This window comes from Nerophis lumbriciformis, linkage group LG27 (assembly GCF_033978685.3).
Source record: "Nerophis lumbriciformis linkage group LG27, RoL_Nlum_v2.1, whole genome shotgun sequence".
NCBI lineage: Eukaryota > Metazoa > Chordata > Actinopteri > Syngnathiformes > Syngnathidae > Nerophis > Nerophis lumbriciformis.
This window is the reverse complement of record NC_084574.2, coordinates 28,660,001-28,711,736: the sequence shown is the minus strand read 5'-3', so window position 1 is coordinate 28,711,736 and position 51,736 is coordinate 28,660,001. Positions and strand designations below refer to the sequence as shown.

At 38.2% G+C, this 51,736-nt stretch overlaps 1 protein-coding gene across 1 annotated transcript; it reads right to left on the bottom strand.

The window, feature by feature from the left end:
- Nucleotides 1-15,736: 15,736 nt before the first annotated feature.
- Nucleotides 15,737-36,892, bottom strand: gpr78a (G protein-coupled receptor 78a). The gene is made up of 4 exons (XM_061987816.2): nt 36,744-36,892; nt 24,884-25,903; nt 24,697-24,810; nt 15,737-16,435 (listed from the first exon to the last, which is right to left on the bottom strand). Exons 2-4 carry the CDS (start codon nt 25,621-25,623, stop codon nt 16,192-16,194), a joined length of 1,098 nt encoding a protein of 365 aa, XP_061843800.1. The 5' UTR covers nt 25,624-25,903; nt 36,744-36,892; the 3' UTR covers nt 15,737-16,191.
- Nucleotides 36,893-51,736: the final 14,844 nt, after the last annotated feature.

Sequence of the window (51,736 nt, the reverse complement as noted above, 5' to 3'; positions counted from 1 at the left end):
GTCATCTTACTTACTAAATCAGTCACAGTAACAATCTAGTATAAATGTTATGTTATCACTGCAACTTAACTGCAAACCTGAACACTGAAGTGAAGCGCCACCCACGTCGAGAATGATGCACTCAGCAGATGTTTGCTGCAGGGATGTCACCTCTTCTCACGGCAAAAAATAGTTGGTTCTATGTTTTTGTATCGCCTCAATCGTAGGTTACTAGTTTACTAGTTCACCATTACTTCAGTGAAGAAAACCCAGGATAGAACAGTGGTTAAGACAGCTACCTCTGAGTCTGTAGTACTGAGTTCCAATCCTTGTCTTTTAAAGTTGAGGAATTTGTTTTACCTCTGTCATATATCACTGATTGCATTTGTAAATAAACAAAAATCATGAATCAACAAGATTCTGGATAGTTTAATAGTCAACACTGTGGGCTCCCCAGAATCCCAACTCAGCAAGACCTATGATAACTTTCTGGTTAAGACTGCTGCATCTCAGTTAGTAGTGGTGGGTTCAAATCTCTTACTTTTAAAGTTTAGTTGTTTTGTTTTACCTCTAGAATAGTTCACTGATTGCATTTGTATATGAACAAAAATGAAGCTTTACGAAGACTCTGCGTAGCATGGTGGCTAAGACTGCTACCTCTCAGTCAGTCGTATGATGTTCAAATCCATGACTAGGAAAATGTATGTTTTTGTTTCATTTCTATCATAGTCCACTGATTGCATTTGTGTATGAGCAAAAATGAAGTTATACCAAGACCCTGCATAGCATGGTGGCTAAGACTGCTACCTCTCAGTCAGTCGTATGAGGTTCAAATCCATGACTAGGAAAATGTATGTTTTTGTTTCGTTTCTATCATAGTCCACTGATTGCATTTGTATATGAGCGAAAATCAGGTTATGATGGGACCCAGAATAGCTCAATGGTCAACACTGTGGGCTCCCAATACAGGGGTACTTGGTTCAAACCCCAGACAAGTAATCATTAATTTGGCTGAATGTTGTCAAAAGGACATAAATTGAGTAATGTTATGTGCTCGTTGCTTGAATAAAATAAAGTTAAAAAATGAAGTCAATGCTAAAGATAATAATAATTGTCAAATAGTCAATGAATACACCTCAGGGGTTACCTGTGTGTGTGAGAGAGAGAGAGAGAGAGAGAGTGTGTGTGTATGAGTGTGAGCGAGTGAGCATGTGAGTGTAATTCCTGAGGTGGGGGGAATAGGAGTAAAACTTAATAATAGAGAGCGTTGGCCAATGAGCTCTCCTGGGTACGATTAAAAAAAACGTTAATTGGAACAGTTAAAAAAATAATTAAATAAGTTAATTATTATGTTTTCATTACACATATAGGTGAAATATATCATCCAACACTTCCAATCAAAGCTTCAGAAGATACAAGTCAATTTACTGGATTTGAACCCAGCACCCTTTATTCCAAGTCAACAGCCTTACCCACTGTGCTATACCGGGTCTTAAAAACTCTTGTATCCGGCTTGTATAGAAAGCTAATCAGAGACTTTTTGCTGGGTAAACTTCACTATAAACCAGTGGAATAAAATACTGGCAACCCGACTGGTATTGAACCCAGGACTGTTTAATCCTATTCAAGAGTCTTAACCACTGGGCCATCCTGGCACTGGTGAGCCGTTTTTTCCGGCTCATAAACAAAGCTAATCAGAGACCTAAGGTGGAACAAAATACTAGCAACTTACATGGGATTGAACCCAGCACCATTCATTCCAAGTCAACAGTCTTACCCACTGTGCTATTCTGGGCCTTGTCAAAAACCTCTATCCGGCTTGTATAGAAAGCTAATCAGGGACTCTTTGCTGGGTAAAATACACAAGAGGTGGACCAAAATACTGTCAACCAGACAGGTATCGAACTCAGGACTGTTTATTGCATGTCAAGAATCTTAACCACTGGGCCATCCTGGGTCTTGCGAAGATGTTTTTCTGGCTCATATAGAAAGGTAATCAGGGACTTGTTGCTGGGTAAACTACACTATAAAATAGTGGAATAAAATGCTGTCATACCGTCTGGTATTGAACCCAGAACTGTGTAATCCTAATCAAGAGTCTTAACCACTGGGCCATCCTGGCACTGGTAAGCAATTCTTTAAGGCTCATTTAAAAAGCTAATCAGAGACCTAAGGTGGAACAAAATACTAGCAACTTACCTGGGACTGAACCCAGCACCCTTCATTCCAAGGCAACAGTCTTATCCACTGTGCTATTCTGGGACTTGTAAAAACCTCTATCCGGCTTGTATAGAAAGCTAATCAGGGACTCTTTGCTGGGTAAATTACACTATAAATCAGTGGAATAAAATACTGTCAACCTAACTGGTATTGAACCTGGGCTGTTTAATGATAATCAAGAGTCTTAACCACTGGGCCATCCTGGGTCATGTGAAGATGTTTTTCTGGCTCGTATAGAAAGGTAATCAGAGACTTGTTACTGGGTAAACTACACTATAAACCAGTGGAATAAAATACTGTCAACCCGACTGGTATTGAACCCAGGACTGCTTAATCCTAATCAAGAGTCTTAACCACTGGGCCATCCTGGCACTGGTAAGTCGTGTTTTCCAGCTCATATAAAAAGCTAATCAGAGACTTAAGGTGGAACAAAATACTAGCAACTTACCTAGAATTGAACCCAGCACCCTTCATTTCAAGTCAACAGTCTTACCCACTGTGCTATTCTGGGCCTTGTAAAAGTCCTCTATCCGGCTTGTATAGAAATCTATACAGGGACTCTTTGCTGGGTAAAATACACAATAGGTGGACCAAAATACTGTCAACCAGAGAGGTATTGAACTCAGGACTGTTTATTGCATGTCAAGAATCTTAACCACTGGGCCATCCTGGGTCTTGTGAACATTTTTTTCTGGCTCATATAGAAAGGTAATCAGGGACTTGTTGCTGGGTAAACTACACTATAAAATAGTGGAATAAAATACTGTCAAACCGTCTGAACGGTTGAACCCAGGACTGTTTAATCCTAAGCAAGAGTCTTAACCACCGGTCCATCCTGGCACTGGTATATCATTCTTTCCGGCTCATATAAAAAGCTAATTGGAGACTTAAGGTGGAACAAAATGCTACCAACATACAGGACATCACTAGCTTTTAAGAACAGGGGGGGCTTAGCCCCCAGGAGATGCACAGGATGCGAGCGAATGTAGCGCACGAGCACAAAACTTCACAAACGGCTAACAAAGACTTAGAAATTATTCATTGTTATTATTATTATTTCAGTCGGTTTATTTTCAATCTGTGTTCAGTACAACAACAAACATGGGTTTGCACAGTGACATTTTGTTTACAGCATCAACAAGAAACAATTACTTGCATGATCCTTCAAGATACACTGAAACACAATGAAAGTCATGGCATTAGCCTCTATGTTATTCATTCACAACATAGAGGATAATGCCACGACTTTCGCTCACAATACAATAATTGTTTGTTCCCAAATATTTTGAAGTTGCACAGACTCCCGAAATTCAGCGCCTCTCCCGAAAACCTCCCGGGACAAATTTTCTCCCGAAAATCTCCCGAAATTCAGAATATAAACAGCATACCTGCCCAATCACGTTATAACTGTAGAATGATGGAAGGCGAGTTCTTGGTTTCTTATGTGGGTTTATTGTTAGGCAGTTTCATTAACGTCCTCCCAGCGCGGCAACAACACACAACAACAGCAGTCACGTTTTTGTATACCGTAAAGCAGTTCGTCTGCCGTAAACAGCAATGTTGTGACACTCTTAAACAGGACAATACTGCCATCTAGTGCATTTGATGAAAGCACTTTTGTGCGTGCCACACATCAATGCATCACAGAGAGGGTGTTCAGCATGGTTAGAAAAATAGTGACAGAGAATAGAACAAGGATGGACAATTCAACCCTTAACTCAACAATGAGTAGATGAGTGTTATGTGTGTGTATATGTGTAAATAAATGAACACTGAAATTCAAGTATTTATTTTATATATATATATATATATATATATATATATATATATATATATATATAATAAAATAAATATATATATATATATATATATATATATACGTATATATATATATATATATACATATAATAAAATAAGTATAAATATATACGTATATATATATATATATATGAATATATATATATATATATATATATATATATATATATGAAATACTTGACTTGGTGAATTCTAGCTGTAGATATACTCCTCCCCTTCTAGCCACGCCCCCAAACACGCCCCCGTCCCACCCCGACCACGCCCACCCCCACCCCCCTCCCCCCATCTCCCGAAATCGGAGGTCTCAAGGTTGGCAAGTATGAATTAAAGTAATATCTGGATCGGGATAATTTGGCTTATATATAATATATATATATATATATATATATATATATATATATATATATATATATATATATATATATATATATATATATATATATATATATATATATATATATATATATATATATATATATATTATGGTAAGCCGTTAAGGAAATTAAATATATATGGAAGTTTGAATAGAAATGAGAAACGTTTATATATACTATAAATAAGAAAGACTTAGAGTCCGTCTGCTGATCTGAAAAAGAGCCAAAACTGTCACAGAGCTGAGGGACCATCTTCAAAGTGCAATGCTGAAACAAATAATGCAAACAATTAAATGTAACTTCCAGGGCCTGAGATTAACGTAGTCCCGTCGTCCCGGGGACGGTAAAAAAAATGCACGGGACGAAAATAAATGCTCCCCAGGGCGATGGCTTTTAACCATTTTTTTCTTTTTCTTTTTATGTATTTATTCATTTTACATTTTATATTAAATTTCTTGGTTTGTCCTCCCTCTGAAAATCCTATGAAATGTTTAACAAGCCATCCTATAATAATACAACAGCTATTAATGTAACAATACAATAAAACAAATATATTTAATGATGTTTTTTTCATTATTTTAACAATAGGCTAATGTATATTACTTTATATAGATTCTACAAGAAACACAAAACTTAAAAACTACATTATTTACAATTGCAGACACAAGGTTTCGTGCAGCTTCACTCATTGTAAAGGAAGACGGAAGTCCACGCAGGAGAAAAATGACTACAATGATGGTGTCTGGATTTGTATATATATATATATATATATATATATATATATATATATATATATATATATATATATATATATATATATATCAAATAAAATAAAATCAATAAAACAAATGGCTTATCGATAAGCCATTTTTATTTTATTTATTTATTACAATGCCAAAATAGGCCTAACAACGTCAATGGTTGTAATTCTGTAGCACGTTGAGTTTTGGAATCAAATGTAAAGTAGATTACAAATACAATATATTACATAAATAAATAATATATATATAGTATATATATATATATATATATATATATATATATATATATATATATATATATATATATATATGTATATATATATACTGTATATATATATATATATGTCCGTATGTGTCATCACCAGAATGATTGACAATTAGGAGGACCAATAGTCAACATGATCCACCCAGAAATAAATAAAACAAATGGCTTATTGATAAGCCATTTAAAAAAAAATGTTTTAATATTTATTTATATGTATCATTATTCTCCTACTCACCTTTCCAGTAGAGGCCTCTCTCCTCTCACTTTCTGTGCTCCTCTGCCCTGACTCTTACAGGTCAATAGGGGTTGTGGAGTGATTATTATTATTATTACTATATTATTATTACTATATTGTTCTCCTCCATGTGTAAAGTGAGAAACACAGCTGATGCTCCAGAAGGAAGTAACCCCAAAGATAGCAAATGGTAAAAAAGAGTGCACATTTAACTTTGTAAATAACCAGGACCTTCATGATGCATTTCAGGCTAACTAGCTAACTAAGTAGCAGCATTGCTTTAGAGCGGGAATGTAACTTTTTGTCAAACACAGACCTGGTGTAAAGTGGAGCTAATACATTTTAATACAAGCAGTGATGAATACTTACTTTCTTGAAAAAGTTTCTTATGTCCATTTTGCATTCGTTCACGTTCTTGTTCTGCAGTGCTGTGTGCTAATGTGCTTCGTACAACTGCAGGACCGCAAGCAAGGTCGCAGAGAAAATGCGGACTGGATTTTGAGTGATGTGGGCATTTTCTATATGAACAAGTCCAAGGACCGCAAGCAAGGTAGCAGAGAAAATGCGGACTGGATTTTGAGTGATTTTCTATATGAACAAGTGGAATGGATTGGATACTGACGCACTAAAGGGGCTCTCTACCTTACGCTATGAAGTGAGGGGAAACTGAGTGAATAATGACAGGTTAAATGATTATTTATTTAAACTCATATTCGGGCCACTTTATAATGAATATGTCGGCATGTATTTGTAAAAAAAAAAAAAAAAAAAAAAATATTTATGGGGGGGCTTCAGAATATTTTAGGGGGGCTTGAGCCCCCCTAAAATAGGCCTAGCAACGCCAATGGCTCCCCCTCTGGTCAACATATGAGTGTGTAAGAAATTGAAATGCACCCCTTTTGGCCAAAATTTAATAAAATAAAAAAAGGAATATGTATATAGAGACATACTGTAATAACTTGAAGTAAATAATGAAGATTAAAAACCAATTACAAACAAAAAATTCCCCCAAAAAGGAAATACTAACTAAAAGCAGTCTTTTTCTCACAATGTGTCGACTTTTTTCTTATAAAATTGGGAACAATTTCTCATATTCTTTCTGTTCCTGTAATATTGCAATATTTTATTGTAAAATGATTATTTTTTTATGTAAAATTATTACTCTTTAATGCAAAATTATTACTTTTTAATGCAAAATTGTGACATGTTTCATATCAAATTCTGACTTGTATCACAATATTGCCAATGTTGTTGTTGTTCTTGTAAAATAGTGTGATTGTAAGTAAAATCCCGATTATTATTATAATATTGACAACATTTTAAAGTTTTCTTATAAAATTGTGACTCGTTTCATAAAATTGCCAAAAATGTAAGCTTTTTCTTGTAAAATTGCGACTGTTATTGAGTAAAATTCCAACTTTTATCATAATATTGCACCAATGTTCAGTTTTTCTTGTAAAATTTTGACTTGCGTTGAGTAAAATGACGACTTTTATTATAATACTGCCAAATGTCTAAGTTTTTCTTGTGAAATTGTGACCTTTTAAACTTATTTTTCACAACAAGCTTTTTTATATTTGCATAGTATGTATATATTATTAATGTTGTAAATACTAATCTTTTTATATCTAGAAAGGGTGGTCCTAAAAGAGGTAGGTATTATTCGGAGGTCTCAAGAAGGTAGCAAATACAAGTGTGTATGTGTGTGTGTGTGTGTGTGTGTGTGTGTGTGTGTGTGTGTGTGTGTGTGTGTGTGTGTGTGTGGTGGGGGTGGAGAGAAATCTCCAGAAAGCTTCTCAGGGGGCCCGAATTAGGGCTGTTCCCATCAACATTTCCGGCCTCCGATCCACTTTGATTTTTAACTCCCGATCCGATAACTTTGACAATAGATTATAGAAGTAAAAATATATTTTATAGCAAGAAACTAAAATAAAACACGTTTTTATAAAGCTCATCTCATTCAATTTTAAATTTGCTAGTATTGTTGTAAATCAGACGATGTTTTAAATGTGTGGTATTGAAAGCTACATACAAGTTTCCTAACTAAACTAAAGCAAAAACTACGATTTAATTTGTCCTCTGCATTTGACCCATCACCCTTGATCACCCCCTGGGAGGTGAGGGGAGCAGTGAGCAGCAGCGGTGGCCGCGCTCGGGAATCATTTTGGTGATTTAACCCCCAATTCAGACCCTTGATGCTGAGTGCCAAGCAGGGAGATAATGGATCCCATTTTTATAGTCTTTGGTATGACTCGGCCGGGGTTTGAACTCACAACCTACCAATCTCAGGGCGGACACTCTAACAACAAGGCCACTGAGTAAGTGTTGAGCAGAAACTCTTGGCACAAAACTTAGTTATTTGTACAGCATAAAAAAATGAGAAACATACTAGTCGACAGTGGCAAACAACCTTTGTGTAACAACAAAACCTAACCTAAACAGTAGCAGGCCCGCGGGCTGATTGAAATATCTATGCCCCCCGGGATGATATTTGATTAGTATTAGAACCGGCCCGCAGGCCACAGCCGCCTGCTGCTGTTTTGCAGGCACCAATACTCTATGACAGTGATCCTCAAAAAAGGTTTTTTTATTTTATTTTTTAATTATAATTATAATTATTATAAAAAAATATAATAATTGTATTTATCTGTGAGTTATCGCTAGCGCAAGTCAACGTTCTTTGTTGTTTTTAGTCAAATATCTCCACGTTTTGTTTACACTTCTCGTGTCTCACTCACTCCGTCTCTCTCTCTCTCTCTCTCTCTCTCTCTCTCTCTCTCTCTCTCTCTCTCTCTCTCAGAGAGAGAAAGAGAGAGAGACGGAGTGAGAGTATGGCGTCACATTAGTGCCAAAAATCCCGCCATAGAAATGTCTCTTCAAATTCGCGGTGCTCTTTCAGATAGTGACGTTTCAGATTTTCACCAGAGCAACAGTACTGTTGCATACACATTGGTCTGGTACTTGCAGTAGGTAGGATGAAAACATATTGCTCTGTCCATTCTTCCTTGAAACGTCGGTTTTCCCTGTCCACCTTTCTTTTACCAGCCTGAGCCAACTTGGAGCATGCCATTGTGATTTGATTCACATTCAGTGACTGACGAGTGAACAGTTAGCGAAGTAGCGATACGAGACAACTGTGTGCCTGCAGCGAAAGGTTCCCTGCACTGTGCACATGTGTATGACCCAGGTGGTAACAGCCTATCAGCGCGTCGTTGTGATAGAGATGACAACCCATACCCCGGAATTAACCAATCAGAGTGGCGTTCGCTCGCTCTCATATGGCGTCACATTAGTGCCAAAAATCCGAGCGCATAAAAACTGTTATCGCGCGCTGATTCTCCACTTCGTGCGCGCGCGCAAAAGGGTGTCGCGCAGTGCCTTTTTGCACACGCGTGGTGCCTTTCTGCGCGTGCGACGCCTTTCTGCGCGCTCTCTGTGTACTCCTGGCATCTCTCCTCGCGCTGTCATGTTTCTTTTTGGCATTTTGGGGGCGGGTATGCTTAGACGGCCCCTCCTTTCTGATTGGCTGTGAGCATTTTTCATATGACCAATCATTCTCCAGTGTAGCAACGTTGTAGCCATCTTACCTCGGACAGCTAGCCTCAATCATTACATTGATGTCAATGGTACATGTACTAATTAAATTACCATAACTTGCTCGATTTTCGACCAATTTACAAATGGTTTGCCTTGTTACAAATCTTATTACATGTAGATATGACATAGGATGCTGTACCTGTTGAAATGACCTCTTTCGCTTTAAAAAAAAAAAGACTTAATTGTGCAACATAGTTGTGTAGGGTCAGTGTTAGTCAGTTCTCTGATTATTTTAAACTGTTTCTTAATACATTATTAAAAGCTATTTTTAACATTTTAAAATGTATGTTTTTGCTGGTGGACCAGTTCTGGCTGAAAGATGTGTTTATGGTGTTTGTTGTCTTATCATTTATTTGGGTCACATTTTGTATTACCCTGTATTGTGTTTATGTGGTATGAAATAACCTTCATCAGCGCGCAACATTTTTTATCCACCTCTTCCTCCGTAAATCTTGATACATATTGACGATGACCCGCCCTGCTATACTTCTGATTGGCTCTGAGCATTTTTCAGCATTTTTTGCCTGACCAATCAGAAAGAAGGGGCCGTCTAAGCATACCCGCCCCCAAAGTGCCAAAAAGAAACATGACAGCGCGAGGAGAGATGCCAGGAGTACACAGAGAGCGCGCAGAAAGGCACCGCGCGCGCGCAAAAAGGCACCACGCGCGCGCAAAAGGGTGTCGCGCGCGCACGAAGTGGAGAATCAGCGCGCGATAACAGTTTTTATGCGCTCGGATTTTTGGCACTAATGTGACGCCATTGATCAAGGGATGGGTCAAATGCAGAGGACACATTTTTTCAAAGTTCTTATTTATTTTTGTTTCAAAGAAAATATTTCATGTATTTTATTGGATATTTATTTTATTTTTGTTAATTTTAAGAAAATGTTCAACTACATACCTCCTGCTACTATATAAGCTTGACCGATAATAAACGGACCCAGCCTGTTTTAAAAAAAACATTTGTGGACCTTCAAGATTTGTACTTGAGGACCCCTGCTCTATGAATTTTCAAAATGGGGCCCCAGGGACCCCATCAATTCATAAAAATGGGGTCGCACAGTCAATTTTTGGGGTGCCACTTTTTTGTAACCGTTTTAAAAACAAATGATAAATGTATGCATTATCCTGTTATATCTCACATTCTATATTGTGTTTTGGAAAAAGGTTGTCATAAACGTTACTTAATTCATTTAAAAAAATAATACAAAAGAAAACACATTTTTATTTAGTTACAAACATTCATTCACTTTCTTCTTTCCTTCATGGATCTAAACTTTACCGCTCCCGGTATTTTCTTCTATATTTTTATTGTAATATTTTCAGAATGTGCTTGTTCTATTTTGGCCAAAGTAAGACAAAGAAAACAATCTGAAGTTGTCTTTATTTTTTTAGTTTTAATGCCATGATATTAATAGTCCGGCCAGCGTGTGCACAGATTTTCCTCCATGCGGCCCCTGAGCTAAAATGACTTTGACACCCCTGGCATAAAGCATGCAAGAATTCTTTGCCCACTGGACAGCGAGACGGGTATATGAAGAGGAATGATTAGCTTTGGCAACAGGTGGAAACATTCATCATTAAACGGAGACAGGTGTGGAGAACGGCGCTCAGTATTTGGTCACGTCACAGGAGGACCACACACACAGGAGGGAGAAACCAAAATAGTACCACGAGAAAAGAACTTGACACAAAATAAATAAATAAGCCTTGTTCACACCGCAAGTCAACTCCAATTTTTCCGTCCACATAAGTGAAGTGAAGTGAATTATATTTATATAGCGCTTTTTCTCTATTGACTCAAAGCGCTTTACATAGTGAAACCCAATATCTAAGTTACATTTAAACCAGTGTGGGTGGCCCTCGGAGCAGGTGGGTAAAGTGTCTTGCCCAAGGACACAACGGCAGTGACTAGGATGGCGGAAGCGGAGATCGAACCTGGAACCCTCAAGTTGCTGGCACGGCCACTCGACCAACCGAGGTATACCGTCCCATGTGTGCTATCCACATGTGTGTTATCCACATGTGTGTTATCCACATGTGTGTTATCCACATGTATGCTATTGACATGTGTGTTATCCACATGTGTGTTATCCACATGTATGTTATTGACATGTGTGTTATCCACATGTGTGTTATCCACATGTATGTTATTGACATGTGTGTTATCCACATGTGTGTTATCCACATGTGTGTTTTCCACATGTGTGTTATCGACATGTGTGTTGTCCACATGTGTGTTATCCACATGTGTGTTATCGACATGTATGTTATTGACATGTGTGTTATCCACATGTGTTTTATCCACATGTGTGTTATTGACATGTGTGTTATCCACATGTGTGTTATCGACATGTGTGTTATCAACATGTGTGTTATCCACATGTGTGTTATCAACATGTGTGTTATCCACATGTGTTATCCACATGTATGTTATCCACTTGTGTGTTATCCACATGTGTGTTATCCACATGTGTGTTATCGACATGTATGTTATTGACATGTGTTATCCACATGTGTGTTATCGACATGTGTGTTTTCCACATGTGTGTTATCCACATGTGTGTTATCCACATGTGTGTTATCCACATGTGTGTTGTCAACATGTGTGTTATCCACATGTGTTTTATCCAGATGTATGTTATCGACATGTGTGTTTGTGTTATCAACATGTGTGTTATCCACATGTGTGCTATCCACATGTGTGTTATCCACATGTGTGTTATCGACATCTGTGTTATCCACATGTGTGTTATCCACATGTATGTTATTGACATGTGTGTTATCCACATGTGTGTTATCGACACGTGTGTTATCCACATGTGTGTTATCAACATGTGTGTTATCCACATGTGTGTTATCCACATGTGTGTTATCGACATGTATGTTATTGACATGTGTGTTATCCACATGTGTGTTATCCACATGTGTGTTATTGACATGTGTGTTATCCACATGTGTGTTATCGACATGTGTGTTATCAACATGTGTGTTATCCACATGTGTGTTATCAACATGTGTGTTATCCACATGTGTTATCCACATGTATGTTATCCACTTGTGTGTTATCCACATGTGTGTTATCCACATGTGTGTTATCCACATGTATGTTATTGACATGTGTGTTATCCACATGTGTGTTATCGACATGTGTGTTATCCACATGTGTGTTATCAACATGTGTGTTATCCACATGTGTGTTATCCAGATGTATGTTATCGACATGTGTGTTTGTGTTATCCACATGTGTGTTATCGACATCTGTGTTATCCACATGTGTGTTATCCACATGTATGTTATTGACATGTGTGTTATCCACATGTGTGTTATCGACATGTGTGTTATCCACATGTGTGTTATCAACATGTGTGTTATCCACATGTGTGTTATCCAGATGTATGTTATCGACATGTGTGTTTGTGTTATCCACATGTGTGTTATCGACATGTGTGTTATCCACATGTGTGTTATCCAGATGTATGTTATCGACATGTGTGTTTGTGTTATCCACATGTGTGTTATCGACATGTGTGTTATCCACATGTGTGTTATCTAGATGTATGTTATCGACATGTGTGTTTGTGTTATCCACATGTGTGTTATCGACATGTGTGTTATCCACATGTGTGTTATCCACATGTGTGTTATCCAGATGTATGTTATCGACATGTGTGTTTTTGGTATCCACATGTGTGTTATCAACATGTGTGTTATCCACATGTGTGTTATCCACATGTGTGTTATTGACATGTGTGTTATCCACATGTGTGTTATCGACATGTGTGTCATCCACATGTTTGTTATCGACATGTGTGTTATCCACATGTGTGTTATCCAGATGTATGTTATCGACATGTGTGTTTGTGTTATCCACATGTGTGTTATCCACATGTGTGTTATCCACATGTGTGTTAACCACATGTGCTTCTTCAGCCTGGTACTGGTGACCAGTCTCTGGAGCGTTGATGACAAGCAGGTTCTTCATGGAGTCAGACATGGCCTCCTTCACCTCGTCCTCAGACTCCTCAAAGTTCGTATCGTCCTGTATCTGTCTTTTTCAGCAATCAATCAATCAAAGTTTACTTATGTAGCCCTTAATCACAAATGTCTCTAAGGGCTGCACAAGCCACAACAACATCCTCAGCTTAGATCCCACATCAGTGCAAGAAAACAACGAGAAACCTTAGAAAAGACCGTAGAGGTGGATACAGTTAATAGTGTGAGAGTCCAGTCCATAGTGGGGCCAGCAGGGGATGCTCTTGCATGAAGAGATGTCAGCAGCGCAGAAAGGTCACTAACTGATGCAAAAAGAGTGGTCCACGACTTAGAACAGCTAGCGGTTCCTCTGTGGAAACTGATCTGTGGCCACCTGATAACCTCTCCACGCAGGAGAGGGGGGCAGAGCAGAAAAGAGAGATGGCAGATCAACTGGTCTAAAAAAAGAACCTATTTAAATGCTAATGTGTATAAATGAGTTTTAAGATGGGACTTAAATGCTTCTATTGAGGTAGCATCTCTAACTATTACCGGGAGGGCATTCCATAGTACTGGAGCCCGAATAGAAAACGCTCTATAGCCCGCAGACTTTTTGAAGGGCTCTAGGAATCACTAATAAGTCGAAGTTCTTAGAACGCAATGGTACAATACAATCAGCAAGATAAGATGGAGGTAGACCGTGTAGTATTTTATATGTAAGTAGTAAAACCTTAAAGTCACATCTTAAGTCAGTGCAGGTGAGCCAGTATAGGTAAGTAATATGATCAAACTTTCTTGTTCTTGTCAAAAGTCTAGCAGCCGCATTTTGTACCAACTGTAATCTTTTAATGCCAGACATACGAAGGCCCGAAAATAATACGTTACAATAATCAAGACGAGACGTAACGAACGCATGAATAATGATCTCAGCGTCGGTGGTGGAAAAAATGGGATGAATTTTAGCAACACACTAGTTTTTTCTTGCCCATGACGCCTGTGTTGAGTAAACAAAGACGTGTTCCATGCTGGGTTTGAACTTTTACAGAAAAGATTTATTTTATCTTAAGTGTTATGACATTGAATTTCATAATAATTGATTTAAAAGAAATCTTTACAAAAAGTCTAGGCTAGGATCACGTGTTTGTGGCCCTCAATACTGTAGATCAAGGGTGTGAACGTACGGCCCGCGGGCCGGAACAGGCCCGCGAACAGGTTTTATCCGAGTTTGCTAAGTATAAAAATGAGCCGAAATTTTTGAATGAAAGAAACTGCTGTTCTAAATGTGTCCACTAAATGTCACAATAGCAATTCTTTGTAGATTATGCTACATATGTAAAAAAAGGGGCTGTGAATCTTTGGGTGTCCCATGATTCGATTCAATATCGATTCTTGGGGTCACGATTCGATTCAAAATCGATTTTTTTTTTTCAATTCAACACGATTCTTGATTCAAAAACAATTTTTTTTCCCGATTCAAAAGGATTCTCTATTCATTCAATACATAGGATTTCAGCAGGATCTACCCCAGTCTGCTGACATGCAAGCAGAGTAGTAGATTTTTGTAAAAAGCTTTTATAATTGTAAAGGACAATGTTTTATCAACTGATTGCAATAATTTAAATTTGTTTTGACTATTAAATGAACCAAAAATATGACTTATTTTATCTTTGTAAAACTATTGGACACAGTGTGTTGTCAAGCTTATGAGATGTGATGCAAGTGTAAGCCACTGTGACACTATTGTTCTTTTTTTTTTTTTATAATGTCAATGAGGGGGAATTTTTAATCACTGCTATGTTGAAATTGTAACTAATATTGATACTGTTGTTGATAATATTCATTTTTGTTTCACTACTTTTGGTTTGTTCTGTGTCGTGTTTGTGTCTCCTCTCAATTGCTCTGTTTATTGCAGTTCTGAGTGTTGCTGGGTCGGGTTTGGTTTTGGAATTGGATTGCATTGTTATGGTATTGCTGTGTATTGTTTTGTTGAATTGATTTTTTTTTTTTTTTTAATTATTTAAAAAAAATCGATTTAAAAAAAAACAAGAATCGGTTCTGAATCGCACAACTTGAGAATCGCGATTCGAATTTGAATCAATTTTTTCTCACACCCCCAATAAATAACATCCTGTAATTTGATTTTGATATTATTTTTTTATTTTGATAGATTGAAAATTAACACCATTGAGTTGACGGATGAACATTTTCACATCATTTACTCAGAAAGTATAAATAACGACAATTAACTGCAACATGTAAGTGTAAAAAAAACAAAAAAACATTATGATTTGAACATTTTCAGAATGTGCTTGTTCTATTTTTAAACGAAGAAAACAATCTGAAGTTGTCTTCATTTTTAAGTTATCGTGCCGTGATTTTACCAGTCCGCCCCATTAGGCAGTAGATTTTTCTCCATGTGGCCCCCGTTCTAAAATGCGTTTGACACCCCTGCTGTAGATGAACACACAGTTTATTCTTAGAATGTGTTTTTATTTTGTTGTTGCATGTACGGTACAATCACACAATGTCAGACGCATGGCACATGTCAATTGTGTTATAAATCAAAACATTTTTTGCACATGGATAACACATCGCCACAAAGTCAATGTTACTTGGCATGTACATGTACAGTGACAAATGTACAGTAACAAACAGATTAAAAGGTGTACATTGTTGATGTAATGTAATCCTTGGCAAACTGATGAGCCCTCTGGAAAAAAAACAACAGTCTGCAGAGATGAAAAGAACCTTAGGCACACCACAACAAGAAGAGGCTGCATTCAGCATACATTGTTGCGTGTCCTTGACTGTGAAATTGGTCACATTGTGTCTTTTAAAAAGTCACATGACCGAGCCCTCGGCTCCCTGCGTCCTTGACCAAGGCACAGATTCACTTCCGCGGGCCTTGGAGCCGCTCACTCGGAGCAGAAAAGCTGCAATCTCAGAACAAACAGCCTGACATGGTCTTCAAGTTGTCCTGGCACAGTTTTCTTCCGTGGTGGTGTCGAAGGTGCTGCTCCAAGTGCTGGCGGACAGCAAGTAACCATCTTTTCTCAGGAAGCGGCCCACGAGGCGAACCAGGACCTTTCTGTACTGATGCCGCAGGAGACAGTAGACAAACGGGTCGCTGGAAGCCTTGGCGTAGCACAGACATTTGGTGGCTATGCCCCAGTACTGAGGGATGTGCACGGATGGCAACAACTCCACTAACCTGCAGGGGGAACCATGAAAGAAGGGAATCACGTTTTGTCATAACGGCAGAATTAATAAACATGGGAGAGACTTTAACATTTGTGCAGCAAATTAGATCAAATAAAAACAATAGAGTGCCCTGTTGTATAAAGCAGAGGTGTTCATATTTTTCCACCAGTGTATGGCGTCGTTGGTCTGGACACCAGGATGCAGGGACGGCAGGCAATACTTTGTTTACTGGGATGTTCACTCCTCCTTTATTTAACTGCAAATGGTATCAGTGTTCAAATGACATCAGTACTAACTAAAGTGTTTTGTTATCTCATCGAGTTGAACGCAGGCTGTGAAGATTGTGTATTCGATGTGCCAAACTGTTCTACTGTAACACTAGGGAGGCGTTGAAGAAGAACAAGGCTTGTTTATTAGACTTCATCTTCATTAGCCAAACTGCTTTGTGTTTTATTTTGATTTCAAAAAAGTAAACACCACGGTTTTTTTTTTTACATTAATTGTGTTTTTTTCACGTCAAAAATCATTCAAGTGACACATCATTTTGTTAATGTTTTATTGTGTATAGTTAATTACTATACGACCTATTTCTGCTCAAACTCTTAATGGATCTGTCCCGATACATCATCTACATCAGGGGTGTCAAACTCAAATACAGAGTGGGCCACAATTTTAAACTGAACAAAGCCGCGGGCCAAGGTTGAACAAATTAACCTTTTAATAGGGACCCAAACAAGTTTTGCATTGAGTATTGAACAAGCAAGGCTTGTATAACTTTATAGTGACATGCAAAATCCAGTTTCAAATAATAATAATAATAATAAAATATCAATGGCATATCAAATACAATTTAAATAAAAATTGAATGCCTCTTTTCTATTTGCAGCCTTCTGAGGTAAATATCAACATTAACTTTTTCCACAGGCTAGTACATTTGAAAATAAAATAACAATGAATAAAACAACCATTCAAGCTCAGTTTGCAACACACTGATCTAACCAGATACCTGGCATCTTTTCTTGGATGCCAGTTCATTAATGTCGGGGCTCAGACTTTGAGCTGAGGCAACCTTCATTATCGAACAAAGGTGTTCATCAGTCATTATATCTCGTCCACCCGGACCACAGTCTTGGGGGCGTGCCTTAAATGCACTGCCTTTAACTTCCGCTATGAGCTGTCGTCACGTCCGCTTTTCATCCATTCTAACATCGTTCAGACCCAGTCACAAGATATGTGCGGCTTCTGTACGCACACACGAGTGAATGCAACGCATACTTCATCAACAGCGATACAGGTTACACTGAGGGTGCCAGTATAAAAAACGTTAACACTGTTTGAAATATACGCCACACTGTGAATCCACACCAAACAAGAATGACAAACACATTTCGGGAGAACATCCGCACCGTAACACAACATAAAAACAACAGAACAAATACCCAAAATCCTTTGCAGCACTAACTCTTCCGGGATGCTACAAAATACACCCCCCGCTACCACCAAAACCCCCCCACACACACACACACACACACACACACACACCTTGTCGCGTCCCGGAAGAGTTAGTGCTGCAAGGGGTTCTGGGTATTTGTTCTGTTGTGTTTATGATGTGTTACGGTGCGGATGTTCTCCCGAAATGTGTTTGTCATTCTTGTTTGGTGTGGATTCACAGTGTGGCGTATATTTCTAACAGTGTTAAAGTTTTTCATTCGGCTACCCTCAGTGTAACCTGTATTGCTGTTGATGAAGTATGCGTTGCATTTAATTGTGTGTGCGTGCAGAAGCCGCCCGCGGGCCAGAGTTTGACACCCATGATCTACATGTACATATAAATGTACATCACTTAAATAAAAAAAATTAAAACTCTCTCTATGAAAATGTAAAAATAGAGATAAAGGCATCATGTAATGACAAAAAGCTGACAAGTTGATGTTATTAAAGAATTAAAAAAAAACTAATATTTGTCTATAGATATCTGGATAACTTTTATCTATAGTCTTTTTATTAGACATTACAAATGACATGATGGTATTACGTTCACACCCCAACCCTGCTTTACTTAACAACCCGTAATCATGATTTCAATAATGATAACAATAATCTTAATTATTACTTTCGCCATAATTGGCAGCCCTAGATCTCATACATGAACGCTACTGTTATCTATTTTATATATGCATATATATATCTCCTGCCTCGAAAGAAAATAATGTTAGCCTTGGTGCCCTTCTAACTTGCCTTGGTGCCCTAAAATATGAACCCTCCTTTAAGGCAACACTTGCCTTGACCTTAAAAAGTAAAAATTTGAGGCCTGGTATTGGCCACTCAAGGAAACCAAACCAATCAGAGCAGGCTGTTCAGTATGGTGGCCACTGATTGGCTCAGCCTGTGGCAGCATTACTATATTAGATTAAAAGAGTGTAAAAGTGACTATAGGGTTTTAGTTCATGTCTAGAGAGCTCTAATAACGTTTAAAATGTAGTTAGAAGGTAGTAAACAGGTTTTTTTAATGCTCCTATTCTGAAAATATTGGCAAACATTCATTTACTGGAAACAATTAATAGCGGCAATTTACTGAATTTCTTATGAGAAAAATGTATTCAGTTATTGTTTGACTTTAGGAGCCGATTACTATCAGAAACCGAGGTACCAATGTGTATCTATGAAACGTGAAACATGATGAAAGTATTGCATAGCAAAGTCCAAATATATTCTTCACTCCTCTGACATCGTCACGACCTGCCACCGCACACCTGTTTATTTAAATTAAAATACATCGAGATTCATTCAGCATGTTGTAAATATGGATGTTCTGATCACGGCTTTTTTGCTGCCAATTCTGATCATCCATGGGTAAGATAGACTGATACCGATACCGATCACATGTACTCACTGTAAATTGTTCAATGTATTTCTGGTGAGTGCTATTGACAGTTTTACAATACCAACACAATATTTAAACTAGTTCCTTGTTCTCTTTTATTACATAATTGTTTGATTTAAACAAAGTCAATAGTGCCTATGGCTGTTGTCATTCAGCCAGGTCATTGTTATCTGAGAGCATTCAATCGATCGCAACTGGACTGTTTGGTTTTTTTTTTTTCCCTCTTTTTCGAGTAGGCTTTGTCAGTTCATGGTCTTAGACTTAGATTAATCAGATTTAGTTGTATAAACTTAGATTGGTCAGATCTAGTCAGATCTTATCCAATTAGGCTTCGTCAGTTCATGCTCATAGACTTAGATTGGTCAGATCTAGTCTTAGACTTGGATTGGTCAGATCTAGTCTTGGACTTAGATTGGTCAGATCTAGTTTTATACTTAGAGTGGTCAGATCTAGTCTTTGACATAGATTGGTCAGATCTAGTCTTATAGACTTAGATTGGTCAGATCTAATCAGATCTTATCTGAGTAGGCTTCGTCAGTTCATGCTCATAGACTTAGATTGGTCAGATTTAGTCTTAGACTTAGATTGGTCAGATCTAATCTTAGATTTAGATTGGTCAGATCTAGTCTTAGACTTAGATTAATCAGATCCAGTCTTATAAACTTAGATTGGTCAGATCTAGTCAGATCTTATTTGAGTAGGCTTCGTCAGTTCATGCTCATAGACTTAGATTGGTCAGATCTAGTCATAGACTTAGATTAATCAGATCCAGTCTTATAAACTTAGATTGGTCAGATCTGGTCCGATTTTATCCGAGTAGGCTTCGTCAGTTCATGCTCATAGACTTAGATTGGTCAGATCTAGTCTTAGACTTAGATTAATCTGATCCAGTCTTATAAACTTAGATTGGTCAGATCTAGTCAGATCTTATCCGAGTAGGCTTTGTCAGTTCATGCTCATAGACATAGATTGGTCAGATCTAGTCTTAGACTTAGATTAATCTGATCCAGTCTTATAAACTTAGATTGGTCAGATCTAGTCAGATCTTACCCGAGTAGGCTTCGTCAGTTCATGCTCATAGACTTAGATTGGTCAGATCTAATCTTAGACTTGGATTGGTCAGATCGAGTCTTATACTTAGATTGGTCAGATCTAGTCTTATAAACTTAGATTGGTCAGATCTAGTCAGATCTTATCCGAGTAGGCTTCGTCAGTTCATGATCATAGACTTTGATTGGTCAAATCTAGTCTTAGACATAGATTGGTCAGATCTAGTCTTAGACTTGGATTGGTCAGATTTAGTCAAGCGGCTGGTGTCAATAGCTCAAAGTCAATAGCACACACAAATCATAACTACACACTAAAAAATGTTGGGTTAAAAAATAACCCAATTTTAACCCAACTGCTGGTTCAGAAAAGGACAAACCCCTTATTTGAGTTATTTAAACTCAACATTTTGGGTTATTTTTTTCAACCCAACTTTTGTGTTGAATTATTTAACCAAAAAGTTGAGTTATGCTAACTCAATGTTGGTTGATTCAAACCCAACTATTGGATTGAATGTATTTAACAAAAAAGCTAAGTTATGCTCACTACAATGTTGGGTTATTCCAAAACTAACTATTGGGTTTCACAATTTAGCGCTCCTTGACCCAACAGTTGGTTAAAAATGATCAATTTTACTGCTGGTTTGTCCTACTCTTTCCCAACTACTGATCAAATGTATCTTTATTCCATTAAAATATACTCAAAAGCAAGATATGAGTTACATTTTTTTACAAGAATTGCCATATATGGTCATAGTAGTTTTATACAGCATGCTTAAATATTTTCATGTACATAGAATGTGTGATTATAATGTTAATGATAACGAAATTCCCTTCAAGAAAAAAGTACCTATTTAATTTAAATAAAGCCTTTTACCCAAAAATGCGTTACTCATTGAAAAACAACCCAAAAATGGTTGATAGTTTTGAAAACCCAGAAATTGAGGTAAAATAATACCCTTATAACCCAAAAAACTGATTGCTCTTCATAAAAATAACAATATTTATCCCAACACTCGCAACTCCTGAATTGGGTTATCAAAATAACCCAGCATTTTTAAGTGTGTTCTCTTTTAAACCCTTTGGGTTTTGCCCTCAGAGTCCTCCTGTGTCCAGGGAAATATTTATAAACATTACCAAAAAAAAAAAAAAATGGTTTTGAGAAAATAATAATAGTGCCTGATCACTTTACTACCCTTAATATCGACACCACCAATTTATGGATGATTCGTCCTCTTCTTAAGTGTTGTGTACTGACTGTGACAATGCTGACATAGTTGTTGTTGTATTATCCTCTCCCCAGTCTTTTATTAACTTGTTAACTTCCTGTTAATATCTGCTTACTTTCTGCTGTATACTAAGGACTTATTTATCGATGTTGTTTCTAGCCAGGCAAGCTTAGCTGTTAGCATGACTGCTCCTGGCTTGTTCTCAGGGTAAAACTGGTTTAGCCGCATCCTCCAGTGATAATAAGACTTGATAATGACCTTTAAGATAGTAAGAAATGCAGTATATTTGCCGTGATGGAGGTGATTATTATTAGTTTAGACTACCAGCTATGTATGGAGACACGTAATTAGTCATTTATAACAATTTGTATAATATCATTTCAGAAATATCCCACTCATCTAATCTAAAACTGCGTATGAAATTTGAACTTTGATATTAATATTAATAATAATACTTGTATTTTTAAGATGGGCTACATTAATGAACATTGATATTTTCATATCTCTGTAAACATGCCAGATTATAGCAAAGCTGCTCATTTGCATTCGTAGTCCTTAATGAATAATTAAAAAAGATGTAAAAAAAAATAAGAAGAAACAGCAAATGAATACAATAAAAATGGAAGAAACAAGACTCACAGCACAATGCATTACATAGTCAGAAGTACACCAACATACTGTACATATACATTCACTGCACAAACATACGTATGCACATACTGTACATATACATACATACACTATATAATCACGTTTCATCAAACATATTAACGTTGTTACCCTAGGGTAAACTGGGTATAACACATGGCACACCGACAAAGCTTAACTTATTGTTACTATAACAATCTACAAGGTTAATATAGCTGGCTTCTCTTTCTTCCCCTTCATTTTTCTGCTTTCTTCTGTATCTGTAACGACCGGGGCGCATTGTGATGCGGGGTTCGTTCTCTCGGGAATGCAGACGGGCGTCAGACACAGCGTGCAGGTAAGAAGGTATTTATTTAATAAATAAGTTATACTGGAACAAAGAAAAGGGTGCTCATAGCACATAAGGCAAAAACTAAAAGAGCTAGCATGGGAGCTAGAAGGTAAAAACTAAGGAAGATAAGCGTGGAAGCTAACAGGTACCGAGCCAGAACAAAAGTCGTCAACTGTTGCATGAAAACAAACTACGAAGCAAGAACGAATGACAGGGAGGACAGGCTTAAATAATAATGTCAGTGATGACAAACAGGTGCGTGTCGGGAACAAACGCGGCAGGTGAAAATAATAAGCAGCCATGGCAACAAACTCAGGTGTACAAAACAGGTACTCAAGGAGTCCAAAACTAACCAAAAACACAAGTATCTTGAAAACGTAAACAGAAAATATGATCCGGGCAGCGGATCATAACAGTATCTCTAGTTATCATTACATATATGTATTGTTGCATTTGAACAACTGTATTGTTGATAATAGAGGTAGTTATTGTTATTATTCATTATCAATACATGTACAGTATGTTGGTGTCCTTCTGACTTTGTAATGCATTGTGTTGTGTGTCTTGTTTCTTCCATTTGTATTGTATCTATTTATTTGCTGTTTCTTATACACACACATATATATATATATATACATATATATATATATATATATATATATATATATATATATATATATATATATATATATATATATATATATATATGTATGTGTGGGAAAAAATCACAAGACTATTTCATCTCTACAGGCCTGTTTCATGAGGGGGGGTACCCTCAATCGTCAGGAGATTTTAATGGGAGCATTCGCATACCATGGTTTATATAGGGCACAGAGTGGGTGGGTACAGGCTGGCCTAGGGGCGTGGTGATTGGCTCATGTGTTACCTAGGAGGTGTTTGCGTCTATGGCGGCATGCTGTTACAATTTCGCTGCGCTTGTTGAGGGATGACAGGTCTGGACGGTAAATAATAAACAGTTTCTCTTTCAAGCATAGGTTGCATCTTTTATTACCACTATTGTAAGGTGTGCTGGATGCAAGAATTTGCCATGTTATTGAATATTCAACATTATTGTCTTTGAGGTCCCAAATGTGTTTGCTGAGTTCTGTGGTATTTCGCAGGTTTTTGTTCCTGAAAGAAGCCTTGTGATTGTTCCATCTGGTTTTGAATTCTCCCTCGGTTAATCCTACATATGTGTCGGATGTGTTAATGTCCTTGCGTATTACCTTAGATTGGTAGACAACTGATGTTTGTAAGCACCCCCCGTTGAGAGGGCAATCAGGTTTCTTTCGACAATTACATCCTTTGTTGGTTTTGGAGTCGTTCTGTCTGAGGGCCGACGGCTCATTTGCAATTGTTTTGTTGTGGTTTGAGATGATTTGTCGTATATTGTTCATGCAGCTGTAGCTCAATTTAATGTTGTTCTTGTTGAATACTTTTCTTAGGATGTTGTCTTTGGGAAAGTGTTTGTCAATCAGATTGAGGAATTTGTGTCCAATGTTCGTTGAGACGTTTTTGCTGTATGGGGGGTTGTACCAGATGATGTATATATATATATATATATATATATATATATATATATATATATATATATATATATATATATATATATATATATATATATATCAGCGCCCCCCGCGACCCCAAAGGGAATAAGCGGTAGAAAATGGATGGATATATATATATATATTTATATATATATATATATTTTTTTTATTTTTTATTTTTTATTATTCATTAGGGACTACGGATGCAAATTAGCAGCTTTGCTATAACCTGGCATGTTTACGGAGATTAATATATGTTTGATGAAACGTGATTATATGCATGAGTGTATGTATTTATATGCTTTTTGTAATTCAACCTTGCCTCCCGTCTTGACCAATACCCCAACACAAGTCCAGTAAATGGTCGCATTTTTGATTAGATTCGAGCTATTGTTTTAGTTGTTGTTTAAAAGAAGAATATGTAGGGGTGTTCCTTTGTTGTGGAGGGAAGTATTAAAATGAGGCACACAAAAACAATACAAAGTGGCAGCAAGCTGACTGACTGCAGCTATATTTCATGCCTGCTTGTCAAAGGAACGCTGTGAAAAAAGTGCAGTCATGACTAAAAGTGAAAGCAGGTGATTACCTTGTTATGACATAAGGTGAGAAGCAGAGGACGAAAGAGCCGATGAAGACGCAAATCTTTTTGGCGGCGCGCTGCCTCCTCTTCTTCTGTTGTGCCAAACACCTCTCCTTCACGCTGATGAGACAGAAACATGCACGGATGAGATTTTAGACTTACATGATGACTTCATGATGAGCACAATCTGCACCTGGGGTGAATGTCCACCAGCAGGAGCAGCGTCTGCACCGTGATCACGTCTATCCTCTTGCAGTGGGACTTGGCCACTCGGAAAACTTTGAGGTAGGAGAAGCAGAGGACGGCCAGGCAGAAAGCGAAGGTGCTGCAGTGGAGCAGCACGGTGAAGGTGGCGTAGGCGGCCAGCTGCGACCTTCCCTCGGCGGCCAGGTGAACAGTGCACGAGGCGTACGTGCGGCTGTAGCCGCCCCAGTCCATCAGGAGCTGCGTCAGCGCAAAGGTCAGGGACTGCAACCAGGAGTAGACCACCATCAGGAGAGCGTCCCGGTAGCGCATCTTGCTGGAGTAGCTGAGAGGAAACATCACCGCTATCCACCTGTCCAGGCTGAGGGCCGCCATGCTCAGCATGCTGTTGGCGCTCAGGAACGTCTCGGCGAAGCTGACCATTCGGCAGAACGAGCTCCCGAAGGGCTCGGCGCCCTTGGCCACCCCGAAAAAGGTGGCGGGCATGTTGACGAAAGCCAGGAGGATGTTGGAGAAGGACAGGTTGAGGACGAAGACCCCCGGTACGTGGGACCTCAGCTCGGAGCTCTGGGTGAAGCACAGCAGCACGGACAGGTTGGTCACCAAGGTGACGACAGCCACCACCACCACGGAAACTTCCAGAAGGAACTGCGGGATGGACATGGTTCCGAGCTCCATGTTGGTAGCTGTGCAATGTCGGAGGAAAGTCCTACATGGCCCTGCTTCCATGTGGAGAGCTGTCCAGTGCTGAAACAGTCTGGAAGGAGCTACCTCTGATACTTCAAAGATTCTTTTAAAACTGCATCCAAGACCAGGGCAGGAGTGTGTGGATGGTGGCTTCCTCTCTCTCTCTCTCTCTCTCTCTCTCTCTCCCTCTCTCTCTCTCGTGTTCTTCCCTCTCCATTTTCTCTTTGAGGGCTCTCAAACATGCGCACTAGCCGGCGCCTCCTCTCACGCTGGAGATGTCGTGCACCCTGCACGTGCAGCCGCTTGCTGGCTCATGTGACGCCTGAACAATATTTATGCAGGCAGCACTTAATACGTGTATTTCGGGGTGTTGGCACAATCAGTGTTTAGAAGTGAGACTGACATAACTCCACAAAGAATGTTTTGGAATTGGTATAATCCCCTTTTGCAAATGGACTCAGAGGTATCCTTTGTAGTGGCTGGAAATGCATCACAATGTGGGGTGTTTGTCATATTTGCCACCTTTTATTTCACAAATGTCACCAAAATATTCAAAGCAGCCCTCAACATGATGTTATTTATGTGGCTATTTCAGTTGTAATTGTAACTATCATATATGGGCAAAATGTTATCTTTTAGTCAAATGCACTGCATACAGTATTTTAGGATATAGAGTATTTTATTTATTAGTGTTTAGTAGCCTTCCGATCTAGATTAGATCTAAAAGAGCTAATACAGTTGTTGTTTTTCATTTGCTTACACACAATTTTACTTTTTTCTAAAGCTATATACACGTTTCCAAACACCACATTGAATTTTCTTAATTCCTAGATTATTTGCAAAATGACACACTTTGGTCAAAGCATATGCCCATTCATCAAAATAAAGCAAGCATTTGTAAAAAAAATTTTTTTTAAAAATGCAGTTTTATTGTCATTTCACTCACACAGACTTCAAATGATAAGACACTATTGGAGTGAGTTACCCAGTGATAAATACAAAACACATTTGTAAAAAAAAAAAACCTATTTTACTATAAAAAATCACATGTTTGGGGCATTTTGTCAGACCCACTGGAGATCCATTGCATTCGGTCTCCCCTAGAGCAGTGTTTTTCAACCTTTTTTGAGCCAAGGCACATTTTTTGCGTTGAAAAAATGCGAAGGCACACCACCAGCAGAAATCATTAAAAAAACGAAACTCAGTTGACAGTAAATAGTTGTTGTCGCAATTGTTGTATACGACTTTAAACCATACCGCCCGAATGCAGCTGAGATAGGCTTCAGCGACCCCGAAAGGGACAAGCAGTAGAAAATGGATGGATGGACTTTAAACCATAACCAACCATGCATCAGTATAGCTCTTGTCTCAAAGTAGGTGTACTGTCACCACCTGTCACATCACGCCATGACTTATTTTGAGTTTATTGCTGTTTTCCTGTGTTTAGTGTTTTAGTTCTTGTCTTGCGCTCCCATTTTGGTGGCTTTTTTCTCTTTTTTTGGTATTTTCCTGTAGCAGTTTCATGTCTTCCTTTGAGCGATATTTCCCGCATCTACTTTGTTTTAGCAATCAAGAAGATTTCAGTTGTTTTTATCCTTCTTTGTGGGGACATTGTTGATTGTCACGTCATGGTCGGATGTACATTGTGGACGCCGTCTTTGCTCCACAGTAAGTCTTTGCTGTCGTCCAGCATTCTGTTTTTGTTTACTTTGTAGCCAGTTTCGTTCTGCATAGCCTTCCCTGAGTTTCACTGCCTTTTCTTAGGGCCACTCACCTTTTGTTTATTTTTGGTTTAAGCATTAGACGTATTTTTACCTGCACGCTGCCTCCCGCTATTTCCGACATCTACAAAGCAATTAGCTACCTGCTGCCACCTACTGATATGGAAGAGTATTACATGGTTACTCTGCCGAGCTCTAGACAGCACCGACACTCAACAACAAAACATAATTTGCAGACTATAATTACTGGTTTGCAAAAAATGTTTTTAACCCAAATAGGTGAAATTAGATAATCTCCCACGGCACACCAGACTGTATCTCACGGCACACTACGCGGCACAGTGGTTGAAAAACACTGCCCTAAAGGGGTGGGGGGGGTTACCCACATATGTGGTCCTCTCCAAGATTTCTCATAGTCATTCACATCGACGTCCCACTGGGGTGAGTTTTTCCTTGCCCTTATGTGGGCTCTGTATCGAGGATGTCGTTGTGGCTTGTGCAGCCCTTTGAGACACTTGTGATTTAGGCCTATATAAATAAACATTGATGGATTGATTGATTTTGCGCTACCTTTTTAGCATATGTGATGAATGATTACTGTAACTTGACAAAATGTATTGGCAAATCCACAGCAATCGTCATTGTTTACTCTGAAGTGGGCCTATACGTAAGGACCTAAAGAGAAAGTAAAAATATCCTGTAATCTTTTCAAGAAGTGCTCAACAATGATGCTGCAAACTGAAAATATGTATTTTTACCACAGTCAGGTAAAGTAACATATCACAGTAGTCAACAATGACATGCAGTACAAATTAAAATCTGAGACAAATAAAAAGGTTTGAAAAAAAATCTGGAGATAAAACAAAATGACAGCATAGAGTATAGGCTACATGTCATACATGACATATGCTACATGTCATACATGACATATGCTACATGTCATACATGACAGCATAGAGTGTATGCTCCATGTGCAGACTTAGGCAACAGCAACTCCATGAATAAACGTACTTAAAAGTCTCAGTTACTGATTCTAATCATCACCTGCCCGTCTAGCTGGATCAGGCCATAGTACCTCATCCACATCACGTGCAAAATGATCATTAATTACAAGATGGGAAGGTGTGTGTAATATTTTGCAAAAACTCTGAAGCAGAGTATATGCCTAATATTAGGCAAATCCAAACAGTGGTTTTGTTTACTGTGTGTAGACATTTGTTAACTGTGTGAAAATTTAAAATTGAGTGCTTAAGCACTTGGGAAAAAAAACTGTAATACACATATACAGTATAATGTTTACATGTCCTCCTATATATCTCTGACAAAAGAAATAGACCAACAACAAATGTCCACTACAGTGGACAATTGTGTTTTGCATGCAAGGGCTAATTTGTGTAACTCTGACAAACTAAATAAACCAACAACAAATGTCCACTGCAGTGGACGATTGTGTTTTGCATGCCAGGGCTAATTTGTGTAACTCTGACAAACTAAATTGACCAACAACAAATGTCCATTACAGTGGACGATTGTGTTTTCACAATCAATTTGTGTAACTCTGAAAAAAGAATTCACCAACAACAAATGTCCACTGCAGTGAACAATTGTCTTTTGCATAACAAAATTGTGTAACTCTGGGAAAAGAAACAGACCAACAATAAAGTGTCCTTTGCAGTGGACGTTTGTGTTTTGCATGCCAGGGCTATTTTGTGTAACTCTGACAAACTAAATGGACCAACAACTAATGTCCACTGCAGTGGACGATTGTGTGTTGCATGCAAGGTCTAATTTGTGGGACTCTGACAAACTAAAAAGACCAAATACAAATGTCCATTGCAGTGGACGATTGTGTTTTGCATGCCAGGGCTAATTTGTGTAACTCTGACAAACTAAATTGACCAACAACAAATGTCCATTACAGTGGACGATTGTGTTTTCACAACCAATGTGTGTAACTTTGACAAAAGAATTTACCAAAAACAAATGTCCACTGCAGTGAATGATTGTCTTTTGCATAACAAAATTGTGTAACTTTGGGAAAAGAAACAGACCAACAATAAAGTGTCCACTGTAGTGGACGTTTGTGTTTTGCATGCCAGGGCTATTTTGTGTTACTCTGACAAACTTAATAGACCAACAACAAATGTCCACTACAGTGGTCAGTGTTTTGCATGCCAGGGCTAAATTGTGGGACTTTGACAAACTAAATAGACCAAAAACAAATGTCCACTGCAGTGGACGATTGTGTTTTGCATGCCAGGGCTAATTTGTGTAACTCTGACAAACTAAATTGACCAACAACAAATGTCCATTACAGTGGACGATTGTGTTTTCGCAACCAATGTGTGTAACTCTGACAAAAGAATTTACCAAAAACAAATGTCCACTGCAGTGAACAATTGTCTTTTGCATAGCAAAATTGTGTAACTCTGGGAAAAGAAACAGACCAACAATAAAGTGTCCATTGCAGTGGACGTTTGTGTTTTGCATGCCAGGGCTATTTTGTGTAACTCTGACAAACTAAATGGACCAACAACTAATGTCCACTGCAGTGGACGATTGTGTTTTGCATGTCAGGGCTAATTTGTGTAACTCTGGCAAACTAAATTGACCAACAACAAATGTCCATTACAGTGGACGATTGTGTTTTCACAACCAATGTGTGTAACTTTGACAAAAGAATTTACCAAAAACAAATGTCCACTGCAGTGAATGATTGTCTTTTGCATAACAAAATTGTGTAACTTTGGGAAAAGAAACAGACCAACAATAAAGTGTCCACTGTAGTGGACGTTTGTGTTTTGCATGCCAGGGCTATTTTGTGTTACTCTGACAAACTTAATAGACCAACAACAAATGTCCACTACAGTGGTCAGTGTTTTGCATGCCAGGGCTAAATTGTGGGACTTTGACAAACTAAATAGACCAAAAACAAATGTCCACTGCAGTGGACGATTGTGTTTTGCATGCCAGGGCTAATTTGTGTAACTCTGACAAACTAAATTGACCAACAACAAATGTCCATTACAGTGGACGATTGTGTTTTCGCAACCAATGTGTGTAACTCTGACAAAAGAATTTACCAAAAACAAATGTCCACTGCAGTGAACAATTGTCTTTTGCATAGCAAAATTGTGTAACTCTGGGAAAAGAAACAGACCAACAATAAAGTGTCCATTGCAGTGGACGTTTGTGTTTTGCATGCCAGGGCTATTTTGTGTAACTCTGACAAACTAAATGGACCAACAACTAATGTCCACTGCAGTGGACGATTGTGTTTTGCATGTCAGGGCTAATTTGTGTAACTCTGACAAACTAAATTGACCAACAACAAATGTCCATTACAGTGGACGATTGTGTTTTCACAACCAATGTGTGTAACTTTGACAAAAGAATTTACCAAAAACAAATGTCCACTGCAGTGAATGATTGTCTTTTGCATAACAAAATTGTGTAACTTTGGGAAAAGAAACAGACCAACAATAAAGTGTCCACTACAGTGGACAATTGTGTTTTGCATGCCAGGGCTAATTTGTGGGACTCTGACAAACTAAATTGACCAACAACAAATGTCCACTGCAGTGGACGATTGTTTTTTGCATGCCAGGGCTAATTTGTGTAACTCTGACAAACTAAATTGACCAACAACAAATGTCCATTACAGTGGACGATTGTGTTTTCACAATCAATTTGTGTAACTCTGACAAAAGAATTTACCAAAAACAAATGTCCACTGCAGTGAACAATTGTCTTTTGCATAGCAAAATTGTGTAACTCTGGGAAAAGAAACAGACCAACAATAAAGTGTCCTTTGCAGTGGACGTTTGTGTTTTGCATGCCAGGGCTATTTTGTGTAACTCTGACAAACTAAATGGACCAACAACTAATGTCCACTGCAGTGGACGATTGTGTGTTGCATGCAAGGTCTAATTTGTGGGACTCTGACAAACTAAAAAGACCAAATACAAATGTCCATTGCAGTGGACGATTGTGTTTTGCATGCCAGGGCTAATTTGTGTAACTCTGACAAACTAAATTGACCAACAACAAATGTCCATTACAGTGGACGATTGTGTTTTCACAATCAATTTGTGTAACTCTGACAAAAGAATTCACCAACAACAAATGTCCACTGCAGTGAATGATTGTCTTTTGCATAACAAAATTGTGTAACTTTGGGAAAAGAAACAGACCAACAATAAAGTGTCCACTACAGTGGACAATTGTGTTTTGCATGCCAGGGCTAATTTGTGGGACTCTGACAAACTAAATTGACCAACAACAAATGTCCACTGCAGTGGACGATTGTTTTTTGCATGCCAGGGCTAATTTGTGTAACTCTGACAAACTAAATTGACCAACAACAAATGTCCATTACAGTGGACGATTGTGTTTTCACAATCAATTTGTGTAACTCTGACAAAAGAATTTACCAAAAACAAATGTCCACTGCAGTGAACAATTGTCTTTTGCATAGCAAAATTGTGTAACTCTGGGAAAAGAAACAGACCAACAATAAAGTGTCCTTTGCAGTGGACGTTTGTGTTTTGCATGCCAGGGCTATTTTGTGTAACTCTGACAAACTAAATGGACCAACAACTAATGTCCACTGCAGTGGACGATTGTGTGTTGCATGCAAGGTCTAATTTGTGGGACTCTGACAAACTAAAAAGACCAAATACAAATGTCCATTGCAGTGGACGATTGTGTTTTGCATGCCAGGGCTAATTTGTGTAACTCTGACAAACTAAATTGACCAACAACAAATGTCCATTACAGTGGACGATTGTGTTTTCACAACCAATGTGTGTAACTTTGACAAAAGAATTTACCAAAAACAAATGTCCACTGCAGTGAATGATTGTCTTTTGCATAACAAAATTGTGTAACTTTGGAAAAAGAAACAGACCAACAATAAAGTGTCCACTGTAGTGGACGTTTGTGTTTTGCATGCCAGGGCTATTTTGTGTTACTCTGACAAACTTAATAGACCAACAACAAATGTCCATTACAGTGGTCAGTGTTTTGCATGCCAGGGCTAAATTGTGGGACTTTGACAAACTAAATAGACCAAAAACAAATGTCCACTGCAGTGGACGATTGTGTTTTGCATGCCAGGGCTAATTTGTGTAACTCTGACAAACTAAATTGACCAACAACAAATGTCCACTACAGTGGACGATTGTGTTTTCGCAACCAATGTGTGTAACTCTGACAAAAGAATTTACCAAAAACAAATGTCCACTGCAGTGAACAATTGTCTTTTGCATAGCAAAATTGTGTAACTCTGGGAAAAGAAACAGACCAACAATAAAGTGTCCATTGCAGTGGACGTTTGTGTTTTGCATGCCAGGGCTATTTTGTGTAACTCTGACAAACTAAATGGACCAACAACTAATGTCCACTGCAGTGGACGATTGTGTTTTGCATGCCAGGGCTAATTTGTGTAACTCTGACAAACTAAATTGACCAACAACAAATGTCCATTACAGTGGACGATTGTGTTTTCACAACCAATGTGTGTAACTTTGACAAAAGAATTTACCAAAAACAAATGTCCACTGCAGTGAATGATTGTCTTTTGCATAACAAAATTGTGTAACTTTGGGAAAAGAAACAGACCAACAATAAAGTGTCCACTGTAGTGGACGTTTGTGTTTTGCATGCCAGGGCTATTTTGTGTTACTCTGACAAACTTAATAGACCAACAACAAATGTCCATTACAGTGGTCAGTGTTTTGCATGCCAGGGCTAAATTGTGGGACTTTGACAAACTAAATAGACCAAAAACAAATGTCCACTACAGTGGACGATTGTTTTTTGCATGCCAGGGCTAATTTGTGTAACTCTGACAAACTAAATTGACCAACAACAAATGTCCATTACAGTGGACGATTGTGTTTTCACAACCAATGTGTGTAACTTTGACAAAAGAATTTACCAAAAACAAATGTCCACTGCAGTGAATGATTGTCTTTTGCATAACAAAATTGTGTAACTTTGGGAAAAGAAACAGACCAACAATAAAGTGTCCACTGTAGTGGACGTTTGTGTTTTGCATGCCAGGGCTATTTTGTGTTACTCTGACAAACTTAATAGACCAACAACAAATGTCCACTACAGTGGTCAGTGTTTTGCATGCCAGGGCTAATTTGTGTAACTCTGACAAACTAAATTGACCAACAACAAATGTCCATTACAGTGGACGATTGTGTTTTCGCAACCAATGTGTGTAACTCTGACAAAATAATTTACCAAAAACAAATGTCCACTGCAGTGAACAATTGTCTTTTGCATAGCAAAATTGTGTAACTCTGGGAAAAGAAACAGGCCAACAATAAAGTGTCCATTGCAGTGGACGTTTGTGTTTTGCATGCCAGGGCTATTTTGTGTAACTCTGACAAACTAAATGGACCAACAACTAATGTCCACTGCAGTGGACGATTGTGTGTTGCATGCAAGGTCTAATTTGTGGGACTCTGACAAACTAAAAAGACCAAATACAAATGTCCATTGCAGTGGACGATTGTGTTTTGCATGCCAGGGCTAATTTGTGTAACTCTGACAAACTAAATTGACCAACAACAAATGTCCATTACAGTTGACGATTGTGTTTTCACAACCAATGTGTGTAACTTTGACAAAAGAATTTACCAAAAACAAATGTCCACTGCAGTGAATGATTGTCTTTTGCATAGCAAAATTGTGTAACTCTGGGAAAAGAAACAGACCAACAATAAAGTGTCCACTGTAGTGGACGTTTGTGTTTTGCATGCCAGGGCTATTTTGTGTTACTCTGACAAACTTAATAGACCAACAACAAATGTCCATTACAGTGGTCAGTGTTTTGCATGCCAGGGCTAAATTGTGGGACTTTGACAAACTAAATAGACCAAAAACAAATGTCCACTGCAGTGGACGATTGTGTTTTGCATGCCAGGGCTAATTTGTGTAACTCTGACAAACTAAATTGACCAACAACAAATGTCCATTACAGTGGACGATTGTGTTTTCGCAACCAATGTGTGTAACTCTGACAAAAGAATTTACCAAAAACAAATGTCCACTGCAGTGAACAATTGTCTTTTGCATAGCAAAATTGTGTAACTCTGGGAAAAGAAACAGACCAACAATAAAGTGTCCATTGCAGTGGACGTTTGTGTTTTGCATGCCAGGGCTATTTTGTGTAACTCTGACAAACTAAATGGACCAACAACTAATGTCCACTGCAGTGGACGATTGTGTGTTGCATGCAAGGTCTAATTTGTGGGACTCTGACAAACTAAAAAGACCAAATACAAATGTCCATTGCAGTGGACGATTGTGTTTTGCATGCCAGGGCTAATTTGTGTAACTCTGACAAACTAAATTGACCAACAACAAATGTCCATTACAGTGGACGATTGTGTTTTCACAACCAATGTGTGTAACTTTGACAAAAGAATTTACCAAAAACAAATGTCCACTGCAGTGAATGATTGTCTTTTGCATAACAAAATTGTGTAACTTTGGGAAAAGAAACAGACCAACAATAAAGTGTCCACTGTAGTGGACGTTTGTGTTTTGCATGCCAGGGCTATTTTGTGTTACTCTGACAAACTTAATAGACCAACAACAAATGTCCACTACAGTGGTCAGTGTTTTGCATGCCAGGCCTAAATTGTGGGACTTTGACAAACTAAATAGACCAAAAACAAATGTCCACTGCAGTGGACGATTGTGTTTTGCATGCCAGGGCTAATTTGTGTAACTCTGACAAACTAAATTGACCAACAACAAATGTCCATTACAGTGGACGATTGTGTTTTCGCAACCAATGTGTGTAACTCTGACAAAAGAATTTACCAAAAACAAATGTCCACTGCAGTGAACAATTGTCTTTTGCATAGCAAAATTGTGTAACTCTGGGAAAAGAAACAGACCAACAATAAAGTGTCCATTGCAGTGGACGTTTGTGTTTTGCATGCCAGGGCTATTTTGTGTAACTCTGACAAACTAAATGGACCAACAACTAATGTCCACTGCAGTGGACGATTGTGTTTTGCATGCCAGGGCTAATTTGTGTAACTCTGACAAACTAAATTGACCAACAACAAATGTCCATTACAGTGGACGATTGTGTTTTCACAACCAATGTGTGTAACTTTGACAAAAGAATTTACCAAAAACAAATGTCCACTGCAGTGAATGATTGTCTTTTGCATAACAAAATTGTGTAACTTTGGGAAAAGAAACAGACCAACAATAAAGTGTCCACTGTAGTGGACGTTTGTGTTTTGCATGCCAGGGCTATTTTGTGTTACCGTACTCTGACAAACTTAATAGACCAACAACAAATGTCCACTACAGTGGTCAGTGTTTTGCATGCCAGGGCTAAATTGTGGGACTTTGACAAACTAAATAGACCAAAAACAAATGTCCACTGCAGTGGACGATTGTGTTTTGCATGCCAGGGCTAATTTGTGTAACTCTGACAAACTAAATTGACCAACAGCAAATGTCCATTACAGTGGACGATTGTGTTTTCACAACCAATTTGTCTAACTCTGACAAAATAATTTACCAACAACAAATGTCCACTGCAGTGAACAATTGTCTTTTGCATAAGAAAATTGTGTAACTCTGGGAAAAGAAACAGACCAACAATAAAGTGTCCACTGCAGTGGACGTTTATGTTTTGCATGCCAGGGCTATTTTGTGTAACTCTGACAAACTAAATGGACCAACAACTAATGTCCACTGCAGTGGACGATTGTGTTTTGCATAACATGGCTAATATGTGTAAGTCTGTCAAATGAAGTACATTAACAAAAAATGTCCACTGCAGTGGACAATTGTTTTGCATAACCAATTTGTGTAAGTCTGTCAAAAGAAGTAGACCAACTACACATGTCCACTGCAGTAGACGTTTGCGTTTTGCATAACATGGCTAATTTGTGTAAGTCTGTCAAAAGAAGTAGACCAACAACAAATGTCCACTACAGTGGACAATTGTGTTTTCCATAACCAATTAGTGTAAGTCTGTCAAAAGAAGTAGACCAACTAAACATGTCCACTACAGTGGACAATTGTGTTTTCCATAACCAATTAGTGTAAGTTTGTCAAAAGAAATAGACCAACAACAAATGTCCACTACAGTGGACAATTGTGTTTTCCATAACCAATTTGTGTAAGTCTGTCAAAAGAAGTAGACCAACTACACACGTCCACTGCGGTAGACGTTTGCATTTTGCATAACACGGCTAATTTGTGTAAGTCTGTCAAAAGAAGTAGACCAACGACAAATGTCCACTGCAGTAGACGTTTGTGTTTTGCATAAAAGGGCTAATTCCTGTAACTTCGACAAAATAAATACGCCAACAAAAAAAACGTCCACTGTGGTGGACGCTGGCAAGCGCAAGGAGAGCTACTTACTAAATATGTTTCGGCACATTTACTTACACATTCCGTCACGACTTTGGTGTGACGGCGGTGACAGATTGAGTTCAGCAAACAGCAGGTGATACACGGGGGGGACTCGCTCGTCGCCATAGCAACACAAAAATCTCACTATACTCTTTGAACTTCATCCTCTTTCGCGCTGATTCATCGTCAGAACCAGCGTCCTCTGCAGTGGACATGTGCTTTCTTTTGTAATTTTTTTTTTTTTTTATACAGCCCTGTTTTGCAAAACCCAGATGTCCACTGCATATGACGCTGCTCTCAGGAGGACACCCAGACATCCGACATTGATTGGCGTTCAAAAGGCTGTTTAGTAGTGATGGGTCCGGCAACACCGATGCATCGGCGCATGCGTCGAGCTCATAGAGCAAAACCCTGTGTCGGTGCGCGTACCGCTTTTAGAAAGTCACGTGACCGATCATGAGCTGTTTTGGTCACGTGACCGATACGCGAACTGCGTCGCACTGACGCCTCCTCTGTGCCCTGTGAAAGGGTCTTTTCTACAGCCGGAGAAATAACTAAGAAGAGAAAGCGTCTAAAATTGAATACGTTGGAAAAACTGTTTTTTTTTTAAATAAAAATGTGCAAAAAATAAATAAATAATAATTTCCAGGTCCACAAGCATGCTCATTCACAACACGTTCTCTTAGATTTCCATGTTATGATACATGTTCACATTATTTATTGACTGTATCTAAAAAAGACAAAAAATATATTTTTATTTAAATGAAGTTATGAAATAATCCTAAATGAAATACAATGACTTGGTTTATATTATTGTATATACTAGGTCAGTGGTTCTCAACCTTTTTTCAGCAATGTACCCCCTGTGATTTTTTTTTTTAATTCAAGTACCCCCTAATCAGAGCAAAGCATTTTTGGTTGAAAAAAAAAGACAAAGAAGTAAAATACAGCACTATGTCATCAGTTTCTGATTTATTAAATTGTATAACAGTGCAAAATATTGCTCATTTGTAGTGGTCTTTCTTGAACTATTTGGAAAAAAAGATATACAAATAACTAAAAACTTGTTGAAAAATAAACAAGTGATTCAATTATAAATAAAGATTTATACACATAGAAGTAATCATCAACTTAAAGTGCCCTCTTTGGGGATTGTATTAGAGATCCATCTGGATTCATGAACTTAATTCTAAACATTTCTTCACACAAAAAAAAATCTTTAACATCAATATTTATGGAACATGTCCACAAAAAATCTAGCTGTCAACACTGAATATTGCATTGTTGCATTTCTTTTCACAGTTCTTTTTGACAGACATTTTAGTGACAAACCTGAGCTTGTGCTTCACTGAGTTTATGAACTTACTAAACTTTATTTTGTTGAAGTATTATTCAATAAATATATTTATAAAGGATTTTTGAATTTTTGCTATTTTTAGAATATTCAAAAAAATCTCACGTACCCCTTGGCATACCTTCAAGTACCCCCAGGGGTACGCGTACCCCCATTTGAGAACCACTGTACTAGGTCATAAAATCAGTGTCAGTTGAGTCGGTCCATAGGTTGCCTGTAGGGATTTTTAATGTCCAGCAGATGTCAGTATTTAGTGACACAGTATCAACACAGTATCAATACAGTTTTGCAATGTGTCGAAACGCTTCATGACGCCTCATGAACCCATCACTACTGTTTAGTAAAGTGTGTGTCATGTGCAAAGATGGAACCCCCCCCCCAGCATGAGGGTGCTAGTGCATGTGAGCACGTGGGCGGTTATTCCTTTCCTTTATGATATCATACGTTGCATTTGCATGAAGCTCCTCCTAACAAGCATGTGGTTTTCCCCTAGGCTCCCCATATGCTTCATTTCTAGGCTGCTGGCAAGTCACCTTTCGATATTTTTTTTTTGTCTGCTACCTCACCTTAATGATTGAAGGAACAATTATCTCAGTGGCTAAGAATAAACGTACAGAAAAAGACCGGAAAAATCTCCCCACATTCCCTAAGTGGGGACCCTCTTAGTGGTCACATGCTTCCTCTGGGTTGCGCTTATGCAAGCAACACAATGCTGATGGCACAAGCACTTAAGAAGTGCTGTTAGGAGGGCGAGGAGTCCGCCCAGCAAACGGCCCGTGGCGGTATGACTCGATGTATATGCCGGCCCATTACGTAACGCCACAATTCCCACCACAACGTGCATCACTTTAGTCCACATGCGTCTGTTCTTGCACGCAACTTTGTCTATTTGTTCCCTTGCAGGTGATGTTTGTCATCTCCGGCGTTAAAAGTGTTAATAGCAGCGACCCGAGCGAGTGGTGCTGGGGATGTGACACACAAGCACGTAGAGGCGACACAACGTTGTGGGTGAGCGATGCCGGAGAGTGTCTGACGAAGCGAAACGCTCTGCGCACGCGCGGCAAACTCACACGTGCAGGCGCACACGGAGACACGCTCGTTTTCATCCACGCTTACTGTCACTCCGGCGAGCTCCCCCTCCCTCGCCGCAATCCCCTCCCAGTCACGTGCTGCTAGTGGAGGAGTCTGACTGTCCAATGGCTGCCGGGTGATACTAATGCGAGATGAAAATAGCATGTGAAGTTTGCTGCAGGTGTTGAGAAGTGGGTTGTTACAAAAATAGTTGTTTTTTTTGTCAGGTGGACGCATTTTACTACCTGAGCTTAGAAATGTGCCATTTTTAGGATTCTGTATAAGAACAGAAAAGCCAGATGAGACTTTTCTGTCTAAGGTTTTTAAAATAGCATCCATCCATTCATCTTCATCCGCTTATCTGAAGTCAGGTCGCGGGGGCAGCAGCCTAAGCAGAGAAGCCCAGACGTCCCTTATCTCAGCTACTTAGTCCAGCTCTTCTCGGGGGATCCCGATGCGTTCCCAGACCAGCTGAAAGACATTGGTTATGTCTACATTAAGCCGGATAACCCCTTAAAGGAGAACATTATCACAATTTCAAAAGGGATAAAACCATTAAAAATCAGTTCCCAGTGGCTTATTTTATTTTTCGAAGTTTTTTTCAAACTTTTACTCATCACGCAATATCCCTAAATAAAAGCTTCAAAGTGCCTGATTTTAACCATCGTTATATACATCCGTCCATTTTCCTGTGACGTCACACAGTGATGCCAATACAAACAAACATGGCGGATAGAACAGCAAGGTATAGCGACATTAGCTCGGATTCAGACTCGGATTTCAGCGGCTTAAGCGATTCAACAGATTACGCATGTATTGAAACGGATGGTTGTAGTGTGGAGGCAGGTAGCGAAAACGAAATTGAAGAAGAAACTGAAGCTATTGAGCCATATCGGTTTGAACCGTATGCAAGCGAAAACGACGAAAACGACACGACAGCCAGCGACACGGGAGAAAGCGAGGACGAATTCGGCGATCGCCTTCTAACCAACGATTGGTATGTGTTTGTTTGGCATTAAAGGAAACTAACAACTATGAACTAGGTTTACAGCAAATGAAATACATTTGGCAACAACATGCACTTTAGAGTGCAGACAGCCCATTTTTCATCAATTAATATATTCTGTAGACATACCCTCATCCGCTCTCTTTTCCTGAAAGCTGATCTGTCCAGTCCAGTTGGAAATGCATCTGCTTTGAGTGTCGCAGGATATCCACACATTCTTGCCATCTCTGTCGTAGCATAGCTTTCGTCGGTAAAGTGTGCGGAACAAACGTCCAATTTCTTGCCACTTTCGCAACTTTGGGCCACTGGTGCAACTTGAATCCGTCCCTGTTCGTGTTGTTACACCCTCCGACAACACACCGACGAGGCATGATGTCTCCAAGGTACGAAAAACAGTCGAAAAAACGGAAAATAACAGAGCTGATTTGACTCGGTGTTTGAGAAAATGGCGGATTGCTTCCCGATGTGACGTCACATTGTGACGTCATCGCTCTGAGAGCGAATAATAGAAAGGCATTTAATTCGCCAAAATTCACCCATTTAGAGTTCGAAAATCGGTTAAAAATATATATGGTCTTTTTTCTGCAACATCAAGGTAAATATTGACGCTTACATAGGTCTGGTGATAATGTTCCCCCTTTAAACGAATAATTATTTAGCCTAAGCCCCGTTTCAGCCACACTAACCCATCGTTTAAGGTCCCCCTTCTTGGACAAGTTTTTACACGGGTAAGAGTGCCGTGTATTTCTTGAATCTCCGGCTCTTAGCTTTATGTGGACTCCTCGATTGTTTACAAAATGAGTTCGGAGAGGAAGTGACGCCAGTAAGTAGATAGGATCTTTGAATCAAGACACAACTTACATTTAACTAAAATGTTATTTTCTTTGTGCTCGACAAAAGAAAAGTATTGAGAATGTCTCCATGTTAAGAAACTCGACTCCTGGCTTCACCATGATGTCTTGTTAGTTGTTATGAGAGTAGCGTATGTGTGTGTGTGTGTGTGGCCCTTTACGATATGACAGCATGTGAGGTGAGTGACGTCAGTGAGTGAGTGGCCGAGAGAGGTGAGGGAACGGCGACAGTGAGTGCGTGCAGGTGCTCTACCTTGGTGGATGGCTGCGTCCAATAAAGTCACAAAGTTGCAACAAACCCCCGGCCTCGTCATTCACCCACAGCTGTATAAACCCATTTCCGGGTAAAGTGAAGGTTGTTAGCCCCGAAGTACATACGCCCTGGAGGAATGTCTCCCCTGCGCTCCTCAACTACGGTCTGGGAGCAACATAGCTCCTAGGATCATTGGGATACGCAAACTCCTCTACCACGGTAAGGTGGCAGCTCAGAGAGGAGCTTTTCAACTTATATTCAATTGAATAGACTGCAAAGACAAGATATTTAATGTTCAAACTGAGAAACGTAATTGTTTTGGCAAATAATCATTAACTTAGAATTTAATGGCAGCAACACATTGCAAAAAAGTTGGCACAGGGGCATTTTTACCACTGTGTTACATGGCATTTCCTTTTAACAACACTCAGTAAACGTTTGGGAACTGAGAAGACCAATTTTTGAAGCTTCTCAGGTGGAATTCTTTCCCATTCTTGCTTGATGTACAGCTAAAGTTGTTCAACAGTCCGGGGTCTCTGTTGTCGTATTTTAGGCTTCATAATGCGCCACAATTTTCAATGGGAGACAGGTCTGGACTACAGGCAGGCCAGTCTAGTACCCGCACTCTTTTACTATGAAGCCATGCTGTTGTAACATGTGGCTTGGAATTTTCTTACTGAAATAAGCAGGGGCGTCCATGATAACGTTGCTTGGATGGCAACATATGTTGCTCCAAAACCTGTATGTACCTTTCAGCATTAATGGTGCCTTCACAGATGTGTAAGTTACCCATGTCTTGGGCACTAATACACCCCCATACCAGCACAGATGCTGGCTTTTCAACTTTGCGCTTATAACAATCCGGATGGTTCTTTTCCTCTTTGGTCCGGAGGACACGACGTCCACAGTTTCCGAAAACAATTTGAAATGTGGACTCGTCAGACCACAGAACACTTTTCCACTTTGTATCAGTCCATCTTAGATGAGCTCAGGCCCAGCGAAGCCGACGGCGTTTCTGGGTGTTGTTGATAAACGGTTTTCGCCGTGCATAGGAGAGTTTTAACTTGCACTTACAGATGTAGCGACAAACTATAGTTACTGACAGTGGTTTTCTGAAGTGTTCCTAAGCCCATGTGGTGATATCTTTTACACACTGACGTCGCATTTTGATGCAGTACCGCCTGAGGGCTCAAAAGTCACGGGCATTCAATGTTGGTTTTCAGCCTTGCCGCTTACGTGCAGTCATTTCTCCAGATTCTCTGAACCTTTTGATGATATTACGGACCGTAGATGGTGAAATCCCTAAATTCCTTGCAATAGCTCGTTGAGAAATGTTGTTCTTAAACTGTTGGACAATTTACTCACACATTTTTTCACAAAGTGGTGACTGAGCATTTCATGGAAGCTGCTTTTATACCCAATCATGGCACCCACTGTTCCCAATTAGCCTGTTCACCTGTGGGATGTTCCAAATAAATGTTTGATGAGCATTCCTCAACTTTCTCAGTCTTTTTTGTCACTTGTGCCAGCTTCTTTGAAACATGTCGCAGGCATCAAATTCCAAATGAGCTAGTATTTGCAAAAAATAACAAAGTTTACCAGTTCGAACGTTAAATATCTTGTCTTTGCAGTCTATTCCATTGAATATAGGTTAAAAAGGATTTGCAAATCATTGTATTCTGTTTTTATTCACGATTTACACAACATGCCAACTTCACTGGTTTTGGGTCTTAAACATACAATAAACCATGCTTTTTTTTGTGTGAAAATAGAATTTTGCAGCTATATTTCAAATGTTTTTATGCATGTGAAACTAGAACTATTCTCTATGAAATGTATTTTATGTATTACATATATCCAAATTTAAGTGTTACTTCTTTTATTCCATAGTCATATTTGAAAACAGCTCGTGTTTTTCCATTTCTTCTCTTTCTGTTTGTCTGCAAGTAAACTGTGTGTGTTAACCTTGAAACTTTGGAATGTAAGAAGGAGAGATAATGTGCATGTGTTTTGACTAGAGAGATTTAAGAGGGGAGAGGGTGTGGGTCGGGGAGACAGACCATCTTAGCGGGGCGATCCGAATGTTCTATGCTGTCTCTGTCAATGTATATATGCAAAGCTTTGCAAATATATTACAAAATACCTATTCTGTCTCTGGTGGTTTTTCAACTCAGCTTTAAGTGTCGTAAAGAGCTTGGGAGCGACTTGTGACTTGAATTCCCTGGGAGGAACAACTGGTCATAAAACGCAACAGTTCATATGTAACAGCTTAATTAGACTAACATAACTTTTGAAGGGGACAATTGCTCCGTACGTTTGGTGGGGGAAGGGGGATTTCAGACCTTTTGGAAGGAAAATAAAATAGTCCACATCGTGATCATTTCAACCAAAATAGTCGTGCCAAAAACAAAATAGCCGTTACTATGGGGCCCCCAAAACCGTTGGTTGTTATCTGAATCCCAATTGTGCTGGGTGTGTTTTGATTTCCCAAGCAAGCCCCGCCCCCCTACTAGGGCCAAGATACCAGTTCCAAAGGTCTACCAAAATGTCACGTATGTTAATGCAGAAATGATTACTAGTCTCTGATGAGAATGTCAAACCCTTGGAAATACACATGGACCCCAGCTCAATAGGACTATGATTGTGTTTTCTTAGAAAGCTCAGTACGCACTCGGGCCAACACATCACAACACCCACGCACACATTTAATGAACATTACCCGCACTTACAATGATATTGCTTATGCAAATTCATGCACACATACAAACAACCCACGCAGAGGTCACTTTGTGAAAATGTCACTGAATTATTTAAAAATCCTACAAAAAGCTCGAGGGTGTGTGTGTGTGTGTGTGTGTGTGTGTGTGTGTGTGTGTGTGTGTGTGTAGCGTGGGGGAGGTAATGTAGGGAAAATGCTTTAAGAAAGACCTAACAGTGCAGAGAGAGGAATAGATAGCATGAGTCAGCAGTCTGCCAGAGACAAGGACTTGAGAAACAGAGGAAGGCCTTGCAGGATTTAGTCATCGCTGGAGCTCGGACTAAAACATTTTTGGCCTCGCTTTACTCTGCTTTTGTATGTGTGTGTGTGTGTGTGTGTGTGTGTGTGTGTGTGTGTGTGTGTGTGTGTGTGTGTGTGTGTTTGTTCTTGTATTTCTACCCTTCTTGAGACATCAACAAGGAAAAGTACCTTCCATATGAGGACCGGTGAACAAGTTAGGACATAAATCATGGTCCCAATACGGAAAACAATTGCATCTAATAGAGAATGTCTCATTTGCACCCCTGGTGGTGAAATCTATCAAAATTAGGGTGGTCCCAAAAAGGAGGGATTTTTCAAATTGGCTGTGTGTCGCTTTTAAAAGTGCTCCCTCTCTTGCCAACATATGAAATAACAAGCGTGTGTAGAAATTGAAATGCGCCCCCTTTGGCCTAAATTAATTTATAAAAAATAAATAAATATACGCATATGGAGATGGACGGAGATATATATATAGACAGATGGTACACTGTAAGTTACCTTGAGCTCGGAATGCAGGGAGTAGCAATACTCCTTTTTCTTAGCTCATCCTGTCTCAGGCTAAGTAGAACAATAGACATGTGTATTCGCTCTGAAGGGTGGGGGCTATTGGCATATTGAAGAAGACAGCACTTCCGTAATGTTTTCAGATCAACTTGGCTTACGCATTTGAATGTGTTGTTCTAGGCTGGTCTCTCCGAAGCTTTGGAAATAAATGACAAAATACCTATTCTGTTCTGGTGATCATTCAAACTCAGCTTACATGTCATCAAAAGAACTTGGGATTGACCAGTAACTTAAATTCCCTTGGAGGAACATCTGGTCCAGCGCAACAAGACGTACTGTAATAACTTAAAACCAATTACAAACAAAACAAAACAAACAAAAAAAATTAACTAAAAGCAGTCTTTTTCTCACAATGTGTCGACTTTTTTCTTATAAAATTCGGAACAATTTCTCATATTCTTTCTGTTTCCTTGATATTGCAATATGTTCTCGTAAAATGTTTACTTTTTAATGTAAAATGATTACTTTTAATGCAAAATAGTAACATTTGTCATATAAAATTCAGACTTTTATCACAATATTGCAGATGTTTGTGTTGTTCTTGTAAAATAGTGACATTTATGGAGTAAAATTATGACTTTTGTAATATTAGTATAATATTGACTACATTTTAAAGTTTTCTTATAAAATTGGGACTTTTGTGGAGTAAAATTACGACTCTTTTCATAAAATTGACAACATTTTAAGCCTTTCTTGTAAAATTACGACCGATTTTGAGTAAAGTTCCAGCGTTTATCAAAATGTTGCACAAATGTTCGGTTTTTCTTGTAAAATTTTGACTTGCGTTGAGTAAAATGGCAACTTTTATTATAATACTGCCAAAATTCTAAGTTTTTCAGCAGTCTTTGTCGACTTTTTTCTTATAAAATTGTGAACTATTTCTCATATTCTTTCTGTTTCTGTAATATTTTAATATTTTCTCGTAAAATTATTACTTTTTTATGTAAAATTATTACTTTTTAATGCAAAATGGTACTTGTCGTTAAAAATTCTGACTTTTATCACAACATTGCCAGTTTTTTGTTGTTCTTGTAAAATAGTGACATTTTTGAGTAAAATTTTGACTTTTGTCTTAATTTTGCCAAGTAAAATCCTGATTATTATTATAATATTGCCAAAATTTCAAAGTTTTCTTATAAAATTGCAACTTTCGTCGAGTAAAATTACGACTCTTTTCATAAAATTGCCAAAATGTTAAGCTTTTCTTGTAAAATTGCGACTGTTATTGAGTAATATTCCAACTTTTATCATAATATTGCACAAATGTTCAGTTTTTCTTGTAAAATTTTGACTTGCGTTGAGTAAAAGTACGACTTTTATTATGATACTGCCAAAAATCTAAGTTTTCTTGTGAAATTGTGACCTTTTTCTTGTGAAATTCCAACTCATTTTTCACAACAAGCTTTTTTATATTTGCATTGTATGTATATATTATTAATGTTTTAAATATAACTCGTTATATATCTAGAAAGGCTGGTCCTAAAGAGGGAGGCATTTTTTCGGAGGTCTCAAAAAGGTAACAAATACAAGAATGTGTGTGTGTGTGTGTGTGTGTGTGTGTGTGTGTGTGTGTGTGTGTGTGTGTGTGTGTGTGTGTGTGTGTGTGTGTGTGTGTGTGTGTGTGTGTGTGTGTGTGAAACTAGGGTGCTCCCAAAAAGGAGGGATTTTTCAAATTGACTCTGTCGGTTTTAAAAGTCTGGTCAACATATGAAATAACAAGTGTGTGTGAGAAATTGAAATGCACCCCCCTTTGGCCAAAATTAATACAAATATTAATAAATATGTATATAGAGACATACTGTAATAACGTGAAGTAAATAATGAAGATTAAAAACCAATTATAAACAAAAAATTCAAAACAAAAAAAATTAACTAAAAGCAGTCTTTTTCTCACAATGTGTCGACTTTTTTCTTATAAAATTGGGAACAATTTCTTATATTCTTTCTGCTTCTGTAATATTGCAATATGTTCTCGTAAAATGTTTACTTTTTAATGTGAAGTTATTACTTTTAATGCAAAATGGTGACATTTGTCATATAAAATTCAGACTTTTATCACAACATTGCAGATGTTTTTGTTGTTCTTGTAAAATAGTGACATTTTTTTAGTAAAATTATGACTTTTGTCATAATTTTGTAAAGTAAAATCCCGATTATTAGTATAATATTGACAACATTTTAAAGTTTTCTTATAAAATTGTGAATTTTGTCAAGTAAAATTACTACTCTTTTAATAAAATTACCAAAATGTTAAGCTTTTTTTTATAAAATTGCGACCATTATTGAGTAAAATTCCAGTGTTTATCATAATATTGCACAAATGTTCGTTTTTCTTGTAAAATTTTGACTAGCGTTCAGTAAAATGACGACTTCTATTGTAATTCTGCAAAAAGTTATTCTTGTGAAATTGCGACCTTTTTCTTGTGAAATTCCAACTCATTTTTCACAAAAAGCTTTTTTATATATGCATAGTACGTATGTATTATTAATGTTGTAAATACAAATCTTTATATATCTAGAAAGGGTGGTCTTAAAGAGGTAGGCATTTTTCAGAAGTCTCAAGAAGGTAACAAATACAAGAAGGTGTGTGTGTGTGTGCGTGTGTGTGTGTGTGTGTGTGTGTGTGTGTGTGTGTGTGTGTGTGTGTGTGTGTGTGTGTGTGCGTGTGTGCGTGTGTGCGTGTGTGTGTGTGTGTGTGTGTGTGTGTGTGTGTGTGTGTGTGTGTGTGTGTGTGTGTGTGTGTGTGTGTGTGTCATTTTGAGGCCATCCAGCTTTAAGGAATGTGCGTAACAACAAAGTAAATCACACTTGTGTTTGTGTAAAAAGTGGTCGGCAAAGCAAAGAGGATATGAACATCAGACATACAGTACCAGACTATTTTAGGCAGTTTTGCACTGAGATTTGGGGGGAAGGTAATTATCCTTTTTGTATCCTGTTTAAAATAGTAGGTCAGCAGACTGCAGGCTATCTTTGCACTGAAAATAAATATTGCAGCCAAAGCCACAACTCCGTTTCCTATTGTAGGACATTATGAGGACAGTTGAAACAAGAACCAAAAAAGGGCCTGATTTACTAAGATCCAAACAGCGTGTGCAAACAATAAGATAGTGTGTACTAGGGTTGTACGGTATACTAGTATAGAATCGCGGTACTAATGAATGAAAAACGGTACTAAACTCTGTTTGAAAAGTACTGGTTGCCAACCGGAATGACAGTGCAGGGTTTACGAGCAGAGGAGCATGTTCGGCAGCACACTATCACTGAGTACTTACAAGCAGACACAGTGTGTAGACAGAAAAGGGAGAATGGACGCATTTTGGCCTATTAACTGATGATAAAGGTGAAGTTATAACATTGAAATGCCCTCAGGAAGAGGTGCTTTAAGACATGGCCAGCTAGCTAGCATCGAACATCCATCCGCAGTCAGCAGTGTTTTAGCTACTTCTAAATCACTAATCCTCGCCTCCATGGCGACAAATAAAGTACGTTTCTTACAATTATCATCCCTGCAGGACGAGGAATAGCTAAACATGCTTCACTACACACCGTAGCTCACCGGCATCAAAATGTAAACAAACGCCATTGGTGGATCTACACCTGACATCCACTGTAATGATATCAAGTACAGGCACGTATCTAGTCGATACTACTATGATTACGTAGATTTTTTTTGGCATGACAACATCTTCTTTCGTTTTTTTTAAATGTATATTATGTTTATAAACTCAGGAAATATGTCCCTGGACACATGAGGACTTGAATATGACCAATGTATCCAAACAACAGAAGAATATGTGATTATTGCATTTTAACAGAAGTGGAGATAGAACATGTTAAAAGAGTAACAGTAAATGAACAAGTAGATTAATAATTCATTTCTACCACTTGTCCTTAATAATGTTGACAAAATAATAGAATGATAAATTACACAATATGTTACTGCATTGTCAGCAGCTAAATTAGGAGCCTTTGTTTGTTGACTTACTACTAAAAGACAAGTTGTCTTGTATGTTCACTATTTTATTTAAGGACACAATTGTTCTTCGATTGAAATTTGTTTTTTAAATGGTTTAATGCACCGTAAGATTTTTTGCTAAAATAAAGCTAATAATGCCATTTTTTTTGTGGTGCCCTTTATTTAGAAAAGTATCGACATACATATTGGTATCGGGACAACCCTAGTGTGTACTATTAGTGGATGTCTTAAACTGCATGTACAATGGAAAATTGGTGCAGACCGCCTTGTTAAAATGAGGATTTTGCATGTACTATACGGAGGATCACCACAGAGGCACTCTCATTTACTGCACATTCATGTAATCATGCTCCTCCCTGTGGTGTTTTGCCACGTTTTCAAACATGCAGCAAATATGCACTACTTTTTATGGGCATTTTAGAAGCAGTCATGCAGTGCATCTACACTTAAACCACTTTTTACTTAATTTGGGGTTTTTTTCATTGGATGAAGGGTGCAATTACTCCGCTCAAGATGCAAAAAATGCATACTATAGAAGTTTTTTTTCCACATAAGAAATATTTTAATAATATATATTTTATATGAAAGAAATGAACGTCTTTAGAAAATACTAAAGGACACCAAAACGCATCAACTGAAAGTGTTTTAATCAGCCCCTTAAATCCTCTAGGAGCTATAAAACTGGAAACACTCTGTGGAAACGCTCCCCACCCACACTGCTTGGTGCCTTAACTGAGCTGCTGTGACTTAGATTACCATAGTAACTAATTAGATGACCATAGTAACTAGTATATCATGCAAAAGCACAGATTCCAACCATTGAAATACTTTGAATAGTTCAAGACTTAGGGTCATTTGAAAACATCACTGCACATCATAATGGCAGCGACAGTTTCCATCTCAAAGATCTAAAAAATTATTTGGAATGTCCGGCGGGCCAGATTGAAAAGTTTAACAAGCCATAATTTGCCCAGGTCTGCATTAGACTAAGAATCTTTGCAAATAATGAGTGTGAAGAATTCCAGCCCTGATCAAGCCCTCTTCAACATTTTTAAATAGTATGAATGCAATTGTTCAGCAAGATACAATAAATGTGAATATGGCATGTTTAGTTTTGCACTGAATGTGTGTTTAACTCTTCCAGAAGTGGAGAGAAGGCACAGATTACAGAGCACTCAACATATGGGCCTACTTAGTGCTTTTAAGCACTAATTGACCAGTCATGGAAGCACATTTTAAAGAGACGTTGCCTTTGTTTGCCTCACATTGTGCAATAGGCAAGAATGTGTGTGTGTGTGTGTGTGTGTGTGTGTGTGTGTGTGTGTGTGTGTGTGTGTGTGTGTGTGTGTGTGTGTGTGTGTGTGTGTGTGTGTGTGTGTGTGTGTGTGTTCTTGTATTTCTACCCTTCTTGAGACATCAACAAGGAAAAGTACCTTCCATATGAGGTGTGAACAAGTTAGGACATAAATCATGGTCCCAATACGGAAAACCATTGCATCTAATAGAGAATGTCTCATTTGCACCCCTGGTGGTGAAATCTATCAAAATTAGGGTGGTCCCAAAAAGGAGGGATTATTCAAATTGACTGTGTCAACATATGAAATAACAAGTGTGTGTAAAAATTTGAAGTGCTCCCCCCCCCTGGCCAACATATGTAATAACAAGTGTGTGTAAGAAATAGAAATGCGCCCTTCGGCCACAATTTATTTAAAAATAAATAAATAAATAAATAAATATGTATATAGAGACAAACTGTAATAACTTGAAGTAAATAATGAAGATTAAAAACCAATTACACAAAAAAATTAAAAAACATTTTTTTTACTAAAAGCAGTCTTTGTCGACTTTTTTCTTATAAAATTGTGAACTATTTCTCATATTCTTTCTGTTTCTGTAATATTTGAATATTTTCTCATAAAATTATTACTTTTTTTATGTAAAATCATTACTTTTTAAAGCAAAATGGTGACATTTGTCGTTGAAAATTCTGACTTGTATCACAATATTGCCAGTTTTTTTTGTTGCTCTTGTAAAATAGTGACATTTTTTGAGTAAAATTATGATTTTTGTCTTAATTTTGCCAAGTAAAATCCTGATTATTATTATAATATTGCCAAAATTTCAAATTTTCTTATAAAATTGTGACTTTCGTCGAGTAAAATTACGACTCTTTTCATAAAATTGCCCAAATGTTAAGCTTTTCTTGTAAAATTGCGTCTGTTATTGAGTAATATTCCAACACATATGTTCAGTTTTTCTTGTAAAATTTTGACTTGCATTGAGTAAAATTACGACTTTTATTATGATACTGCCAAAAATCTAAGTTTTTCTTGTGAAATTGTGACCTTTTTCTTGTGAAATTCCAACTCATTTTTCACAACAAGCTTTTTTATATTTGCATAGTATGTACATGTTATTAATGTTGTAAATACAAATATTTATATATCTAGAAAGGGTGGTCCTAAAGAGGTAGGCATTTTTCTGAGGTCTCAAGAAGGTAACAAATACAAGAATGTGTATGTGAATACAAGAATGTGTATAAGTGCGTGTGTGTGTGTGTGTGTGTGTGTGTGTGTGTGTGTGTGTGTGTGTGCGTGTGTGTGTGTGACTCACCCATTGCAGACAGATGGAAGCAGTTAATGCCTGTAGTACTGTACCACTGCAGCTCAGTTGGAATTCCGGAATTCTGTCATGTCAGATGTCTCGGTCTGGAGACTCAAAGATCCTCCATCCCATAATTGTATCCCAAAGGAAACACGTTTCTTTTCCCGTGCAGATTTCTGTGGGGTGCCATGTGCCTCGCTTGCCAGCGACAAGAAGGTGAGGATCATTAGCAATCATTATGAGCTGATGTCTAAAGTTCCATCCATTTTCTACCGCTTGTCCCTTTTGGGGTCACGGGGGGTGGTGCTGGAGCCTATCTCAGATGCATTCG

Coding starts and splice junctions, on each gene's coding strand:
- gpr78a (XM_061987816.2), bottom strand. CDS start 25,623: ATGGAAGCAGGGCCATGTAGGACTTTCCTCCGACATTGCACAGCTACC. Junction 24,811..24,883: donor CTGGTGGACATTCACCCCAG/GTGCAGATTGTG, acceptor CTGTCTCATCAG/CGTGAAGGAGAGGTGTTTGG. Junction 16,436..24,696: donor TCACCTTATGTCATAACAAG/GTAATCACCTGC, acceptor TTCCCCCTGCAG/GTTAGTGGAGTTGTTGCCAT.